This window comes from Gossypium raimondii, chromosome 6 (genome assembly GCF_025698545.1).
Source record: "Gossypium raimondii isolate GPD5lz chromosome 6, ASM2569854v1, whole genome shotgun sequence".
Taxonomy (NCBI): domain Eukaryota; kingdom Viridiplantae; phylum Streptophyta; class Magnoliopsida; order Malvales; family Malvaceae; genus Gossypium; species Gossypium raimondii.
In genome coordinates this window covers 23,356,223-23,428,311 of record NC_068570.1, presented here as the reverse complement: position 1 = coordinate 23,428,311, position 72,089 = coordinate 23,356,223, and the positions used below count along the sequence as shown (strand labels likewise).

The following is a 72,089-nucleotide window of genomic DNA, read 5'->3' as shown; positions in this document are numbered from 1 at the left end:
GAATAAAATTTTGGTTGAATTTAGGTTTTGATGTCCTAGGAGTGCGGCTTAACTCCCAACGAAGTCAGGTGTGTAATCACATCACTAAAAACGCTAGTCGACGAAAAGCTGAAAAATAGAACTGACGACGCCACACGAGTGTAGGACCGCTCGTGTTGTAGGCCGTGTGATCGAGCATGGGCGTGCGATCGTCGAGGCTAGCCATGTACGATTCATGAGACGACCCGAATTGGGCTGTATGGGCCACACGGGAGTGTGGGCCCCACACTGGTAAACTACACGGGTGTGTGGGAATATTGGGCCAGGTCGTGTGATCCCATCTTTACTGTTTGACTGTTAAGGTTGCATGGGTCGCCCAAGTCGACTGTGAACCTACTGTAGGGTCGGTAAGTATACCTAGACCCCTAATTGACTGAAATGGTTGAAAGATTGTTATATGCCTATATGAGATATATATGTATGTCTGTATGTTACACATGTTATATACACTATACTGATTATATATGATACCATAACATGTCTGTTTGATTCACAACATTGGGTTGGGGATTGATATTGATTGGAGGAAGTGTACTGAAAGGCTTCAAGCCTAACTTACTGGCAGCTCAGCTGCAACAACTGTCTAGTGCCGCATTCAGTACTATTTAGAGTGTAGGGATGGGTGGGTTGATTATATCCCCACATGGAGTGTAGGGTTTGACGGAGATGGAGTGTAGAGGCTGGTTGGGTAGGATTTTATAAGCGCATAAGCATCCTTTATTCAGATCTTGTGACGGGCTAAGGCCCTAATGCTTACTGATATTGAAATGGGCTTAGGCCCAAACTAAGATTATCTTTAGTTGTTTGTTTGTTGCATGGGGATTACACACTGAGTTTACGTAAACTCACTCGTTCTGTTTAATCTGTACAGGTAATCCCTAGACATAGGCAGATCGGTGCGGCGGAGGACTCAGCGGTGGCCACACAACTCTTTTTTTGTCTTTTTCTATTTGATACTTATTTACGATTTTAAGTTTTAATTTGGGGTATTTTTATGTAATAATGGCCTCTATGGATTTTTACCTAAAATTTGGATTTTATACTGTTTTCTATTTATATCTGCTAGAAGTAGGTAAAACTCGGGTTTTCAAAAGAGATGAATGTTTTATCAAAATACCATACACACGCAAGTTATTTTAAAAGCTTCCGCAAAGTATAGCATTTTGAAAATGAATCACGGTTTGAGAATTAATGAAAGATAATGATAAGTTTTAAACGAAAAATGGTTTTAGCAATGATACAGTTTTCAAATGCACTTCCATGTGACATTGCTAGATTCAGCTATAACGTCCAGGCTGGGTTTGGGGTGTTACAGAAATAGAAATGGCATGTTTTGGTATTAAATTCAATTTGAATGGTTTTTTTTTTTGGTATAAATGTTTTTGGTAACTTGGTGGTTTTGGTTGATAACATGCTAGTAATGTGAATAATGGTGTAATGTGTTTGATTTGGTATTGCATTCATGTAATGGATGGTTTGAATTGATAATGGTTAATGCTTAAAATGGTTATTTTTTTAATGTTTGAATGGTTGTGCCAATGAGGGCATATTAGTTGGAAACTTAGGTTGAATGTTATTTGGTATATTTTGGCATGTTTTGATTTATTTTGAATAAGTTTAAGGAATGGTAATGGTATCGTTTGGGACTTAAGGATTTTATAGTTGAAATGACTTCATTTTTAAGGTACGTTTAGGTGCACATGGTCTGGGACACAGTCAGCCACACAGCCGTGTGCCACACACAGTTGTATGACACAGTTGTGTGGTTCCTTAAATTTTTGGTGCAAGTTTGTCTACACAGGCACAAGTTTTTACATGGCCGTGTGACCCCTATTTTAGTTTTTAGCGTATTTTTATATTGATTCGATTTAGTCCTTGGTTGTTTCCAAATCATTTTTAATGCCTTTTAGGCACAAATTAAGTCTCGTTTGAGTTCGAATAACATGTTTATTGAATGAAATTATTAACGATTGATTTAAAAGTAAATTTTTGTATTGAAATAAATCCGTAAATTTTTGTATTGAAATAAATCCATGTTTGTTATGTTATTTGTTATAACTTCCCGTAATCCTAATTTGGAGACGGAGAGAGGTTAGGGGTGTTACACTTGGTATAGTCATCACTTTCCATATTACATTATGAATAGTAATATGAAGAATAGAAATAATATTCAGATAACTATTTGACCACCTTTGATTGTAGCTATCCATCTCATTTGCATATATAAGAACCATGAGGATGCTCATGTGAATACCTTTTCCTTCCATAATCTCCATCTGAACTCCAACGACTCATTGAGTATTTGTTCATCAAACTTGACATATTTTCATATCCATATTGGTCTCTAGGCCACCTATAACCATTATTATACATGATTAAGTAAGATTTTCAACAAGACAAATAAAAACAAGAACAAATGCAAAAAAAGAATAACTTATACAACGAAATTAAAACACTATCAAATTTGTTAATTTAATCTATTATTTAATCAAAGTATAAATAACAAAATTAGTGGAATGAAAGATGAAAAAATATCATCTTCTTCCTTTCAATCATCCAAGCTAAAGGAGAAAACCTTGTCTCCATTTCAGTTTCAATTCAAAATTAGCCAAGGTAAACAAGCAAATTCTTTGAAATTATTACATATTATTGATCATGGGAGCTTGATTTAGCTAGCCCATGTATCAATTTCTTCAATTGTTAATGTTGAACAAGTTTCCATTAGAGAGAAATCGATGAATTAGGCTTGAAATTGAAGAGATTATTAGACAGTGAACTTTGATTATGTTAAGGACTAAGTTACAAATTAAGTTAGCTTGTTAGATAACTTGTTGACATTATGGACTAAATTGAATAAATTAAAAAATTTTCGTGAAATCATGCTTTAGATACACAAACATTATTCTCATTAATCAATTTAAGAATATAATGTGTCCACAATTTTTTTATACAAATTTCGACAACAACTCCTCTATTTCCATGCAAACCCACCTGCAATAAACTTGACAAATATTTCAAAACACAAGTAAAATTCCCAAATCAATTCCCAGCACTTCTTCAAGCATGTCATATTCCAATACCCTCATGTTAATTATATAATTGTATGAATACTATGATATAGAATACAATTCTATATAACATAATCAAAATATTTAAGATAAGTTTTCAAAAGTATAAAAGTTTACAAAAGCCTAGGTACAAGCCATTAGGACCTAAAACAAAACAAAAGAAACATCAACAACGTTGTTTGAGCTGAAGTTGAATCTTCGGATTTTGTTGTCCATGAATGTACTCCCTATATATCTAACTTCTTATGCACGGAAACAAACAAACCATACGTTGAGCATTGTATGCCCAATGGTGCTAATGACTTTTAAAGCCAATACATAAAGCATTAAGTAATTACCATAATAATAAATAAAAGTAGTAATAATAATGATAATAATAATCATAATAATATTTAGCAACATAAAATTTCAATAACTTATTTTCAACTATAAATATATATTTTCAATTATAAATATATACTAACATAAAAGAACTAATATTTCCATATCATATCGAATCACTAAAAATCAAATTCATAAATAACTTTGAAATCTTTTTTCATATTTAATTCATTTTATATCCCCAATTTTCAAACTTAGACTTATAACGGGATACGCGAATTTACTATCCTAGGTTGCTCGACAATATTGGATTTAATTATTTGCTACCTTGGGTTGCCTAGCAATGGTGACTATCTTAGTACTCCACCCTCTGGGAATTTGAGTATAGTTTCCCCCACAACCCTCTAGGAACTGGGGAGTATTAATCACTAAGATATAAATCTTGATCCTATAGCATGGCAACTACATTTGAACTAATCTTTTATCAATTAATGGTTTCTAAATTAAATAATTAATTCTGAATTCAGTATCCTTACATCAATAATTCATAATCTCAACCATATATCACATATTGTAATTAATCAACATATAATTTATAACTACTACTTCAACTATTTAATTCATCAAGTTTATATTATATATTTTTAAATATGTATATATATTATAACCTTACTATTAACTAAACTAATATTATAAAACTACTTAATGACATTATGTAATGAAATTAAGTATATTAGCACAAACCGAAGTTTTATTATTGAATTATCGAACGTAGTTAAAGACGACGTCAGTCCGTCGTGAGTAAGGGTCAGCAAAACTTGATTCGATTTGAAAAAATTGAAAAAAAATTAAATTTTGAGTTAAAAGAATCGACTTATTTGAATTAATCGAGTTATTCGAGTCAACTTGATTTTTTTTTTAATTTTGAGTTGGAATCGAGTTTGGTTTTCTAATTCGAATAACTAGAGTAATTCGAATAAACTGAATACCAAACTATAGTATTTTACATTTTTACCCCAAACTCCCAAACCTCTTTATCGCCCCCAAAATTTTACTCCTTCAACCCCCCCAAAAAATTACTTTCCCTCCAAAATTTTACTCTATCAACCCCCAAACTTTTTATTTTCCCCCTAAAATTTTACTTCTCACGCTTTACCCCCAAATCAAAATTAAAACATCCAAAAAACCTAAACCTAAATAGTAATAATTTTATTTATATATACTATTTATATTATTCAATTAAAATTTACATTCTATACTATTTATATTATTAAATTGTTGAATCATGTTGAATCTTTATAAATTTTTGTTAAAATTGAATTATTTATGATGCTATAAAATATTTGTGTTAAAATTTTATGTTAGTATCGGTTTGACATTTTATCTTTAAGATAACTTTTATTAAAAAAATCACATTTTTACATTTAATACATATTTTAATTTCAAAATACATAGTGATGAGAATAAGAAGATAATTGAAGTAACTAAGCAAGTAAAGAAGCTAACCTGTATATAAAAAGATTAATAAATAAATTATGAGGGGATGAAAGTTGTGGGCAAATTTGATTATGGTGGATAACAGTGATTCAATGACCCAAAATCACTTGTTTTAATTTAACTCGAACAAATATATTCGATTCTAATTCCATCTCACTCGACTCAATACAAGAAAATATCAAATCGAGTTAGGATGATAAAATAGGATTCATTAACTCGATTAAGTCGAAATTTTTTCATTTGATTCGATTCGATTCGATTCGATCGAACGTTCATCCCTAGTCGCGAGTGAAGGGAAAGGCGAGAGTCCTAGACAAGTTGTATATTTAGATTTTTAATTTTATGGTTCAAGTTCATTGCATTAATATATACGTCTCTGTGTGCGTGCGTACGTGTGTATGTGTGTAACAATCTGTTTTTCAATGGTGTCAAAAATGGCGATTTCAGAAGCCCATTTTCGTAAGTCAAGTTCGTAAATATTAATATTTAATATGTATGAGGTTAGTATTAAATTTTATTAAATTTTAGTATAGTATTTTTTTTGAATTGATAGTTAATTAAGGTGTAGGGACTAAATTGTAAAAGTTTATCACTATTGGTTTTTAATTGGCTAAATATGTAAGGGATCAAATTGTAATCAACCAAAGGTCCAAAATGGAAATTAAACCATCTTGGATTATATGTTAGTGGACGGTGGTGTCTTTAACTAATTAAATTATGCTTAATTTAATAAAACTTATTTAAGGTTAATGTGATTTTTAATCCATGTATAAAAAGAAAATAAAAGAATTGTAATTTCTAAGATATTTTCAAGTCCTTTTATTGTAATTTCTAAGATTTTTAATCAAATTGTAGTTTCTGTTTCCTTCTACACCACCGAATGAGCACAAAATAAAACTTAGAATCCATGTTTGAAAGCTCAAAACTATTTGATCCTTAATTCTAAGATATTTTCAAGTCCTTTTATTGTAATTTCTATGTTTTTGAGGTCATGGGAGCTTGATTTATTTAGCTTATGTACCAACTTGTAAAATTGTTAGAGTTTTCAAAAGTTTCCATTGTTGAATTCTTGAAGAAATAAGTGTTAAATTGTTAGGTTTAAGTTTAGATGTGAAAAATGACTAATTTGTAATGTGTAATTGTTAGATTTGTAAAAAGATGACTGAAGTGTGTAAATTTTAAAATTGATGTGAAACTTCTATAATAATAGGTAATAAAGGGCCTTAGAAGAATGTAACTGAGACCGGTTATGAAATTGAAGCCCAAATTTGAAAGATATTGCCATTTTGATTTTAGGACTAAATTAAATAAAATGCAAAATTTTAGGAGCATTCAAAAAATGAAATTGGATTGATACATGCATATAATATGATGTTATAAAATTATTGATATTAATAAATTGAACTTAATTATTTTATAAATCGAGAATTGAACCAAACCGAGGATAATCAGGGAAAAGGCAAAATTGTGGAATAGTCCTTAAGGATACAATTTAATTGTTGATTTTGTTAGGTAAGTTCATATGGTATGGTTGTATTTAAATTGTTATGTATTTGAGATGTGATTTTTTTAGGTAAGTTCATATGAATTTGTGAATGATTGGTTGTAATTTGAATTGTTTGTGATTTGGTACAAAAGGTGAGATATGGGCTGAATTGTAAAGAAATGGTTATATGTGTTAAATATGTCCGAGTGAACGTAATAAATGATAGGATATAATTGGCATGCCAATAGGGTTATATGCGCGCCTTTATGTTATATGTGATTGTACAAGATAATTGATTTTACGCAGATCATTACAGATTTTTTCGGGATCTAGCTTTTGTTGAAGATGATCGACTTTTGATATGTCTCTATGGAGACCCTGGTGTGGTGGAGGGATGTATTGATATACGATTATACGTTTGATTGTCTATGGGCTTTCCACTTTGGTGCCCTAATGTGGTGTAGTTACTGCTCGGACCAGCAATCTAGTGTGGTGTAGTTACCCGTGTATTCGAATCTGTTCACTTGAGTTCATTGGGCTAGAAAGGCAAATGAATAATGAAAATGGAAATGGAATGATATGCGTTTGTTGTCCAATTTATTAAATGTTAACTTGATTATGATAATGATATTGAATTGAAATGTTAAATGTTTGAGTTGCTAAATGGAATGGTTAATTGTTGAACTCACTTTGTTGATTTGTAGTTGCCATGTTTAGATAAACTTGTCAAGCTAAAAAACTTGTGTTAAAGTATAAAATAAGGTAAGATTTTGTTTAATTCCTATGAATTTACTAAGCATTCAATATGCTTATCCCATTAGTTTTCCTTTCTCTGTAGTTTGTCAACTTGCAAAACATGTTAAGCGGATCGTCGAGAAGCTTACACTATCTCGTTATTGATTCAGTAGTCTTTTAGTCATTTTGAAGCTTGGTTTGTGACATATAGATAGGCGTTATGAAATTGTTGAACCATGAATGGTGGTATAGTTTGAAACCTTATTAATTCTTGAATTTGCTAAGGTTAATACTTGGTTAAATTGGTGTGTTTTTGATGAATGTATATGAGCAATGTTTGGTGATTAAAATGGCATGTTTGAACATGGATTGACATAGATTGGAAGATGATATTGAATGGTTAGATAGTTTAATGAATGATTTACAAATGAATAAGTAGAAAGAATATGTTTTGTATGAAAATGATCTTATGTAGAAATGTTTGGATGGGAATGGTGTTTGGTTGATTTGGTATGTTTTTATTATGGATTGAAAAAAGTCAAATTGGTGAACTGATGTGTATAGTGAATAGGTTGTTTGGAAGTATTGAATTTGTACCAAAGTGGCATTTTACCGAAAATAGGGGCTTAGTTAACTGTTTTCAGTCAGTATTGCGATACCACACCTTAGATATCATGATATCGATCCCAAATGTAACGTCCAAAAATTTTAATTTTTGGTATTGTGAATGTGTGACACAAAATATCTGTCTACTTTAGTGGTTATGTGTTCTAGGTGTGTTTGGGAGGTCCCAAGTTCAAGCCAGAACTTGGGCAAATTTTGGTATTTTTATGAATAAGCCCTATCTTTGGTCAGTAGGCTTTTAAGTAAAAGTTGACAAATAATTAACAAAATAGGCCTGTTGGTCTGGTGGATAAGTGGAGTGTTAGTGTGAAGGAGGTCTTGTGTTCAGATCTTGGCGTGAGCGTTATTTTTGCTTGTGCGTCCATGAGTGTTTGAGATGGACTAAAAATCTGAGTAGTAGATTTAGTGGGGAGTTTGATGGAGAGAAATAAAGGATTGGGGTGGTTATCAAATATTCTGTTCATCTTTTTTTTCTTTTTTGTATTATCCCCAAAATCCCTTATCCCTCTTGCCGTTTTTCTCTTCATTGCTGCCAAATTTCTGCTCTCTTTCGCCCTTCATCTTCTTGATTTTTCTTTTCTCACTCTTTCTCGTGTCGCTCCACGTTTGGCTACTATCGTTCGGTAAGTTTTAGATAAGTGATTTGTCTCCGTTTTTTAACTTTCTTCTGAAGTGTTTTATTTATGCCAATTAGGGAAGGATTCAAGGGCTCGTAATCACCAATTGGAGTCTTAGTTTGTGTGAGAATTACTGTTCATCGGTTGAAAGTAAGATTTAGTCGCTTATGGGTTAAAACCTCAGTACGAGTTCGATTTGGGATCACGTTATGTGAGATTAAATTAGTGTTATTGGTTCAATTATACGCTTTGGAGTGCTTAGGAACTGTTTTAGCATCAAACAAAATTAGGTGTGTACCCGAAACGCAAAAAAAAAATAGATTGGCGAAAAACCAAAATTGCTTCCTGTTTGGACAACAGCAGTACGCTAACTTTGAAAAATCACCATAAATTGTGGAAATCGAATTAGAAAATGAAAAAAAATATGGAATGAAAGATTATTGAGTCTAGTTTCTCATAGAGGAAATGTGTAAGTAATCGAATTGTAAATCGTGAGGTATAATAAACTTTGTGAGACAAGGTCAGATTGAATTCGGGTTCCCCTATTCTAACTTTAGAAAATCATCAAAAATTGGAGAAAAATAATTAGGGTTAAAATTTGCATTTTTAAATTACTAATGAGTCTATTTTCAATAAAAACAAATGGAAACATTATCCAAATTTTTTACTAAGAGATAATTAATTTTTAGCAAAGAAGGGACGAAACTGTTAGACAGTAGAATAGGGTTAAGTTTGAAGATTTTACTGTACTTATTGGCTAAACAAAAAATTTTGAAAATTTTATGGTAGAAAGGTTTTTGAGTCTAGTTTCAAAGACATTAAGCAGATCTTAATTCAAAATTTTGTAGTTTAAGATATAAATAATTTAGTAACAGTGACTCAAGTAGACAACTTTGAAGGAACATATAAGTAAATAGTGAAAACATATATGAATAATTTACTAGCACGTGTTATATTAAAAATGGATCACGTGGCCAAGGCCGATTTGGGCCGAGTGGGCGACATGGGCATGTGAGCCCATTTTTCTGAAAAGTTCTGTAAGGTTGCACGGGTCACCCAAGTCGATTGTGAACCTATTGTAGGGTTAGTAAGCTTTACTTAGACCCCTATATGTGTGATCTGTCTGTCTGATTTCTATACCGAGCATGACTTATGATATCTGAATGTATGTACTATTAATTGCATAATGGCATGCCATATTTTGTGTGCTGCTTTGCATCGGGGTGGGTTGATGATATTTGGAGGAAGTGTCTGAAAGGCTATTAAGCCTGTTATCTGGCAGCTCAGCCGCAACCTTCTGATTATGTGCCGTATTTCAGTACAGCATGATGTGTAGGGATGGGTGGGTTGATTTAATCCCCACATGGTGTGTAGGGTTGGACGGAGATGGTGTGTAGAGGCTGGTGGGTAGGATTCTGATTTACTGTATGTGCATTATGTATCTGATATGGGCCAAGGCCCTAATGTATTTCTGAGACTATATCTGAACGAGTTAAGGCCCAAACTGATTCTGTGATTGGCCCAGGCCCCAGACTGTATCTAACTGAATGTTGTTGAAAATCTGTATGCATGTTTTTTGTGGGGATTACACACTGAGTTTGCAAAAACTCACGCTTTTTTTGTTTAATCTGTACAAGTAATCCCCAGACTTGACAGGTTGGTGTAGCAGAGGACTCGACGATGGCCACACGTAAATTTTAGACTATTTTTCGTTAATGTTTAGAGTTTATTACTTATTTGAGGTTTTTGATGTAACTCTTGGACTATGGACTGGTTGGCTTTAAATTTGGGACTTTATACTATTTTTTTGGATTTATTTAAACTGCAATTCAACAAAACATGGTTTTTCTAAAAACTAAGGTTTTCGTAAATAGAAAGGATTTTCCCTAAATTAATTGGTTACAAAAGCTTCCGCTAAGAGACAAGTTTTAAAGTAAATCAACTAGTACTTATGTTTTTTGAATTAAATAAAAGCGAACTAACTGTAACGGTTTTAACTCGACAATCTTGTCTTCAAAATCCATTCCATGTGACATCGCCAGATTCGACCATAACGTCTAGGCCGGGTTTGGGGTGTTACAGCAAATTATTTTGTAAGCTTTGTTGTGTGATCTTCAGGTTGGGAAGTTTGGCTACTGCCTTCGAGATCGTGATGCAAAGCCTTGGATATTGCAACACCCACTGATATATTTTGATGTTTGGATACTATCTTCGATATTGCGATACCAAGCCCTAGACAACGTGATACCCTCTTCTCACATTTTGAAAATTTTAGTTTAGTCCTATTTTATGCTTGGGTCAACAAAAGAGTTTTCATAAGCTCGATTGGGACTCAATAATGATTGCATATCATGATGTGAAGGTGTTTATAATATGAATGAATGTTTGAATGATGTTTTGATGTATATTTGACGGTAGTTGCTCCGACAACGCATACGACATCCTGTAACTCGGACCCAATGATCGGGTCATGCAATAGGTGTTATAGTGTGGGTGAATGTTGCAAATCTATCCATTGAGGTAAGTATGTTACCATCATATAATTCAATTAATACTTGATGATGTTGAATGCTGAGATATTGGACTGAAATTAGTATAGTAGAAAGGAGTATGATGTAATTGATATATGATATGTGATATGATTATGCTGTGAATAATGCTATGTGATATTGGAAATATATGAATGATAAAAACAATAATACATGATAAATTTTAAAACAAGTGTATAATAAATCTAAAATAATAAAGCAAGTTTATTTGTAATACTAAATGATGCTACATAAATAAAACATAATGGAACTAGATATTAATATGTGATAACATTACAAAATTGGAAGTAATAACGTAATAATGATACGTAAATCAATATATAAATTAATACTAATAATAATACTTATAATTATAAAAATAACATTAATATAGATAACAAAAAATGTATACATATATATTTAAGTAATTCAAAAATGCAAACAGGATTAAATTGAAATCAAAACTAAATTTAAGGGAGAGAAAACACAATTAGAAATGTCTAAGGGTTGTATCAAAACACGCGCATAATGTCAGGGACCAAAAAGGGAAATAATCTCATGCCCCCCAAAGCGCAGTGTTTAGATCAAGACTGAATTGAAACAAATTCAAAATTACCGGGAAATTTACAATAAAACAAAAAATGAAATTAAAAAAAGAGTAAAATGGAGGGATCAAAGGCGCAAATAGACCATACAACAAAAATGCGCGAATCTTCCCCGGGTCGGGTCACCGCGCGGGTCGCAAGCCTCTAAACGGCGCCGTTTTTGAAAACATTTTAAAGCTAAAAAAACCCTAAATCTGGAGGTTTTCTTTCAAACTTGCAGAAGAGAGGAGAGCACCGCCTCCTGCTTCCCCTCTTCCGCCGCTTCACCTTCAATACCTCTGCCCGTTCGACTCCATTTTGCATAGAGGGAGGGCTTCATTGGCGCCGACGACAAGGTAAAATCCCTCCTTTTCGTTCTTTATTTTATATATATACTTATATATATATGAAATAAAAAAACACAATAAAGAAAAGCAATCGGAAACCGAATGAAAAAAAAGAAACCTTTTTTTGTATTGAATTTGTTTTTGATACAATCTCTCTGTATTCTCCCCCCTTTTACAAATTTCTGTTTGGCTTTTATATAGCCTAAATAACCGAAAAGAAGAAAAAGGAAAAAAATCAAAACCTATTCTGTTATCCTCTCTTTTTTGCTGCGTCCTCTTTTGTCTCTTTTCTCTCTGCTGTTCGTTTGTGTGCAGGTACGGCTAGCTGGGAGGAGGATGCGCATGGAGGAAATGCATGCATGCGTTGGCGATGTACGAGTGAGGCCTGGATCTGGGCAGAGATAGGAGCGGCGGCCTTAGGGTTTTCTTATTGAAAATTTTTTAATTTGTGGGCTGGGGTAGGTTTGGGTTTAAGTTTGGTTTTGGGCTTTAGTTTGGGTACTAGGCCCGGGTCAAAAATTGGTCTGTAGAGCTGCCCCTCTTTGCTCATTGTCGTGTAACGAAAATAGAGCAAAGACTAAGAAAGACCAATTGTGCCCGGTCTCGTCGAGTTTTGACTTCTTGGTGCCTTTCTTCATCAAGTAGCCTCATTCTTAGTCCATTGCGTCTTATTGCTTTGATCCACTCCACTATACTTCAGAGAGATACGACTTCAATCTACTCTGCTGCGACTCCATGGGATGAGATTTGTGGTTTTAGTCCGCTCCACTGCAACTTCAGGGAGATAGGATTGGTTTCTTTCGTCTGCTCTACTACTGCTTAGGGATATAAGACCTGATGCGATCTGCTCTATTGCAACTTTAGAGGGATAAGATCTGTAATGTATAGCTTCAAAATTTTTAAACTGCGATGTCGGGGAAGCAAGATTCACTGTTGTAGCTTCAATCTGTCCCATTACACCACCAGGGAAGTAAGATTCGCCGTTGCGGCTTCAATATTTTTAATTATAATGTCGGGGAACAAGATTCTCCGTTGTAGCTTCAATCTGATCCACTGCATCTCCAGGAAAGTAAGATTCACCGTTGCGGCTTCAATCTTTTAAATTGCAATATCAGGGAAGCAAGATTTACCGTCATAGCTTTAATATGCTCCACTGTATTGCCAGGGAACTGAGATTCGCCGTTGTGGCTTCAATCTTTTAAATTGCAATATCAGGGAAGCAAGATTTGCCGTCGTAGCTTTAATCTGATCCACTGTAGCTTTTATTTAGGCTTTTATATAGCCTAAGTAACCGAAAATAAGAAAAAGAAAAAAAATCAAAACCTATTCTGTTATCCTCTCTTTTTTGCCGCGTCATCTTTTGTCTCTTTGCTCTTTACTGTTCGTTTGTGTGCAGGTACGGCTAGTTGGGAGGAGGACGCGCATGGAGGAAATTCATGCATGCGGTGGCGATGCACGCGCGAGGTCTGGATCTGGGCAGAGATAGGAGCGGCGGCCTTAGGGTTTTCTTACTGAAAATTTTTCAGTTTGTGGGCTGGGGTAGGTTTGGGTTTAAGTTTGGTTTTGGGCTTTAGTTTGGGTACTAGGCCCGGGTCAAAAATTGGTCTGTACAATATGTGAATAACATGAATGACTTGATATGTGAACATAAACTTAGTCAAGTGAAATTGTGCATTATATTAGTATTTGATATATGTACGACATTTGAATTGGTTGAATATAGAACATATATTGATTGTGTTTATATGGTTAATGTTATCATTATAATGGCTTGAATCATGAAGGTACCACCGAGCTTTATCGCCTAGTGTACGGTTTGTTTACCTCGTGTGTAGGTATAGGTGGATCTCAAAGTTACGAGAAGTGATTCAACATCCAATTTGCAACCTTCAACTCAACAATTTTTGTATAATTCCTTTTGTTTTCGATAGATAAAATGTACCTAAGGTTAAGTTAGTTTATATTGAAACTGTCATTTTGGAAACAATGGTTAGTAAATGTAAATTATCAAATTGAGAATTTTGGACAATAATGCTAGTTGAATGATACAGTATGGAATGTACCAAGTATATCTAATGTTTTTGAGGTTGAAAAGTGTAAATGAATTGTGTACAGGTTGTGGCAAATTGGTACGATATGGTCCTTATGAAAATAGTCGGTCATGTTGCGATGTTGGACCCTTAATGTCGTAATGAGAAATTGACAATGAGTTAGGTTGCGACCCGAAATCCCCATAGTCACGACATTAACCTTATAGTTTGAAATCTTTACATTTTAGTCAAATAGCTATCTTAAGCTCATATACGACTCATATTCGATTATTTATCATGTTATAAAGACATGTTGAACTAAATAATATGTGTTTTTAACTGTGAATTTGGATTGTATTTGGTCGTAGTTACTCCAACAAAGAATGTGGCATCCCGTAGCTCAGACTCAACAATTGGATCGGGTGTAGAGTATTATATGACAGATTTCAATTTCGAATTCACCTACATTCTCAATGCTTCTTAAGCTATTATTTGAAACCAATTTAAAGAAAAGTGGCCAACATTTTATACCTCCCCTTCACCGCGATCGAATATGACAAAGTGGTTTTCCATCCACTTTTATTTCATTTTCATGCTTTCACTTTTATTTGGTTTGAAAATTAATTTAACGAATTTATTAAATAATAGTATTTAGTAAATTCAATAAATAAAGATTTTGAAATTTAACTTATGCTAACATCTTTTAGAAAGATGATTAATTTTAAAGGCAATCCCCAAAAATCCTCTAGAAAGATTTCTAACCTTAATCAAAATGGAGTGTTTTGAATAGAAAGGTAACTCTCACATTTCTCCTTTTAATCATAGTTTTGACTGAATTTCATAGTAGGTAGAAACTTATTGTGAAATTTGAAACTATTAAAAAAGGATGTTGAGTTTTTTTTATCATGATTAATCAGGTGGATTCCTTAAGATTTGCATCAAAACTCATTAGCAGAATAAAATTTCTTCTACTGAGATCAATTTTGGTATAATCTCAAAACCATTTTCCAAACCAATTTTTTCCCTGCACATGGATCCACAGCTTGTGATTGTTGGAATTCATTTTTTCAGTTATGCCATGGGGCATACCTGTGATCTATCACTTAGTGCTTTCTAGCCAATACTCTTCTATGGATGGGTCATCCCCTTTTTTCCCTTGAATTATTTATTGTAACATCCAAAATTTAGCTCCATAGACTTTAAAAATATATCAAAAATAGGGAATGGACCCAATGGAGGTGTCAAGTTCAAGTCTCAACTTTTACAAATAAATTAATTTTTTTTGCAAATTCCTTTTTTTATGTGTTGGCATCCAAGCCTAGTAAACCAAGGTATAAATATAATTTTTTATCAAAATAATCAGCCTTTTAATCACTTTTCTTCTACCTTAGCCGTCCCTAACCCCCTCTCACTCTCCCTCTCCCTCTCTTCATCTTTAGTTTTTTTCTTTTCCCTTTTCCCTCCATTGTTGCCGTTGCTTACACCTCCCCTTTTTCGATCTTCTTCTTATTTTTCTTTTTGTAGCAAGATTTTGCACCATCTCCTTTACTATATTTCTTCAAACTTTCCTCAATTAAATCAGCCCCAAATCTGAAATTTTGAACTCCAAGATCGATCCTAAACATCGCCTAGAAAATGCCATTGTCGTTTCTCTCGACTGGCTTGTGTAAGGTCTCTTTTCTCTTCCATTTCTTAATTAATCTTGTCCATTGAAAACCTAAATTTTTAGATCTGGAATTTAGGGGATTTTAAAAATTTTTAAAGGTATTTTTCTAGATTTTAATGAGGTCTCAAACCATTTTAAAATTCAGCCCCAATTTCGGCCACCATGGGTGGTGGTTTGTGCCCATATGTGTAGAATAGTGGGATGTTTTGTTTCTTGAATATTGCCAAATTAATTCTAGCTTTAATTTGAGTTTTTGAACCCTCCTAATCAGCTATTAAACTCATGTAAATTAGGGAAAACGTTCTTGATCGTTTGGGCATTCGAAACTCACAAATCGGGAAGCGTAAGTGCAGTTAAGCGTAAAATTAATTGTTGTTTCGACATAGTTATCGGGTAAATGTTACGACTTGATTAAATGAAGGAATTTATTAATTATTAGATACTGTTTTTCCAGTATATTATGGAATTAGGTCCTGACTCAAATGCCCCAAATCAACCGTAAAGCTGAAGAACGATCGTACGTATGGTTCACATCGATACAAGGTAAAGAATTGAACTAGTTGAATTCGTAAAATAGTTATGAATTCAAAAATTGGTTTGAAACCATAAGTGGGTAACTGGGATTTGGTTAAGTGGAAAATTGATTGAATTTATACTGAATTTGGGTTTAGGATCATATAAATGTTTATTAAGGAAAATTCGAAGATTTACTAGGGTGCTGCAAGAAAGCAAAAAAAAAAAAGTGTGGGTCCTAAACTTGTAAAATTTGTTTAATAATGATAAATGTCATGTTATATTTGATAAATTAGCTTGCTGATTGGTTTGATATAGTAGCCAAAATATTAGTTTTGCGAGTGGCCGAACCAGGTACGTTTTGAGCCTTAAAAGACTAATGTGTTGGCAAAATTGCTAATTTGATTGTATGACTATGTAATTGAGATTGTTATGCATAATTATATTATGTGATATGAGAATGTGTGATTGAATGGTATGAAATGTTGATATATTAGGTTTGTGCATGATTTAAATGCATTAAATTTTTACTATGATATATATACGTGAGGTTGTTATTGGTGTACAATGAAATTCGTAAAGTATGTGAATTGAATGATATTGATGGATACAATCTTAATGGTAATTTGAAAATTGGAACACTGCTTCCTTTTTCTGTAAGTATGTGATTATTGAGGACATGTTGAACATGTCGAATAAATGTGAAAAGGGTTGGAATATGATTATGTATGAATTTGTATGACATATTGCATGTGCATTGGGATGAGATTTTGTGTAACACCCCAAACCCAACCTAGATGTTATGGCCGAATTCGGAGATGCCACAAAGAATGGGTTTTGAAAACTGAGTTGTTTCGATAAACCATTTAACTTTTATAACTCATATTCATTCATGGTTATTACTGAAAACGTCATTTAATTAGTTCCTTTTCCGAAACATAACATACAACAGAAGTCATAAAAACATTATATTTGGAAATCCCATTCGTATTTTCTGAAAACATTTGCTTTAGTAAAAATCATGTTTTGAGGTAATAGTCTCAGATTAAGTGTAAAATCAAAAACCTTAAATCCAAAATAAAATCAACAGTCCGAAATGTCTATTAATATAAAATTCCCAGAAATAACCTTAATTAAATGATAATCAGAATGTTAATAAATTACGAACTTGTGGTAACAACGAGGCTCCGTCGCACTGATCTGCCTAAGTCCGTGGACTACTTGAACAGAATAGACAAACAGATGAGAGTTTTCGTAAACTCAGTGTGTAACCCAACAGAATTAGACATGCTACTTATATAGATATCACATACACAGTCATATTCAGTTTCAGATTTGGACTCAAGTCCTTTATAGATACAGATACAGATATAGATATGCAGAACAGATATACAGAATCCTACCCCCATCCTCTACACACCAATTCCTACCATCCCATCACACCATGTGGGGTTAAAAAACACCCACCCATCCCTACACACCACATTATGTCGGTACGACACATATCAAATAATATGCAACCGTGCTGCTAGAAATATAGGCGAAGGTCACCATACAAAACACTTCCTCCACTTATACAAAACCACCCCAATCACAGATACAGTAATCCCATGTATAACATGCTCATATACAGATGTCATATATATATAATTATCTGAATAATTAGACATACATATCAGTATCCTATTCAATGCAGAATATTAGAATATCAGATCACCCAATTTTAGGGTTTAGTTAGCCCTTACTGACCCTACGATAGGCCCACAGTCGATCGGGATGATCCGTACGACCCTAGGGACAATTTTAGAATTATGGGTCCACACGCCCAGATTGGCCTCACCCGTGTGATCCACACGGCCTGGCCCAAAACCCACATGCCCGTGTGGCCCACACGCCCGACTCGGCCTATCCCGTGTGGCCCACGCGACCACACCCATACCACCACACGACCACATCCTGTGCACGGCCACACATTCGTCAGACACAAGGCTGTGTCTCGCACACGACCAACCACATGGGTGACCAGACGCCCGTGTGGCATCGACAGTCTGCACTTTTGGCTTTCGTCGAAACTCATTTTTCACGCATAAAGGGTACACACCTGATATTGTTTTGATGCAAAAGCACTCCCGAGACCACCGAACCTAAGAAACAATATAAAAAAGCCCAAGTTCAGTACACACTTACGAAACTCAATCCGAAGCCATTCCCCAAACGGAGCCTTACAAAAACAAACAAAGAATTCAAAAACTTACCACCAACAAATAAACACCCCTAACGCTCAAATCGCTGCAGGAGCACCAACTCCTTCTTTCCCTTCCCCTAACCGAGAGTAAACAGAAAACCCCCATTAAAACACTTGCCACAAAACAATAAGATCGTAATAATACAAGACTTACCGAACGAACGTAATCAAACATTTAACAAAAAAAGAGATGAATTAGAAAAACTGAGAAGGAGAGGGAGAGACAAAAATTTGACAGAGGAGGAGAAAAGGGAAATGGAACGTCAAAAGCTGAGAGAAAATTTGGGAAAAACAAAAAGAATAAAAAGTATATAAAATCTAATTAAAAACCCACTAATATCTTAACTCCCTACTAATTCACATCCAATTACCCTAGAATACCAGAAGCACTGAAACTCTACCATGCAACTGAGCCCAAAATAATACCCACACTCGTGCAGGGATTCAAGCACAAGACCTCCAACACACCAACCCCCTTACCAGTTGAACCAACAGACTCATTCTGATAAGGATTAACAGACAATTTAATATAAACCCACTCAACAAGGGTAAGGCTTGGATAAAAAATTACAAAATTTAGCAAAGGTGAGACTTGAACCCAGGACCTCACACACACATACCTAGAACACTTAACCACTGAAGCAGATACTCATTTGTGTAAGATATTCACAGAAATAAAGATAGATTATTCAGGGAGTTACATTTTATGGTTGACGGAGGAGTTCTGTGGAGTACCAGCGGCATATTAAGTTCGCATATATTTGTAGTCAGTGTACTGCATTTGTAGTACCGAAGGGATTGACGATTATATTGCATTATTTATGTGGCAGTTTCACTGCATTCTTGATTATTGGTGGTTTTACCATATCGAGCATTGCTCACATACATTAGAGTTTGGTAGACTGGTTCTGGGGAACTCATGGTTTGTAGCAGATGGTATGGGTAGGATCTCACATGTGCATTTTTCATGATCACATTAGACTGTAGCAGATGCTATTGGTACCTTTATGAAATTGTCTATATGAATGCTTAATACTTGTTTAGTCTCACACTGAGCTTGTTAAGCTCACCCCATTATCTCAATTTCTCAGGTAATGATCGAACTTAGGATCGAAATTGGCATCCGGAAGTACGACGGACTTCGGACTTTACTTCGTCATATTAATTTAATTTAATTATTTTTTGGTTATTTTATTATTATTATTTGGTTTTGGATTGTAAAGTTTCTTTAAACTATGGTTTTGGACTGTTCGAGATTTTAGGGTTTTTCATGCATGCATGACACGCATATTCTGTATAGATACATGGTTTTTATAAATATGTTGAAATGGACTATGCATGATATATGACTAAATTAATAATTTTACTAGTAATGGTACATTTCCGCTGCTATGAAGATAACAAAATAAATTTTCAAGAAGAGGTCTGTGCTCAAAGCTTAAGAGCAAGGGACAAGGCTAGGGTTTGGGAGAAATGAACATCATGTGCTGTAGGAATATGAGGTGGTCACTAAGGGTCATTATTTTATTATTATTTTAATTTATTTGGGACTATATTAAGGTCGTATTAAAATTTCGTTAAGAAATTTTGATGTTTAAATAGTTAATTAGGTGAAAAGGACTAAATTGTAAAATGTGTAAAAGTTGAGTTCTATTAGTTAAAGGGTCAAATGGATATGGAGATGAAAGTAAAAGGACTTGAATGGTAAATAGACCATTTAATTTATTAATGGATAGTTAAGGACAAGGTTTTATTGAAATTTTGATTATATTTAAAGGGTAAAATGGTAAATAATGTTAAAAACAAATAGGCTAAAGTCATCATCTTCCTCACATTTATTTCTTCATAACTGATTCTTCAATGGAGGAATAGCTAGGGTTCGATTAAGCATTGTTTCACTTGCATGGTATGTGTTCAAGGCCCATTCTTAATGATTTTTATGTTTTTGAGTCCGTTTTAGCTTAATCTAGCTAGCCGGGGGTTAATTTGTAAAACTATTAAAGGTTGAGGGACTTATCATGAATGCTATTGAATGAATTTTGATGTTAATTGATAGATTATGAATCCTTGTTGAAAAATAAACAAGCTTTGTTAAGTGATTTTTGATGAATTTTTGAAATAGGGATTAATTTGTTAAAGATATAAATTCTAAGGTTTTATTGTGAAATGATGGTAAATATGGATTGTATCAAAGTCCCTTGCACCTTTTATTAACATGGATTTTGATTAAAATGGTTAGATTTTAATTTATAACTTAAGGACTAAATTGTGAAAAGTTAAAATATTAGGGGTAAAATGGTAAGTTTGCATAAATATGAAATGTGGATTAAATTGGATACTAGAAGTGTTTAATTGATTGAAATTACCTATTGATTAAGATAAAACATGTTCAGAATTAGATCGTGGAAAAGTTAAAGCTTCAGATTAGTTTGATCTAATTTTTACGCTCTAGTTATTGAGGTAAGTTTGTATAAACGATAATCGTTTTAATGTTATCTAAATTGAATGTTTACTATGTTATTTTTAATGTAAATGGATCAATATATAAATGTATCAATGCTATGACGAATTGACGAATATCAAATCCCGGTTGAACCTTATGAATTCTTAGGATACAAATGACGTGTCATTAGGGATTTCATGTTTCGGGTGCTGGTCTTGAATGTCCTATCGTGTAGCTTACATTTTGACCCACAGATCGTGTGAGCATTGATGTAAAGGAAATGTTACAGTTATATGTAAAGGCACACTTCGTGTGAGCTTTCCCGCGTATCTGATAAAATTCTAGATGGTTCAATTGGTAAGAAATAGAAAAGAAATGGTAAGCATGCAAATGCAATGAATCATCACATTGTGGTATCATTATTGATTTAAAATGTTATATTTGTACATGGTAAACCACATATATTATGGTTGATTTCATATATATCATGAACAAGTATACTAACTTGTGAGTTTGCTGATGTTGTATAGGCTAATAATAAGCTTATGGCATTGGTTTTGGTTTATTATGGCATTGGTTTTGGTTTATACTTATTCTATGAATTGTATTATAGAAATGGTAAGTTATGTTTAAGGTTTATACGAGCTTACTAAGCACTCATTGCTTACGTATTTTATTTCCTTTGTTTTATAGATTATTGGAAGCTCGATTTCGTTAGAAGCTCGTCGAAGATCTATCACACTATCTAGTAGTCAATTCGGTAGTTTTTAAGCATTTTGACCAAGGTTTATAATGGCATGTATAGGTGTTTTGTAATGGTATTTTTGTGAATGTGTTAATGGTGTTTTGGCATGTATAAGTTTTGAAAGTTATGTTGATTTGGTACCATTTGGTGCTTTATCAAATTATGTCATTTTGGTTACTTTATTATTCATGTTTATAAGTCTTTTTATGGTATATTTTCAATTGCTTGAAAGTGGTAAATGCACTATGATTGGTAGGTGTTTGAATTAGGTATTTATGTTTGGTAAAATGACAAGTTTTGTTAGTTGATGTTTTGGTATATTGCGGTTCCTTTGAATGGCATATTGTTTAGGTGATTTAGGATGCTTGAAATGGTATGTTTATGAAAGTTTGAATGGTGTTTGTACCCTTTGAATGTGTGTTTAAATGGTTTGAAAAGTTATGCATGAAATGGTTTTGAAATGGCTTGATTTTAAGTAAATTTTGGGTTCACAAGACTTGGGACACGAGTGTGTGACACAGCTGTGTGAGGCACATGGCCTGGCAACACGGTCGTGTGTCATCAGAGAATTTTTAAGGGTTTAAGTCAGGGAGTTACACGGCTTAGCACACGGCCTGACACACGAGCATGTGAGGCAACTCAAAGAGTTACACGACCTAGCACATGGGCATGTGACATGATCATGTGACCTTACTTAGTGGGTTACACGGGCGGGGACACGAGCTGGGACACGGTCGTGTGTTCCTTGTTCGAAAGCTACATGGCCTGGGGTGATTCCGTATGGCTTGGTGACACAACCGTTTGACCCCTGTTTCCAATTTTTGCAACTTTTTCCTAAACTTTCCATTTTGTTTCAAATTAGTCCAGAATTGCTCCTAAGCTGTTTTTAGGGCTCGAGGGCTCGATTTAGGGATGATATGCATGTGAATGATTAGTTTATGATATTATTAACATGTTGAATATTATGATGTTTAAATGTTTTTGATTATACAGTAATGCTCCGTAACCCTAATCCAACGATGGAGACGGGTTATGGGTGTTATAGAGCGACTTCCAATTAATGATCAAATCATTGGTTCATCATGTGAAAGAAGGCATTTCTAACTTCACCAATAACTCTTTGAAGGCCTTGCCAGTTCGAGACACATTGGTTTGGGGCAAGATCATTTCTCTCTACCTCTTTGTTAATCGCTCTTCAGGAATCAATTAACATCAGTGATCTATAAGGAAATTTGAAGCTAATTCAAGTTAGAACTACATCACACTATCATAGACAATCGCGACATGTACGTTTTGACCCAATGCAAAGTTTCAGTTTAGTCCCAGAATCGATTAAACTCAAGGTTTGATACCACTAAATGAAACACCCCTCACTCGTACATAACGACTGTTACGAATGGGAGATGCATTCGAAGCATGTACAAGTAATATATCTTAAATTTATTTAAAAATTAAAAGTTTAAAACATTTTTATAAAATAATTAAAATATGTTTTAGAAAAATTAGAATATTTAAGAGAAATTTAAAAATCATTTAGAACTGATACGTAGTCAATTGGAGGTGGTTAAAACCTAAAACGGGCCCAAAAAAGTCAAAATAACTTAAAATAGCGCAATGCTAAAATAGGAGTGACGTTGCAGCGTGTCTGACTGAGTAAATGAGGTCGCAACAAGGAGAAATTTGAAGTCACAGTGTTAGGCTCCATATTCGAGATGCTGCATCTTCGTGTTCATTACGTGACTCATTGAGTTCACCCAAAAACACTTCAAAAGTTTTGCGAAGTCCCTGTATTCATCTTATGCATATAACCTACTTAAACAACCCTAAATTTTACATAGAAACTATTACAAACACTTGAAAATCACAACCAATGACCTTAAAAGTAAAGTATTCATACATATCATCGGTTAAACAAAAGAATGATAAGTTAGGGAAATAAAATGTTGGCTCTTAAGCTTAAATTTAAATAACCTTCAACACAAAGACCAAGTAATATGAAATTAACATATTTACTTATGTAGACACCTAGTACATGCCACAACTAAAAAGTACTTAACCTTCATACTCTTGTAGGTCTCGATGATAGTGTGATGTCCTAGATTGAGCTACGCTTCAATGTCTCTCTAGATCAACCCTCTACGTACACAAAAACAACAACACGTAAGCAAATAATGCTTAGTAAGTTCAAATGATTCATTATACTTACCTTGTTGGAGGTGAGCATACCAAATTCCATAAGAACATTAATACTTACAACAACATTCTCAACTACATTACGTAAGGCAAGTTAAGCATAAGAATTTATAATAATGTCAACTAACATATTTCGTATAGTACATATAACATGTTTAATTATATTCTTATCATCTCATGGAACACAAATATATATCATGGCAACACTTAATACTTTTAGCTTTTCTTTAAATTCCATAGCACAACCATTTCATATTCATTTTCTATAATCGAGTACTTATCTGTAAAAAGCTTTTTGCCCAATATAACCTAAGTAAAATGGACATGGACCTACGAGAATCCACCACCACACCAAGAATGCTCATAAGAGCATAGAACTACACTACACTAAGACACATAAGTGCAAAGCTTGAAGACATCATGTACATCCCTCAACCACACCAAGATAGTCTCCAAAGAGAGTGTACATTTGATGATTCGCAACAAATGCTAAACCATCACACATTTGATGATTCACAACAAATGCTAAACCATTGAATGACATGATATACGTTCAACTCCATAATAATACGTACATAAATACACATAGAAACCTAATTGGCATGTCAACCGTATCCTAACCTTTATACCAAGTTTATATGGGCACAAGAACCAAGTGCACATTTACCATTAAGTCTTATACTTTCATAAATACTCATGGCTTCCACTTTGCAAAACTCATTTGATTGCCTTATACTTTCAACACATAACATCATAAATCTAACATTTATTCACATTGTGAAAGTCACTCATACCATTTTACACATATAATATCCCATTTCAACTTTCTCATTATAACAATAAATTAATATTCCTTTTTAACAGACAACTATGATTTCATTCTACCTTGCTTATCATGTCAACGTTATTGATTTTATACTATATTCATATTCAATAAGTTAAAATAACTAGCACACACAACAAAGTGAAAGCATAATAAATTCCATGAGAACTTACCTTTCCCAAAAGCAATAAAAATGGATAGAGCCTTTTTGAAGGTCTTCAATCCACCACCTTCTCTTTCCCTTTGCTAGGACTATCTCTAGTAACTTCTTTCTCTTAAATTTCATACAAAACAACAATTTCCCCAATTTTCAAAATGTTACAATAGCATTAAATAACCATATTAATGGCTCAACAATTCATTGTAAAGCTTTTAAACATGTAATCAGATGATAAAATGCTAATAAACCATGAATCCTTACCAAAGCTCTTCCTTTCTTCTCAAGCTGAACCTTCATATGCTACAACCAAGCCTTAGATGTGTGGGTGATGAGTTTGGTGGAGAACCTTGGCTCTTTATAGTTTCTAAAGGATGATTTTGCAAGAAATCAAAGAAAAATGGTGGGAGATTGAAGTAAACATGGGTATAAAGTGAAGGATTTTAAAAATAATGGTTTTTTATTCTCATTTATTGCTAGTTGCACAAAGATGGTATGAGGGATCATTTCCCCCCTTTTTGTGTTTTATAATATTTAAAACATCAAGCTTTTTGGTCAACAAGTTAAAGGTTAATAAAAGGTGTGGTCCCAATGAAAATTTAAAGCTAAGTTCATGTTTAACCATCCAAAAAATTATCTCATCACTATATCTTTAATATTTAATCACATTTAGGTCTTAAATGACCAAAATACCCTCGATGGAAAACTTACAAGTTCTCCTATTGTCTCGTATTTTATCCAATCGAGCCCAAAACTCTAAAAATGTCTCAAAATGCATCCTAATGAACTCTCATGAATATAAAAATAACTTAAATCCATTAAAATTGAATTCCTCATCGAATACATGGACAAAACCATCAGAATGGTCCTGTATGGAATATTGGAAAATTTTAGAGCGTTATAAAAACACCTCTATACTTAAAGAAACATTAATTATACTCAAGGAAACTACTATGATATGTATAACCATCATGAGAAACATACTTAATTTGGATAGTAACTTATCAAAATAATAAAAAAATCATGCTTAGCATAGCAAAACACTTATAATGCCAATCACTATGAGTTTCATACTCAACCAAATCAATGCTCTAGGTAAAGCAAAACTATGAGCATAAATGTTCATCGATAGATGTCATGATCACCAATGACCCTTACCCTTAAGCCAAGTAGACAATAAAGTTAGGACAAATCCATCACAATTACAAGACTAAGAGTAATACAAAACTAAGGTATATGCATAAACCAAGGACCTTCTAGTACATGCCACTAGGAGCCAAAATTACAAATATAAGAATTTCCAACTTAAAGATGATAGCAATGGTGTGGGGTAGTGATTTGCAAGGTGAGTCAAGCTTCAAAATATTGATACCCAAGTGCAAAGACAATAGTGCGTGAAGCATAAAACTTAAATACTCATTATACTTAGCTCCAGAATAGAACATGCACACACACACACACACACACACACACACATAGTGTGCTCAGAAGAATCAGGATTGGATACTAGGGACTAACCAATCAACACACCATAGTGATAGTAACACATCGTAACGCTAATGTTCGAAGACCAGAATAGTACAACAATAGAATGCACCAAAGTGCTATGCCTGGAGGCTAAACCACGGTCAAAATCGTATCTCCTATCAGTTATAACCAGATATCCCTTATTGGCATACCAATCTTATGCTAACTACTTATCTAAGCTATTAGGGTCTTATTTCAATATTTCTAGAATATCAGTAACTTGTACCTCAGATTAAATTATAGTTTAAAAACAATATTTGTGGCAAAATACACTATAACTTAAATCAAGAGTTTCAGTCCTAATCGATTTGTAACACTATTTTGACATAGCCAAAATCTTAAATACATGTTTGAACCATATTTTAGAAAACATTTAAATATCAATATACAATATCATACTCATTATAATGTGGATTGTAACAACTCTAACCCATATCCATCACCAGAATAGGGTCACAGGAATGCTATAGCAAGTTAACAGAAATAAATAAGTAAAATCAGGATCATTTCAATATAATTTCTCCAATACCATAAAGTAATTGAATTATAATAATTTATTACATTTATGAGGCCTAAATCATGCTTTAGGGACTAAAGAATTAATATTAAAACCCTCAGAGACTAATTTGAAACAAATCAGAAAATTTCAAGAAAATATGAAAAATTTTGACAATAGGGGACACACGGCCGTGTAGCCAGGCAGTGTAACTTTCGAAGTTAGGACACAAGGTCGTGTCCTAGCCCGTGTAACTCACTGAGTTAGGTCACACGGCTATGTCATCGGCCGTGTGCTAGGCCATGTAACACACTGACTTAAATCACACGGCCGTGTGGCAGCCCATGTCCCAGGCCATGTGCACCTAAATGAACCTTAAAAATCAAGTTTACCATTTCAAGTTTTGTTGGACTTTAAGTAATCCATATACCAACTATTAGGGTCAATCAAAATGCCATTAAACAAGCTCAATTCATGCCAATTGAACCATCTTAAGTGCTTAACCAATGTACCCTCATTGGTACCACAAGTATACACACTTATACAACAATACAAATCATCAACCAAAACATAACAATTCACACAATTTAAAACTTCTAACCAATATGTCTATCATAGGCACCTCAATTCAAAACAATGCAAGATAACCTATTAATCAAACATATGCAATAAATTTGTACCAAAGACATCTTCCGTCATTCACATATATAACAAAAAGTTGTCTACTTGCACTTAAGGTAATGCTTTAAAAATATACATACCAAAACAAAAGTAATGATAAAACAAGCCTATTACATGCCATATAATCCAAAACAAATGTTCAAAAGTTACCGAAATCGGATGGATAGTGTGACTTGAGTGCTGGTCTGATCGTCCAACCTTCAAAAGTGTCTACAAGAAACATAAATTAACACAAGTAAGCTTATTGAAGCTTAGTAAGTTCGACGTATAGAAACAAGAAATCACTACACCAAAACAGGTTTTTAGCGGCGCTTTTTTAGGGCGCCGCTAATGACAGCGTCGCTAACTTTAGCGGCGTTTTTAGAAACAAACGCCGCCAAAGACCATGACCTTTAGCGGCGCTTTTCCTACAATCGCCTTTAAAAACCAAGACCTTTAGCGGCGCTTTTCCACAAACGCCGCTAAAGACCATGACCTTTAGCGGCGCTTTTTTCACAAACGCCGCTAAAGACCATGACCTTTAGCAGCGCTTTTCCCACAAACGCCATTAAAGACCATGACCTTTAGCAGCGCTTTTCCCACAAACGCCGCTAAAGACCATAACCTTTAGCGGCGCTTCTCGCAAAAACGCCGCTAAAGGCATAACCTTTAAAAATTTTTATTTTAATCAAATTATATTTATTCTTATGATAAATATTATATTATGTTTTATTTTCTAAATTTGAACTTTAAATATACTTTTAAGGATAAATAAAAAATATTATTTAAATTAAATTTTCTATGAAAATTTTAACTTTAAAACTAAATATAAAATTAATGAATTTAGTTTTAGAATTTAAAATAATAAATTAATAACACAATTAAAATCCAAAAGTTAGAACTCTTAAGTAAAAATAAAAATTTAGAATCAAAACTAAAATAAATAATACATATGCAAGGTAATAAAACATACAATGCATTTTCTTAATCAAGTAAATCTTGGTAATAAAAGATATAATACATTTATTTAATCAAGGAAATCTTGTAATGAACTCAAAGCAATAAGCGTGAAACTGAAAGCAGCAAAATTGTAATGAACTCAAAGCAATGAGCATCAGAATTGAGAAGAAAAAAAGAATCATGATACGCAAACGAGATCCAGAACTTCTATTCCTTTGGACGCCCACACTGGATAGTCCCCGCTTCAACGCCATTGGCTATCAGAGCCAAATAACAACAATAGCAGCAGCAAAATCACTCATCAAAAGGTGGAAAAAGGATAATTACAAGTTAACAGTGAGGAGATCGCATGAAACTGAAAGCAGCAGATCCGTATCGAAGCTAGTTGGAATGGAAATCCATGGGAAAGCAAGCATAGATTAAAACTTCATAGAACTTTCTCTAAAAACTTCATAGTAAACTGCATCAGTCTACTTTTTACTTTACTTGTACAACAATTACATGATATGCCAAAATAAAAAATATGGGTCTGCGCCACAGAATCCATAAAAAACTTCATAGAACTTTCTCTAAAATTTTACTTGCCAATGTTGTCAACCTTTTTTCAGGAATTTTGGAGTATGCAGAAACCAAATTTAGCTATCCCATTTTACAGTGAAAGCTAGGAACACACAAGAAACAGATGAAAAAGGATAAATCTAATACCCGTAAAGCATCAGTAACTTGGCGTCCTTGTAGCCCATCTTTTTGCAGAGACCATCTATTCTCAGCATTTTTCTTCTTTGAAAAACCCGTAAAATATGGGTTTTGGTGTTAAATAATGCGACTGCCATCAACATCAAGGTCGAAATTATAGCTTATTCTTCCATGTTAAGAAAAGTATGCTAAAAAATGAGGGTTAGAAAATAAAATAATGCCTGGTTTGAAACATACACCATTGATTGTATGAACATTAAGCAAAATAGCCAATTTAAATTCACTTAACAACATTAAGAAAAATAAGTCTGGTTGAAAGAAATGGAACCAGGAGAGAAGAGAGAAACCTGTTCAGCAATGCTAGCTGCCTCACCATAAGCATCTTGGATGTTCTTAGCAAGCCTATGAAGAAATATATTAGATATGCCTCTAGCAGCAACAATGAATGGACCAGTAGCTAGTGTTATGAGAACAATCTCCCAACAGTTGATAAAACCAATAATATGATCAAATTATAACCCTTTACATATGATCAAATTATAAATCAATATAAAGGAAAATTATGCTTTGGCCCCCTCAAAACAATGCAGAAAACAACTAACATAGAAGAGTTCCTACTTGCTAAGAAACACTATACCTGAAGGCTGAAGACAAGGTTTAGCATGGAGATAATTTTGCCTACGATCTGTCTGTAACTGTGGATTAAAATGTACCTTCTTGCTGACAGAATTTGGCTTAGAAAAAATTGCAATAGAAGAGAGGCAAAGAAACAGGACAAAAAGGAAATGGAAATGAGAAAACATACAAAACTTCAACCCACTAATTAGCTTCCAGGAAAAAAAGAAGGCCTCTATCAACTATTCTTACTCGGTAAAATGTAGTGCTTGTGATGTCTTGGGATAAATGCCAACAACTGCTGCTGCCTGATACCTTTTTTATCCGTGTATGTCTTAAAATGAAAACATGAGTATAGGTCTTAAAAAAATAATAAGATAAATAAATAAATATATTATAGTAAATATTATTTTTATATTTTGGATAAGTTAAAATATATAATATCAAGAAATAAAAATGCTATAATAATATTGGATGCGCATTACTTATCTTTTGAGTTGTTAACTATGAATTATCTTGCAACAAAATAAGGTCTGAAAAGGGCAGAGACACATTATACCTTCATATTTTATGATATATTAGACAGTAGAATTCATGCTTCAACTCTCCCCAGCACTTATATTAATTAAATCGAACTAAAAGTGATAAATAATTAATCCAAACATACCGCGGTTCCATTTTGCCTTGGATTTAAAGAATGCCTCATCCCTTTTGATACAGGCTGGGTGGTATGCCTTAGGACAGCCACTGTCACGTAAAATGATACAAATGCAAAAAAGAAAAAAATAATAAATAGATACAAGACAAACAAAAGAAGAGAAGATTAGTACTAAACCAACGTTCCCTTACCGAGAAGACATGATTTCTAATCTATGAATTAGTGCCACAAAATAAACAAAAAGATCAGCTGCACAGGCACAGAACTTGCGCATTTTTTAACTGCAATTAAATCCAGTTCCATTTTGCATGTATAAAAAGAAAATATAAGCTCAATGAGCCAAAAAAACTAATAAAATTTGAGCTCAACTTAACAAAAATCGAAGTGCAGCCAAACAATGACTCTAGTTCTGACCTTAATAATGGCCAACTAACTAAAACTTCCTTCATACCAAACAAAGACAGTATATCGATATTCTTCATACCAAAGCTTATCGGTTTAGGATCCCTGCAATTATTTTCATGTTCATTTCTTTTCAAAACAGTCACCCTTCATATGTATGAGTCAATCGATAAATGGTTCTATTAAATATACGTGGTTGACGAATGTATTCAAAAGTAATAAACAAAAAATAAGGGGCGAGAGCCTAATATACAAGTATTGTAGGAATCAACATGAAGAAAATAGCACATTAAGAAAAAAATGTAAACATCTGATCGAAAGAAATTGGATCGGCAAAGTGAGAGCACCTGATCAAATAAGATAACGAATTAAAGAGACTGAGACCTTTGCAGTCTTCCACACAAGATAAGAAGTATTATAACAATTCCAGTTATGAATGACAAAAAATGAGATCGAAAAAGATAAGGCAAATCACAAATTCCAGAAGCTATTTGTTAACTGCGGTGCAAGGGATAGCATGATGAAAGATAAAAAAATATAGAAAAATACTACACAGAAAATAAATAAATTGCTGATCAACAAAAACTTGCAAAATTAAAAATTAAGCCACTTTCAATAATTCAATTAAAGTTCTAAAATATCCAATTTACCTTGGTGCATAATTCTAAAAAGAGGTATCGCAGAATAATCAACCTCTGTAAATGCAATGAATTTGCCATCAAGTGACCACCAAAACCCAGTTTTTCTATCCATCTCTTCCTGCAAGCAATCAAATTCCCCAAATATGAAGGAGAGAAATCTATATGCACGATACAACAATTAAATGGGGGAAAAATGAAGTTTGGCATCATTGAAGATTTATGGCATTGGATGTACACCTCGCAAAGAACTGTAACTTCTATTTGCTCTCAAAAGCAGTAATCAGTTCCAAACTCATACAAACCAGTGACTAATTTATATAAATATGTGAAAAAAAGTAAGGAAATTGAAAGAAATTCTCACCTGAGCTATATATTCAGCAAGTCCATGAGTCTGCAATTCATTAAAAATATTGTCATATTCAAGACAAGGGGGTAAAAATCTAATTTGCCACGCACACAGTATATTGAAACCAGGTAAAAATCAAACAGTTAGAGCCTATTGCATTTGATATTATTCATTAAATAATTTTTATAAAAGGGTTTGCGTAATGGTCAAGGGTTTGCGTAGCAGGGCTGTCAGTCACGGGCATATCGTGCAGGGATAGTGATCTTGATCGTTTCAAATTCGTCTTCTTTTCCTTACTCTCGTCAACAGATTGCATTACAAATTGAACTCCTATTGATTCCAATGACAACAGAACATGAACCTTTATGCAAAGATAAAAAAAAGAAACTATTTAAGAAATGAAGTAAAATCATCAACACGAATTCAAGATAGTAAAGTTCCTTCCAATTCAACAATTAAGCTAATTGAGTTCAAGTTATTCTAAAATCTTCTTTCAATTTGATAAAAGTTTGCAAATAACACATTCTGAAAATTGAATTCGTTATTTTATCAAAACCAGAAACGGCCTCATTTCAAAATTCATTTCTATAGTTTTCTCGGCAACCAAGCAAGAATTAATTTTGAAAAAAAAAACAATTAAGAAAGCCATTACCTGCGGTGGATCCGATCATAGTCTACTGAACTGCACCGAATCCACACTTTTTTCTGTGAAAACTAAATCTTCCTTTCCTTTTCACTTTAACCATAAAACCAAACTCAAATTAAAAAGCAACATGGAAAAAAAAGTTGACTTTTTTTTCTTTTTCCAGAAAGAATAAGAGTGGAATATTACCTGTAAAATAAGCAGAACTGATGATCGGCCATAAAAAATAATTTTTTTCCCTAAATTAAAGAAAATTTAGATTAAGATTGAAAGAAGGTAAAGGAATCAATGGAGTTGGATTGAGTAAACAAAAAGAAAATCTTGAGAAAGGGCACGTTGTGGGCATCGACCGATATCAAATGCTAGGTTAAGAGTGGGAAAAATAATGCAAGTTTCATGCCCTCCTATTGACAACCCTTCCACTCGGGACCTTTCAATTTCCAATCCCTTTTTTCTCTTTTTCTCATCGTTTCCTTGGTTTTCTGGTTCTGGGTTCTTTGATTTTGATTTTCCCTAGAGTTGAATAAGCTTCTGGTTTTCTTTATTGGATGTGAGAAATAAGGGATTTTAGGGAGGAAAGTTGGGATTTCAGGGGGAGGGGGAGGGAATTTTATAAAATGGCGCTAGTTTTTTAAAAGAAAATTTTTTGTGGCGTTTTTTTTTATGAAAACGTCTCTATTGCTTATCTATTGCGACGTTTATTATAAAAATGTCACAAAAAATTATTTTATTTGGAATAAAACGACACTGTTTTACTATATAAAATGGCGCTATTTTTTAAAATAAAATTATTTTTTGTGGCGTTTTTTAAAAAAGCGCCGCTATTGCTTAACTTTTTCTATTTGCAAAAAATTATTTTATTTGGAATGAAACGACCTTTGTTTTGCTTATGCTAAAAGGCGTTATTTTTTAAAGTAAAATTATTTTTGTATGCGTTTTTATAAAACGCGCTATTCAAAAAATTATTTCATTTGGAATAAAATAACACTGCTTTTGCTATGCTAAAATCTTTTATTTTGTCTATTAAAATTATTAGTTAAATTGAATTTTTATTTCATTTATTATTATTTTTATAAATTGAATTTTATGAAAAATTAAGTACTCTCAAAATAAATATCGTATATTTTAATAAGAAAACAATGATTAAATGGTCGTAATTAATTATTAAGTTAGAATTATCCAATGTAAGTAATTAATCTCTTACATATCAAATTTCTATTAATGATTGAGACCTTAATAATGATTTTATATTATTCATTTCGATCTAATCTCCATTTTATTAGAGATATTTCTTCCTAACTAAAATATAATTATTTTGCTATATGTTTGATGTGGAATGATTTTAGTTTTGTATTTTATTTTTATTTGTTATAATTTGGTCCTATATATCCAAAATAGATAGTTACCTATCCGTATCAATTTGTTACATTTTTTATTAATTTTTTTAAATCCAATATTTAAATATATCAAATGGTTTACATTAAATATTTTTTAGTCATAAACACCGCTAATGTTACTTTTTTCGGCGTTTACAGAAGAAAAGCCACTAATAAATTAAATTCTTGTAATGAAACGACACCGTTTTGAAAAATTCTAATACATATTAGCGGCGCTTTTGCTATAAACGCCACCAAAGCTCGTATATTTTATAATTTTTTATATTCAATTATTGTATATTGCATATCAATTTTAAATTAATAATCTTTACAATTTATTATTATCTCTTTTACAATTATATAAGAACTTATTTAGTATATAAATTTAAAAAATACTAATTAATCTAAACCTTAAACCCTAACCCGACCTTGAATCTCTAAACCCTAAATCACTAACTCTTAACCCCAAACCCCTAACCATTAACCCCTAAACCTTATTCAATATATAAATTAAAAAACACTAATTAATCTAAATTCTAAACCCTAACCCGATCCTGAATCCCTAATCCCTAAACCCTAACCTGACCTCGAATCCCTAACCCCTAAACATTATTTAATTATAAATTAAAACACACTAATTAATCTAAACCTAACCCCTAACCTCTAACCCCTAAATCCATAAACCCTAAATCCATAACTGATCTTAACCTTTAACCCCCTAGCCCCTAACCCATAAACCTTAATTCACAACCCTTAAATCAGAATCCCTAATCCATAATCCCTAATTTCATAATCTATAAACCTTAAAATTGTAACTTTTAAACTGACCCTAAATCCTAAATTAACCATATATATACACTCTAAACCATATATATTAAACCCTAAACTATAATGATAATTAAATTAAATATTTTAAAATTAATACTATCGTATCTTTTATAATTATATTTGAAATTATTTAATATATAAATTAAAAATCAATCAGTTATGTACCCAAAAAATTTTAAAATTATTTTAAATAATAGTATTTTAATTTCTCCATTTTACATTCGCCACTCACCATTCACCCACCCTAACGAAGTACCCAATGTAGTTCGATTAATGATTGCAAATATAAGATATTTGCTTTCTTTTGAAATTGGGCTATTCAGATAAATTAGACCTACCTGTCCACCACTACCACTATACCGCCTGAAGCAACATTCGGCTCTAGACTCGAGACCCAGCTAACACTTTTTGTTATCAAGAAAAAACAAGCAGCTTTTTCTTTTCAGGAGCAAATCGTCTAACTAACCCCACCGACTCTACTAGCTAAATTGAATCCCAACTTCACTTAATTATTTTCTAAAATTCAATATTTAATAAATTTTATTCAAATTTCAATATTTATAATATTGTCCTATATAACCCTTTCTCAGCCTAAAAAACCTAGCTAGTATTAATTTCTAGTGGGTATTAGACCAAGTAACAACCTCATTTGTCCCTTTTCATTCATTTTCGTTCTTACTCTTGAGTAGGTGCTATTAGGTCATTGTTGTGTTCATGTTTGATTAACTAAATATAAAATTATTTTGGTAATAAAATTATCAATATATAATATTATTTATCACCATATTTGGTGTTTTATATTACTTTATTTGATTTATTTAATCGAACTATCAAAATTTATTATTCTTAAATTTTTTTCTATTTTTATTCTTTACAACACAACAATTTAAGTTTTATGATATTTTATTTTACTCATAATTTAATATATTTTTCTAGTAAAGTAGTTTAAATAAACCGTGATTGAAAATAATAATAAATAGTTAGGAGTTAGGACTTCTCTTTAATAAAAACATTTTGTATTAAACAATATTATTTGTTATCATTTAAATGTAAATTTGACCAATATATAATAAATACAACGAAATATCAATTTTTTCAACTTATAATAAAAAAATATAATTGAAACATTACTTGAGAATATATCAAAGAATGAGATAATTGAAATGGATTTAGATTTTATTCTAAAGGCCCGAGCATTAGCGGCGCTTCTTCAAAAACGCCGCTAACGGCCAGAGCATTAGCGGCGCTTTTTCAAAAACACCGCTAACGGCCAGAGCATTAGCGGCGCTTCTTCAAAAACGCCGCTAAAGGCTAGAGCATTAGCGGCGCTTCTTCAAAAACGCCGCTAAAGGCCAGAGCATTAGCGGCGCTTCTTTAAAAACGCCGCTAAAGGCCAGAGCATTAGCGGCGCTTCTTCAAAAACACTGGTAAAGGCCCCAAAAACTCAGAAAACGGTGTCGTTGGGCTTAGGCTTTTTGCGGCACTTTTTGGAAAACGCCGCTAATGCTTATTTTTAGCGGCGTTTTTGTAAAGGCACCGCTAATGCTTGATTTTTAGTGGCATTTTTTGTCTAAACGCCGCTAAAAACGCCGCTAAAAACGCCGCTAAAATCCTGTTTTGGTGTAGTGAATCTTACGAAAGTAAATATAACAATTCAATTAAAAATAATTCAACAACAAGTGTTTCTTGTCATCCACAATGTCAAACAGGTGAATTGCATAACTCAATTCAAAGCTCAAATAATAATTTTCGGGAAAACATATATGTCCACAACGGGTCAATTCAAAATGTCAAATACATGTCATGCCATTCAAAATCATTAAATCGGCTATAATACAATGATGTACGACTTGATGAATGACTTACCGATACGAGTACACAAGTAATCCAACTGAAACACGCCAATCGCTCATAAGAGCTAATCCACTCGATAACACGCCAATCGCTCATAAAAGCTAATCTAATCGATAACACGCCATGACACTAAGTGCCTAGCCTGCAGGCTATACATCCACCCCCATAACACGCCAGATTAGGGTAGTATAACATGAGAGTTCACAACAAATGCACAACCTCGATATACTCAGGAAAAAATATATAAATCTCTCCACATCAATCTCCACTTCATCCTCGCATAACACGCCATCATTTAGTTGTACTCTATCTTGCGTTCATCCGGCCCAAGTATCGATATCAACAACATTTTCCCAAACAACTTACAACATTAATAGAATAATTTATATCCACTATTTCATGTCATGTTATCATACAATTCATATAGATATTAAATTAAAATCCGTACGAACTTACCTGGATTGTGTTGTAATAGTTGCAGAAGTTCAGGGACTATTCCACAATTCTCCCTTTTCCATGTAAATCAATAGGGTCTTGATCTAAAATATAAAATGCTCAATTTTTAGCTTACATTTCGCACCCCTTTATTTTTTAAATTACACAATTTCCCCTAACTTTTACAACTTTCACAAAATCATCAAATTAACCATTTTATTAGGTTAAAATTTACAGCTGAATATTCAAGGCTTCTAAAAAATCCGCAAAACACCTCTTATTCACCAATAAACCTTAAAATTTTGACATTTTAACAATTAAATAAAAATCTAATAAAAATCACTTCACAAAAAAACCAAATACCACAATCAAAGCTTCAAATACATAATTATCATAAAAAACATTCAAGATTCATCAATGAAAACTTCTAAAATTTTTAACAGATTCAAAAACGAAGATACATGCTAGCTGGACCTAGTTGCAACAATCTTAAAAACATAAAAATTACAAGAAATAGGTGAGAATTGAGCTCACATGTTCAAGGAAGATGAAACCGAAGCTTGGAGCCCCTTTCAATGGTGTTTTGGCATCAATTTGAAGAAATGAAGAAGAAAATGCTATCTTTCCTAATTATTTTATTTTAATTTTAATGTTAATTACTATTTTGCCATTAAAATACATGTTATTTTATCGTTTTCATTCCAATTACTGTCCAAGAATAATAATTAGGGCTAATTGCTACATAGGTCCTTCCTTATTTAGTAATTAAGTTATCTAATCATCTAAATACAAATTAGTCCTTTTACCCTAATTAGTTATCTAAACATTAAAAATTTTTAACCAAATTTTAACACGACTTTAATGACTCCGTAAATATTCTATAAATAATATTTACAAGTCGACGCGATAGAAATTTGTGGTCCCAAAACCACTGTTCCATCACCATTGAAAAACGGGTTGTTACATGAATAAATCAATTCAAACACAAGATATCCACTGTTCCTCATAAAAAATTTGTCCTCATAATTTCCTTGAGTCAAAAAGTTTGTGGATATTACTGTCTCATTATTTGCTCACTTTCTTATAAGGCGTCTTCAATTTTATGATTGTGTCATAACACTTTTACTAACGAAATCCTTTTGCTCCTAAGCTCTTCGGTTTCTCAAGCCAAAATTATCACTAGCTCTTCCAAATGTGTCAGATCAGGTTGAATTTCCACTTCCTCGGGAGTTATAACATAAGAAGTGTAACAACCCGTTTTCTAGTGGTGTTGGAAATAATGATTTCGGGGCCCCAAATCTGACAAGTGAATTCGTAAATATTGTTATTCAATATTTATGAGTCAAATATAGTATTATAATAAAATTTTATTTAGTAATTTATGCTATTTAAACGAAAAATTAGGTTTAAGTAGTAAATCATTAAAGTCAAGTGGTTTTAGAAAATGAGGTATCGGGACCTCATTTCTATAAACCGAGTCGTAAATATTTTATTAAAAATTTAAAGAGTGTTATTAATGTCATATTAGAATTTGGTTAAGAAATTTTAAGATTTAAATAGTTGACTAAATGAAAAGGACTAAATCATAAATGTTACAAAAGTTTATTTCCATTAGTTAAAAGGGTCAAATAGCTTTGAAAAGGTAAACCAATGCACTTGGATGGCAATTATACCATATTTATGGTTAGTGGATGATATTGGTTTGTTTTTGTGTAATTTTAATAGTTTTAAAAGGTTAACTTTGTAATTTGATATTTAAATTAAAATGGTAAAAGAACAAAAGACAAAATCAATATCATCTTCCCCATTTTGCTATTCAAAGCATAATCACCATCTTTGGAGAAGCAAGGTTTCAACCAAGCCTTATTTTGAATGCATGGTATGAAATTCTTATTCATTTTTAATTATTTTTATGTTTTTGAGTTTGTATTAACTTAATCTAAGTAGCTCGGGAGTTGATTGGTTAAATGGTTAAAATTTTAGGGACCTTCCATGAATGATTTTGATGTGTTTGTGAATGTAATTGATGGATTATTAAAGTTTCAAACTAGATATAAGTATTTTGTTAAGTGATTTTTGATGATTTTAATGTTTAGGGATTAAATTGTTTAAATAGTAAAATTTCATGAAACTTTTATAAAAAATGATAAATGTGGGTCGTAGAGAGTCCCTAGAAAATTCGGCAAGCATAATTTTCTTTAAAAAATGGTGAAATTTCAAGTTTTGGGTTTAAGGACTAAATTGCATAAAAGGTAAAATGTTAGGGTAATTTTGTACAATGATGGTGGAAGGACTAAATTGAATAAAACTGCTTATTTAAGTGTTGGAATTGTATTAATTGAATGAAAATTATTATTTAGATGAAAAACGCTACAATTGGTTTTAAATCGAGGAAAAACTAAAATTGTCAACTCCGTTTTAACAAATGTTTTAGTCGAAGTAAGTTTGTAGTCCTTGAAGTTGAAGTCTATTTATTTATTTTAAATACTTTAATTATATTTATATATATTCAAATGGTTAAATTATGAAATGAGAAATTGTGGATTATGTAATTACATATGTATTTGTCGATTTCTTCGACTAGTGGTGGGCGCAAAACATTGTCAGTTTATTCGACTAGTGCTGCGCACACATTTGACATCTTCGGTTTATTCGCCTAGAACTGGGCGCAAGATGTTGTCAGTTTATCCAACTAGTGCAGGGCACACCTATCTTCGGTTTATCCGACTAACATTGGCATAAGATGTTGTATGTTTATCCGACTAGTAAAGAACACACCTATCATCGGTTTATCCGACTAGCGCTGAGTGAAATACTTTTTTATGGTTTATTCATTAGGCACCGGGTGCTAATAATAGGTTGAAAAGGATGATATCCAAAAAGGATATCAAATGAAAATGTTGAAAAGGACGATATACAAAGAAGATATCAATGAAAAGGTCGGTATTTCATTATTCAACCAGTCGCTATTCAGGTAACATGCTTCGGTGTGAAATTTATTATAAGTTTGAATATGAGACGAACGTTTTGATTAGTATGGTTTGATAATGATTATTAATACTATGGAATAATTATATGTATCGTATGTCTATAAATATGTTTTCTAGTTATGATTGTAGTGTGTTTAGAAAATGAAATGGTGATATGATTATTTTTCTGATTAACCGAAGTTATTTCATTTGGTTCAACATGTAATTAATGTTGAAATGGAAATATATATTATTAGCTATGCTATTACAAAAATAAAATATACGAAGATGAAATGTGAAATATAATGTAAATGAAATTGCATAGTATATGATGAATATGGTTGAGGAAGTTGAAACTTTGATATGTTTCATGCCATGTTTTAGTGAATTTTATAAGTGCAATGTTTCACCAACAAACTCTATGAGTTATTGTGTATAGGAAAGGCATTTGGCTAACAATGAATGAATCTATATTTTTTTGGTTTTTATCTAATGGTTTAAATTCTATTATACATACTTACTAAGCACTCGTTGCTTATGTAGTTGTTTTTCGTTGTTTTGTAGATCATCGAAAGCTCGACCGGTTGGAACTTTGTTGGAGACTTATCACACTATCCCGCGATCACTTTGGTAGTTTTGGTTAATTTGAGCTATAGTTATAAATTGCATGTATAATGTTAATGTCATTTATACTTTTGTTGTGTTTTGGTCACTTTTGTAAATGGTTATATGCATATATGGTATAGTTGGCTTGTACATGTTAAAAACTATGTGAAAATGGTAATTTTGGTATGCTTATTTTGAATGGTGAAATGGATTGATGATAGTTGACATTAGGTAGCTTTTATACGTATGTTTTGTGATTGAGACGTGGCATTATAGCTTGTGCTTAATCGATTTTGTTTTGATATGAAATGTGGTCCCTTTGAATTGCATATTGGTTAGAAGATTTAGGTTGATTGAATTGGTATGTTTATGAATGTTTGAAGTGTGTTTACGTCCATTGAATGTATGTACAAATGGAGTAGCTTGTTATATGCATATATTGGTTTTCAAATGGAGTAGCTGTCACATGGCCATGTGCCACACACAGCCAACCCAAACTTCTGTGTGTCTTAAAAATTTTATGTGCAGGTTACACACGATCTGAGACACGGTCTACCACACAGCCGTGTCTCCCAAAACAGTTTTGAACACGATCGTGTGGCCCTTTTCTCGAATATACATAGACAGACACACGGGCTTGGACACGACCATGTGTGCCTACTTCAAATACCCACACGGTCTGGGCTATCTCACACGGCTTGGCCACACAGCTCTGTGACCCTTGTTTATAAAATTTTTCGTGTTTTTCCAAAGATTTTTTGATTTATTCGAATTGATCCCTTATTGCTTTTAAAGTGTATTTTAGGCCCCGAAAGCTCAAGTTAAGGCCTAAATGTATATATTTGTTATGAGTTGAATGAATTATTGAAATTTTATTTTAGCTGAACTATTTGCTCTGATTTAAAGTTAAAGGTTCTGTTTTGTTTTGTAACGCTCTATAACCCTAATATAGCATCAGAGACAAGTTAGAGGTGTTACAAGCAGGATTAGACCTATACTTCATCAACACAGAGACATGGAAGACATTGTGAATTTTTTACGACTTAAGAGGTCATGCTAGTTAGTACGCTACCGACCCAACACATTCAAGTAATTCATACGTTCTAATGAATCTTGGGCTCAAGTTTCCTTTCCACCCTTATCAAAGTACTTTCTTCTACAGTGATAATATCAAACATACTTTGTCTCCCACTGTAACACCCTTAACTTGTACCCGTCGCTGAATTAGGGTTACGAGACATTACTGTATGAAACACAACTCAATGCAGTCATTAAAAATAAATTTAACATTTATATGCAATTCGTTTAAATACAGGTTTAAAACAACTATTTCCAAATCAAAATATATGCATTATAATACAATAAATATATTAATTTAAATATATATAAGTAAGCATAATTAAAAATTTTACTTAAACCATTTAAAACAAAACTTAGAATTTCAATCTTAAAAATTTTACTTAAACCATTTAAAACAAAACTTAGAATTTCAATCCATCTAAACCATAAGAAAATAAGTCATATTCGTATGGCTATTAATTATATTTACAATACATCAAAGTACGACTTTCAAAATATCGTCTAGCCTATACATGCCATAAGTTAAAGTTTAAACATTTCAATACCGAGACAATAGATAGAGTGATGAACTTGCTGACGATCCCCGAGCTTGAAGCTTGATATTTAAGTCTTAAAATAGAAAGACATAAACAAACAAAGTAAGCTTTTACAACTTAGTAAGTCTATAGCATATCAAAAATGTAAAAAAAATGAATATAAAATTTCCTTTTGTACTTTTAACGAGTTTGCAAATACCATATATGTTAACAATTACACATAGTCAAATACATACATAATTATCAAGACTTAAAACCGAATGAATATACTTTATAAACATGAATTGCGAATGCATATATACATATATGCATGAAAATATTAGAACCAAATGTATATACACTTTAAACATATTAGCCAAATGCATATATACATATGCTTAACAAATATTTTAACCAAATGTGTACATGTATTTAACACATACATATATCCAAAGTCATATATGTACTTATCATGCACATACAATCGAATATATATAAATTTATAAATCATATTTCATATCTCATTATACATGTATATATATAGCGATCATAAACTTTTAACCTAACTCATATTTATGCATATAACCGAATGCATTATTATTCAACTTTTACTTATAAACAAATATTTATACATATATGTATTCGCAATTGCACATAAGAATACTCATCAGTTTCTTATACCAAATGCACCCATATAAATATATATATATATATATATATATACTTTTCAACTACACTTAACAGATGCGTATATATATATCAACCACCTATGTCGAATTTATGCACAACATCTTCAAAAACATAAATCTGAACAATTCACACAATTTCAACAGATTCACCGGCACTTAGCCTGCTAGGCTTAAAACCTGATTCAATACACCAACAATTAGCCTGCTAGACCTAAAGTCCGAAATATTTCACCGGCATCAAGCTTGCTAGACGTAAAGTCTGAAACATTTCCTCGGCATCAAGCTTGCTAGATGTAAAGTCTGAAACATTTCACCGGCATCAAGCCTGCTAGACGTAAAGTCTAAATTATCTCATTGACAATAATCCTTTTAGGCACCAAGCTCAAACACTCAATTCACCCAAATATTACTCATTTTCGAACTATATAGGTATATAAATTCCATGCTTAAATATTCAGCTCAAAACTCATAATTTATATATTTGAAACACATGAATATATATATATAAAACTCAACCACCAAATCTAATTTGATAATTCAATAAATCATCGAACACATTTATGCATAACCTTATACTTCAAATCCTACTACAAATATCATACTATTTAACTAAAAATATTCTTGAATAATACACATTTTACATTTGAACATATTAAAATTATACATATATATATACATAATCGAAATTAACATATACAAATATCATCTAATAACAAATTTCAAAACTAAATCTTATACATGTATGCATATATATACTCAAACCGCATATACTTTTATAATGACACATCTTAATTGATTCAAAAGTATATATATATATATATACATGTATACTTACATGTTTAATCAAAATTACTTACACAAATATAACATACATTTTATAAATCTAGTCCAAAGGTTTATACATATATATCTATGTATATTTTGAATCCCTAAGTACACATATATACATATACATATCTTTGATTAAATCAATAATTTATACATGTATATACGTGTATGAATTCAAACCTTGTATATATATAAAACTCTTATACTTCAACTAAATTCAATAACATTTATGTATATACTTATATACCTTCACACTTTAGCTAAGTTCAATTACATATATAAGTATAAACCTCTAGGTTCGAACATTAAAAAAAACATATAAACCAATCACACTTTTAATTTATTCAACTGATATACTTTAAATTATAGTTCATCAAAAATAAATACATACACATACTTATATACTGATTTTATGACATCAAATAGCTAATAGACTAACCTCGGATAGTGAAAAATTGAAACCGGATAATTAGTCGACGACTTTGGCTTTCCCCGATCTAGCTCTGATTTCTTTGATTCTTGATCTAAACATATTCAAAATGAGCTGGTTTAAATATTATTACATTCAATTTAGTCCAAAAACACATAAATGGGTAATTTACCATTTTACCCCTGACATTTACACTTTTTGCAATTTAGTCCCTATTGCATAAAACACAAAATACACAAAATTTGCCTACACTATACAAGGGCCAAATATTCCTAGTACTCATATAAGTCCACACATTTCATTTATTTCACATTTTAGTCCCCCAAAAATTTAATTTCACAATTTAGCCCTAATTACTCAATTTCACCAAAAATTCAAAGACAAAACATGTTAATCTTTCAAATATCTTCCATATTTCACCATTAACTAAAAAAAAGCTCAAGCATTCATCAATGACATATCTCAAAATCACCATCAAATTCTAAAATTAAAGCATGGGTGTTGAAGAACATGAAGCAACGATCTCAAAAACGTACAAATTATCAAAAATCGATTTAAAAATATACCTCAATCAAGCTCAAACCTAGGCCGATATAACAAAGCTTCAACTTTTTCTTTTTCTTTCAATATTTAGTGGTGGATGGATGAACAATCCACTAACATTTTTCATTTGTTTTATTATAATATACATTATAATTCATTTACCTAATTAACCTTTAATGGTAATAATTAACATATATGCTAAGGGCATTTTTGTCAAATGCCACCCACTAACTTTAATAATGGTCTATTTGCCACATAAATCCTTCACATTAAAAGAACAACTACTATTCGACCCTTTTGAATTTAACTCTTAAATTTTTATTTTACGGGATTAAATCCTTTTATTTAATCGAACACTTAAACGATAAAATTAAAACAAGAAAATTTCACACAAGCAAAGTCACACATAATAGACAAAAAATAATATTAAAATATTTTTTGGACTCGAATTTAAGGTCCCAAAACCACTATTCCGATTAGGGTCAAAATTAGGCTGTTACACCCACACTATATATCTTTTCTTTTTAAGCCTGTGTAAAACTTTGGATGGTCGAAAGCAGTTTTCAAATGGTCCTAAATCATCCTCAGTTTGTCCTCAATTTCTTGAACCAACTCAGGTCCTAGTGACTTATTTTCACTCAACTCGGTCCAACACAGAGGAGTCCTACACTTCCTCTCGTACAAAGACTAATAGGGTGTCATTTGAATGCTAGACTGATAGCAGTTGTTATTATAGGCAAATTCAACCAATGGCAGGTATCTTTCCCAACTATCCTTAAACTCAATAACACAACTTCTCAACATATCTTCAAGAATATTTATCTCTCTTTGATTGGTCATTCATTTCAAGGTGAAAAGCAACATTAAAGCTCAAGCATGTACCAATATCCTCATGCAATTTGCTCCAAAATCGGGAAGTAAATCTCAAATCTCTATGAGAGATAATAGATAATGGCAGACCATGTAACTTCACAATCTCTACAATATAAAGTTCAACCAGATTCTCTAATAAGTAGTCAACTTAAATAGGTCTAAAGTAAGTTGACTTGGTCAATCTATCAATAATAACCCAGATTGAATCCTTTTTTTGGTGTTAAAGGTAGTCATACTACAAAATCCATAGTGACACACTTTCTTTTCCACTCAATAATTCAAATAGGTTGCAAGAGTCTAGAAGACGCTTGATGTTCTGTTTTCACTTGTTAGCACATTGAGCACTTAGATATGAACTCAATTATGTCTCCTTTCATGCCTGACCACCAGTGGTGTGGTTTTAAATCATTATACATCTTGTTGCTTCTAGGATGCATTGCATAAACACTATTATGAGCTTCTCATAGGAATATCCTGTTTCAACTCAACTTCATTCGGAATACATAATGTAACAACTCGTTTTTAGTGGTGTCAGAAATAGTGGTTTTGGGACCACAATTCCAACAAGTGAGTCAGTAAATATTATTTATTTAATATTTACGAATATTTATTAGTGTCATATTAAAATTTGGTTAAGAAATTTTAATGTGCACTTACTTAATTAAGTGAAAATGATTAAATCATAAAAGCTACAAAAGTTAGTTTCTATTAGTTAATTAGCTAAAAAGAAAGGTATAAGGGTTTATGTGGCAAATATACCATAACTAAATACAATCGTGCATTTTAGCCTATCACTATAAACCATAATAAAAGCACAAAATACAATCGTAATAAACCCATTTGCATGCTAATTATCATGCAAAAAATTTGCACTCACACAACCAATTCACTTATTACCTATTACGGCTATTAAATTTAAACTTAAAAGTAACACAACCATTTTACCATTCAATATTAATCTAACCTTATCATTAGAAATCATGATTATTTATAGCAATCACAAGACAAATTTATAATCAAATACACATAATCTTAACGTTAGCAAACACATTTATTTTACTTATAACTAGTTGTTTATAATCGTTAACTAATATTGTTATCTATCTAAATGGTCATAAATTCAATCACCAAATAGAAACAAAAATTTCATACCATTCCGTCCCATATCATATGCCACAAACATACTTTAAAATAAGTTAACATCCCGGTCGAATGTGCATTATGCTTATCATTATTCCATACCAAATCATATAACAAACTTCACAAACATATATACTCAGAAATAAGCTTAATAACTTAAACTAGTTCATTGATTCGATCACACCGTTATAAAGATCTTAGGCTTACCAAAATAAACCATATATCTAAACTAAATTTACAAGCACACATATGCGTATACCTATTATAATATTAACATTATTTTGACACTTTTAACTATCCATTTAATCTACCCAAAACATACCAAATTCATAATCATCATTTACCATTTAGATTCGTACCAAAATAATCAACCAAATAACATATGTTCAACCGTTTCATTTTTCATATATTCGGTCCACAAATTCAAACTCTTATGATCAAACCAAACCACCATAAAACATATCCAATCGATATGTACCAACAATTGGCTTTACCTGGTAGGTCCAACATGGTAGGTAACATTACTTCAAAATGATTCATGGTTAAATCAGGCCATTTGCTCGCAAAAAAATGTTCAAAATCACGAACCCTTTGACTTTTGAATCTAGAAGGATCGTTTCCAAGAATGTGAGAATCATAAAGGGTCCGAAATGAAATAAGATTATTTGCATGCCCCCCTCTATAACACCCTGAATTTTGGGCTTAGAAGAAATATGTTTTGAAGAAGGGAGTAGTTAGGAGACTAAATATTTAGTTGTGCAAGGAAGTGACATAAATGAATGTCTGTTTTAGTGGTTAAGTGATTTAGGAGTGTTTGGAAGTGTCTGAGAAGTCAGGGGTTCAAGCCTTGGCTTATGCAAAACTTTTATTTTCAGTGAATAAAATCATTGGATCTAGATAGTAGGTTCTTAAATTATTATGGTTAAAATATGATGCAAAGAAGTTGTTGGTCTAGTGGTAAGGGGCGTGTGGAGTGTACATGGGGTATAAGGTTCGAGTGGTGGCACATCAAAAAGGGAGTATTTATTTTGCTGCCTAATTCGTGTGGGTGGTAGAGTTGGATTGAAATACTGCTAAATGGAGTTAGAACTGGTCATAGAGAGAATTGAGAAGGGATATTTGGAGAGATTTGAGGAGAGAATATTGGGATTTGGGGAGGTTATTGTTGTGGAGAGATAATAGTAGAAAATTAAGGGATAGGAAGTGGATGGAGAGTGTCTAGCCGAATTGGAGGAGGGATTTTTGGGTTTTGGGGTTTTTGCCGATTTGGTGAGAGTTAGAATTCAGGTTTCATTCCTTTTCTTTCAACCTTGGCCGAATACAGTTTCTCTCCTCCCTCACCATTTTTCTTTTCAATTTTCTCTCCTAGTCGATTCTCCCTTCTTATTTTTTTAAGCTCTGCCGAATGGCTCTCGGCTTTAGCAATGGTTCGTTGATCAATTGGGAGTGCACGATTTTTCTCTTCCTCTCCCTCAAGTGCTCTCCATTGGTTGAATACTGATAGATTAATACCGATTCTCAGTTCTTGGTACGCTACATCTCTGATCTGCAATCTATTTTATCGTTGTTGGTAAGTGGTTATGGTATGATAAGGAGTCATTTGTTACTTTTTCAGAAATAGTATTGAGTGGTAAGTGGGGTGTAATTGAGATGGTTTGTCAAGTATGAGTCTAATATAAAGATGGTGACTTTTGTGTATGTGGTGGCCGAGGTTGATTGGCACATTGCCTGGGAACCAAGGGTGCGATGATCATTGATTTTCGGAATAAGAGTGTTCGCAACGAAGAGAATTTGCAAATCGAATCAGGTGTGTAAACACCCCGCTGTAATTGTAGAATCATGGGCGATAGACTGTGGAGGCCTCCATGAGCATTTTCATTGGCTTAGGCCGTAATGGGCCACGTTGGGTCGAGCGTGTGAGCATACTTGGGCCGTGTAATGGTCCTGGGGCCCATTTACACTGTTATGACCATTTAAGTTACCTGAGTCGCTTGAGGTGACTGCGGACCTTTTGAGATGTCGATATCTGCACTAAGACCCCAAAATAGGTAAAATGACCAAAATACTCCCATAAGGTAAAATGACCGAAATACCCCCATAGGGTAAAATGACTGAAATACCCTCATAAGGTAAAATGACCAAAATATCCCCATAGGGTAAAATGACTGAAATACCCCCATAGGGTAAAATGATCGAAATACCCCCTAGGGTAAAATGACTATTATACCCCTAGGAGACGAAATGACTGTTATGGCCTTATGTTATGTATGACTGATTTGCTCTATGATATGTATGACTATGATTGAACATGAGATTTTGCATACACGTATGATATTATGTCACGATATATTGCATGGGGATGGGTTGTTATATTTGGAGGAAGTGTACTGTACTGATAAGGTTACACGGGTCGCCCAAGACGACTGTGGACCTACTGATGGCTATATGTCATTTATTTTACTGGCAGCTTTCCTGTAATACTGTTTAGTGCCGCAATCGGTGCTAATCTTGAGGTGTCTACCAGGGTGGGTCGATTTTATCCCTACATGGTGTGTTTGGCGGGACGGAGTGGTGTGTAGAGGCTAGATTGGGTAGGATTTCTAAGCTGCGATTCTGCAGATTAATGATTTTATATCAGAATCGCATCGATTAATGATATTACATGTTTGTTCTTTGCATGACCGATATTCATTCATCGTTATGGGCCAAGGCCCCACTGATACTATTGCTGAAATTTGGCAAATGCCCTACTGATTACTGGCATTGTGATGGGCTCAAGGCCAATCGTTTACTGTTACGAGAAAAGGGCTTAAGCCCACACTAAACTGGACTGTTACTGTAACGGGCTCAGGCCCAAACTGCATTTATCTATTGTTTAGTTGACTGTTTCCTAGTTAGGGGATTACACATTGAGTTTTCCTAAACTCACCCCTCTGTTTAACTATACAGGTAATCCCCAGTTGTAGGCGGGTCAGTGCTACGAGGGACTGGATGATGGCCACACAACCGCATCAACTTTCGTTTTTAGCTTGTGATTTATAAGTAACTAAAATTAGGTATTTTTATGTAAAAAGACCTCTTTAAAGTTATAAACTTTAAATTGGGGTTTTTATTTATTTAGTTTGATATAAACTGCTAGTTGTAGAAAAAAACGGGTTTTCAAAAGGTAACTATTTTCAAAATGAGATTTTGGAAATTTTATAACGTTTTAAAAGTGATTAGCTTTTAATGATGCACGCTTGGAAATGAACAACCCATTTTGGAATCACCATTTAATAACAAAATGATTAATTGATTTTAAAAATTTCAACGACAACAAGTTTTACGCTAAACACCTCAATGTGACACTGCCAGATTCAACCATAACTCTTAGGCCGGGTTTAGGGTGTTACATTTAGTGGTATCAGAGCCAGGTTACAAAACTCGGCTGTAGAATGGGTTTTGAAAATATTTGGAATTTCTAGGAAATTGTTCTTAAAGTGTTTTAGAAGGTTTACAAGTGTAGCACACTGAGTCTCCAGCGTCAAATCCGTAAGTTTTCTTTATACTGTAGGCTGCTTGAACTGAAATACACTGAGAGACTACTATAGATAGTAGGACTGTACTGAAACTTATTAGTTGGAGTAAACTGAGACTGTAGGAAACTGGAAACTGTAGGGAGACCTTGATTTGCGAAAACAAAACTCTGATTACTGCTTTGCATAAGACATCCGTTAATAATTATTAGAATTACAAACTGATACATAAAACTTCTTAAACTGATAATACGTTATTTGATATGAGCACAAGAGGTACACACAGACGAGGTACAAGAAGCCATGGTAGAGGCCATAGAGGTGTTAGAGTTGGGCCCTCGTCATTTGGCCATATACCTAATTTGGAACTAGAGTGCGCAGTGGAAGCGTAGTGGTGGAGTCTATGTTATGCGACTGATCTGATAATTGGAAATTTCGAGGACAAAATTTCTTTAAGGAGGGGTGAATTGTAACACCCCAAATTTTGGGCCTAGAAGAAATAGGTTTTGAACAAGGGAACAGTTAGGAGACTGCACATAAATATTTAGTTGTACAAGGAAGTGACATAAATGAATGCCTGCTTCAGTGGTTAAATGATTTAGGGATATTTGAGAGGGATATTTGGAGAGATTTGAGGAGAGAATATTTGGATTTGGGGAGGTTGTTGTTGTGGAGAGATAATAGTAGAAAATTAAGGGATAGGAAGTGGATGGAGAGTGTCTAGCCGAATTGGAGGAGGGATTTTTGGGTTTTGGGGTTGTTGCCGATTTGGTGAGGGTTAGAATTCGGGTTTCATTCCTTTTCTTTCAACCTTGGCCGAATACAACTTATCTCCTACCTCACCATTTTTCTTTTCAGTTTTCTCTCCTAGTCGATTCTCCCTACTTGTTTTTTTTAAGCTTTGCCGAATAGCTCTCGGCTTTAGCAAGGGTTCGTTGATCAATTGAGAGCGCACGGTTTTTCTCTTCCTCTCTCTCAAGTGCTCTCCATTGGCCGAATACTGATAGATTAATCCTGATTATCGGTTCTTTGTATGCTACATCTCTGATCTGTAATCTGTTTTATCGTTGTTGGTAAGTGGTTATGGTATGATAATGAGTCATCTGTTACTTTTTGAGATATTGTATTGAGTGGTAAGTGGGGTGCAATTGAGATGGTTTGTTAGGTATGAGTCTAATATAAAGATGGTGACTTTTGTGTAGGTGGTGGTCAAGGTTGATTGGCACATTGCTTGGGAACCAAGGGTGCGATGATCATTGATTTTCGGAATAAGAGTGTTCGCAGCGAAGGGAATTTGCAAATTGCATCAGGTGTTGAAACACCCCACTATAACTGTAGAACGACAAAAGCTGAAAAGCTGAAAATACGACATTTTAGACCACATGAGCGTGCGATCGGTCGTGTGTAAGCCAAACCCATGAATCATGGGCGATAGACTGTGGAGGCCCCCATGAGAATTTTTATGGGCTTAGGACGTAATGGGCCACGTTGGGCCGAAATGGGCCGTTTGGGCTTACTTGTCCACACGGATGAAATCCACGATTTATGGCAAATACTGGATTGGGCTATGTAGATCTCATTGTCATGGCGAAATCTGGGCTGAACGGGCCATACGAGCGTGTGGGCCCAATTGGGCCGAGTAATGGGCCTTGGGCCTATTTACACTGTTATGACCTTTTAGGTTACCTAAGTCGCTTGAGGCGACTGCGGACCTTTTGAGAGGTCGATATTTGTATTGTTATCCCAAAATAGGTAAAATGACAAAAATACTCCCATAAGGTAAAATGGCCGAAATACTCTCATATGGTAAAATGATCGAAATACTCCTATAGGGTAAAATGATTGAAATACCCCCATAGGGTAAAATGATCGAAATACCCCTATAGGGTAAAATGACCTAAATACCCCTATACGGTAAAATGACTGTTATACCCCTAGGAGATGAAATGACTGTTATGGCCTTATGTTATGTATGACGGAGTTGCTATATGATATGTATGACTATGATTGAGCATGACATTTTGCATACACGTATGATATTATGTCACGATATATTGCGTGGGGATGGGTTGTTATATTTGGAGGAAGTGTACCATACTGATAAGGTTGCACGGGTCGCCCAAGACGACTATGGACCTTCTGATGGCTATATGCCGTTTATTTTACTGGCAACTTTGCTGCAATACTGTTTAGTGCCGCAACCGGTGCTAATCTTGGTGTGTCTGGTTGGATGGGTCTATTTTATCCCCACATAGTGTGTTTGGAGGGACGAAGTGGTGTGTAGAGGCTGGATTGGGTAGGATTTCTTACTGCATATCTACACTGATTAATGATTTTGTACTGGTACTGCATCGATTAATGATAACACATGTTGTTCATTGCATAACTAATATCTGTTACTGTTATGGGCTAAGGCCCCACTGATACTATTACTAAAATTAGGAAAATGCCCTATTGATTACTGGCATTGTGGTGGGCTCAAGCCCAATTGTTTACTGTTATAGGAAAGGGCTTAGGCCCACACTGAACAGGACTGTTACTATAACTGGCTTGGGCCCAAACTATATTTATCTACTGTTTAATTGACTGTTTTCTTATTACGGGATTACACACTGAGTTTTCGTAAACTCACCCTTCTGTTTAACTGTATAGGTAATCCCAGTTGTAGGCGGGTCGGTGCTGTGAGGGACTCGATGAAGTCCATACAACCGCATCAGCTTTCATTTTTAGCCTTTGATTTATAAGTAACTGAATTTGGGTATTTTTATGTAAAAATGCCTCTTTAAAGTTATAAACTTTAAATTGGTGTTTTTATTTATTTAGTTTAATATAAACTGCTAGTTGTAGAAAAAGACAGGTTTTCAAAAGGTAACTGTTTTCAAAATGAGATTTTGGAAAATTTATAACCTTTTAAAAGTGATTAGCTTTTAATGATGCACGCTTGGAAATGAAAAACCCGTTTTGGAATCACCGTTTAATAACAAAATGACTGATTGATTTTAAAGATTTCAACGACAACAAGTTTTACGCTAAACACCTCAATGTGACACCGCCAGATTTGACCATAACTCCTAGGCCGGGTTTGGGGTGTTACACCCTCTCTAGATGGAAACCATTTTGAATTCTCACCTACACAAAATGGAAACATATTAGTGACATTATAGGTTATAGGCACAAAATAACTTATCGGTATCCAACTCAAGAATGGGTCACATGAACTAATGCCAGAATAAAGGTTACGAGTTGGTCTTACCTTTTCAGAATGAATCAAAAACTTCACCGATGGTAACAAACCAGAATCGCAAGACATTCACAAATTATAAACTTGGAAAAGAAAATTCCACAGTGCAAACCCCTTGAACAAAAACATAGTACAATAATCTCTGGGATCAAAAATAAGGTTTTCTCTTACCTTTTAAATCTGACATAAAGATTTCATAGCTGGTAACAAAGAAGAAACTTGAAGTAATCGAGAATTATAAACATGCAAGAGAAGCTTAAATGCTCTTAACCAAAATGTAGAACAATAATTCCCGCAAACCAAGAATTGATTTTAACTTTGTACACCAGCTGAGTTCACATATGTTGTTTTCGAAAGAAATGATAAAACATGGAGCAAATAGAAAGGGCCAACATGTTTAGACAAAAGAAAACTACGATTCTCACCTTCTCTTAAAAACAACTTATGAGAACATGCTCCGAGTTTAAACACATGGTTCTGATCGCTTGTTTTTGAGTACAATGAAAACCTTTCGTTCAGCAACAATTCACAAATATGAAACGAATAAGATTTAAGCATGGGTATATTCAAGCAATCAGACCTTGCAAAAATCCTTCGAACAAACAAAAATATCCTCAAAATTTCCTCGCATAGATTGAAAGAATTCACGTAGCAATCACAACCAAACAGATCAAGCGTTTTACATGAACACTTTTTATTACATGCGATAATCATGTTTTGCTGACTTATAGTTGGGGCAATGTCATCAACGTCCACAACATCTCGCAATTTGATATGATTTGAACCAACATGAAACAAATGATGATAGAAATATTTTAAGACACTATTCAAATCAAAATCAGCATCTCGATTCAACATTTAACAACTAGACAAATCATTATAAGGAATTTCCTTAAGATAAACAATATGAGCACACTTATCAACGGAAACCAAAAAGTTCCAATTTGGTTGAATCTTGTTAAATCCCTTACCTTGCTTACCGTTGGAAATGTGAAGAACGTTTTTACCTTCCAACTTACACTTTTCAGCCAATAAGAAACGTCTTTTGTCAGAAAGGTAATGAAGTTGGAAACTGCCTATGGGTAGAGTTTTACAAACTTGAAACGAAGAGAAATCACAAGGCAAACTCAAACGGGGGTTAGCAAAAATATTTCTCACTTTTTCTTGATTACTCTCTTCACTTATTTCTTTGGCAATCTCTCTTTCTTTTTCAATAATAGCACTCATTTCTTTTTCTGGCTTTTTTTTTTCATACTCTCTTTTGTTTCTTCGCTCTCATTGAAAATTTCTTCTTTCTCATTTTCTTTCTAGTTTTCCTCTTTTTCAATTTCCAACTCTTTTTCAAAGTTCTTTTCTCGATCACATTCTTTTTCTTTCTCTTTTCATTCAAGCTCTCTTTTTCTTTCAATTTCTTTTACTATACGCTTATTTTCTCTCATTAAGAACTCTTGACTCTCTTTTCTTTTAATTTCCTTTGTCTCAATCTTTCATTACAAGATAAGCGTGAAGTAAAATTGGAAAGAGTTACATTTGAGACACAACCAGCCCTTCGTAACTGAACCTCCGTGGATGAGCACTTCGGCGTATACGAAGAATTACTTGTGCCTTCTAGCTTTTCACCTTGAAAGGCTTCAAATTCATGGTTTGCTTTATATCGACTCAAATTCCTTGATGTATAGGAGTCATGGTATGGATCTTTTCTCAAAAAGTCGTTAGACATTTGGCTCGAATAGGAATCTCGATATGGATCTCTTTTCAAAAACTCATTGGATGATAGACTCCTTGATGATTTTGATTTTGTATGATCTAACTCTTTTTGTATTTGCCGAAATTAATATTGCACAATCCTTTCATTTCTTTCTCCCATATTTGAAATTTTAACTCAGAAAGCTCTTGTGTCATGATTTCAATAAAAGAATTATAAAACAAAGAAAAATTATTTGGAATATGAATCTCACCACAAACCTCACTAAGATCTCTAACAAAGAAAAAATAAGATGTGCTCTCCCTCGTGTTTGTGCTCAAATATGTGGCTTTTAACTCGTTAATGCAGCTCTCCTCTCTATGCCTTTTACCACTCAAGTTCACCTCTTGAAGTTCTTAGCGATTTTGTTAGACCTATTAGCACACTTGTGGGTCGACTTCAAAAAGGCTAAGAAACAAAAGATTGATGTTAAGGTAATTAGGTAGGCTGAAAGAAAAATTTTAAAGAGTGTGGCTGCAAAAACGGTTACTTCAAGAATAGTCGCGAAAGACCAAGAATTAAATCACTTTTGAAAACTAGCTTTTCTTTTGATTGCAATATCCCAAAACCGAACTCCCACTTTGGCAATTTGCAACTTATATGTACAACATCTTTTCTTTTCCTTTTTTTATAACATAAATTTTTTTAATTCAAAATTTTTTAATTCTGGGAGTATAAAAACGATAGAAACGTACCTAATTTGAAAAGCTCTTATACCAAATGATACGAACTCGCTTACGAGGATGTAATTGAGTCGTTGAAATGCCCGACCGTTAATTAAGTAGTTCTTGTTTTGGTTTAACAAAGGGTTATATTTTAAAAGAAGATATTTTAAACAACGGATTAAAGTAAGATAGAATGATGAATAGATGGATATAATGAACTTAAAACATGAACGAACCCATAATAGTAATTAGGACCCAATTCGTATAAGTCTTAAGGTGGAGAATGGATAGCTGGATAAGATCGAAACCCACTATCTAGCAAGATAGGAACCAACGGCATAAGGGATGAACGCCACACTTAAAAGTGATAAGTTCAAGAATGGAGATAGGATGACGCCACTAACAATGCTAGATAAGTCAGATCAAATCACCAAGAACAATGAGAGCTGAAAAGTCACAAAGTTTATAATTCATAAAAATAACAAAGTTCAGTTGTGTGTCAAGATGTGTAACCGTCAAACAATTTACAATAAGCTATTTATAAGCTTCAAATGATCCAGTTGAATAGCCACTCACTAAGTACAATTTAATTAAGCTAAAAGTGAATTAATGTCCAGCCGAAAATCCAATGTATGTCTTCAAATGTTTAGCTTGTAACACCCCTAACCCATATCCATCGCCGGATTAGGGTTACAAGGCATTATGAACAGTATACAGCTTAGGAGAGTCATTCATTACTATTCACGTTTAAGGTAATATAAACCCAATTATACAAATCATAAGTACATTTCCTTTTAATCATTCAAATAATCAAATTTTAAATGATCTTAATAGATGATAATTTCCCTCTGCATACATAAAGGCATTCAAAAATATATGTAACCTTAATGTCATTACCATATATCCAAACATATTTCTAATGTAACATATATTATGCGCATTTTAGCCTATCACTATAAACCATAATAAAAGCACAAAATACAATCGTAATACACCCATTTGCATGCTAATTATCATGCCAAAGATTTGCACTCACACAACCAATTCACTTATGACCTATTACGGCTATTAAATTTAAACTTAAAAGTAACATAACCATTTTACCATTCAATATTAATCTAACCTTGTCATTAGAAATCATGATTATTTCTAGCCATCACAAGCCAAATTTATAATCAAATACACATGATCTTAACGTTAGCAAGCACATTTATTTTACTTATAACTAGTCGTTTATAACCGTTAACTAACATTGTTATCTATCTAAATGGTCATAAATTCAATCACCAAATATAAACAAAAATTTCATACCATTCCATCCCATATCATATGCCACAAACATACTTTAAAATAAGTTAACATCACGGTCGAATGTACATTATGCTTATCATTATTCCATACCAAATCATATAACAAACATCACAGACATATATACTCATAAATAAGCTTAATAACTTAAACTAGTTCATTGATTCGATCACACCATTATAAAGATCTTAAGCTTACCAAAATGAACCATATATCTAAACTAAATTTACAAGCACACATATCGTATACCTATTATAATATTAACATTATTTTGATACTTTTAACTATCCATTTAATCTACCCAAAACAAACAAAATTCATAATCATCATTTACCATTTAGATTCGTACCAAAACAATCAACCAAATAACATATGTTCAACCGTTTCATTTTCATATATTTGGTCCACAAATTAAAATCTTCCGATCAAACCAAACCACCATAAAACATATCCATAATTTACTATCACCATTCAGTATCTAAATAAATAATAAAAATAATGAGATAACCATTACTTGACCTATGTTTCATATACCTTAAACAAATCTTTAACCGAGCACTTTCATAGTGATTATAAACCAAGCTTGTAATCATCCATGAATCATACTATAAAACAACACAAGTATATATACAATGGAACATTTTTCTATAATAAACTCGAGTAATAAGAAAATACCAAAGTGTACTAATCATAAGTCACATATCTATATATCATTACTTCATACCAAAATCAAATACTAACACACCACATAATATACACCATTACCAAAAATACATAACATAAGCTTCATTAACAATCAAAACACATCTATATATCAAGATTTCCACACGCATATTTCATGATAAAAAATTACTTAAACATTAGAGCTTTAGCATAAAAATTGAGCCATTTTTGCATGGCTAAATATATACAAGTTTCAAGACCAACCAAAACAAATACTAGCCTATACATGCCATATGTTCAAAGTTTCAAGCTTTTAAAATACCGAAAGAGAGATTGATAGTGTGACAGACTTTCTTGACGATCCCCAAGCTTGTAACTAGCTTCCAAAATCTATAAAATAATGAACGGACAAACACACACATTAAGCTAAATAGCTTAGTAAGTCATAAGCAAATAATTTTTTTTCAAAGAACATATACAATTCATATTCAAGTGATTAGTTCATACTTTTATGTTATACCACACTACTTACCTTTACTTCCCAATTTCATATAACTCAAACATATATGTGTCATTTAATTTGAATTCACATTCGGTTTTTGCCATATCATTTCCCTTTGTACCATTCAAAATAAAAAAGGATACTCAGATAGTTCAAAAAGCTCATACAATGCCAACGTCCCAAATATGGTCTTACATGTAATCAAATAACAATGCCACTGTCCTAGATAGGGTCTTACACGTAATCATATACGATGCCAATGTCCTTGACATGGTCTTACACGTAAATCTCAAATCAATGCCAACGTACCAGACGTGGTCTTACACGATATCTCATATCGAATTTCCTGTGGTTCGAACAGCTTTCAGATGTAGTAAATCAATCCAATTAAGTTCGTAACTAATCAATCTATGCTAAATTTAATTCAGCAATATAGTTATACCTATATACAATTAAATTAAGCTATGTATAAAATAAATACATTCAATTTAACATCATTTATTCACTTACGAACTTACCACGGACGAAGACGAACGGAATGGGACGACTATTCGACAACTTTTGATTTCCCCCGATCTAAACCCGATTTCTTCTTTTCTTTATCTAATTCAATACAAAATTGACTTGTTTAATCATATATTTATTCAAATTCATCAAAAAACACATAAATGGACAAATTGCATTTTAACCCCTAACATTTCAGATTATTTACAATTTAGTCCCTAATTCACAAAACACAAAATATTCAAAATTTTACCACACCTAAGCTTGGCTGAATATTCCAGTGGTTCATATAACCCCATATATTTCATTTATTTTACATTTTAACCCTTCAATTTACAAAATTCACAATTTAATCTTTAATACACATTTTTACGAAAAATAACTTAATTAAACATAATAATCTATCAACAAGAATTTATTTTTCATCATCAAACAAAAAAAACAACAAGCTCTCATCAATGGAAAATCAAAAAATCCACAACAAATTCAAAAATTCAAGCATGGGCTAGCTAATATTCAAAGCAACGATCTCAAAACTGTAAAAATTATAAAAAATCTAGTAAAGAACATACCTTAATCTAGCTATACAAGTGCCGAACTTAATGAAGCTTCAAGCATTTCTTTTTCTTTTGTTTTTCAGCAATGGTGATGAAAAATATGAACAAATTTTTTTGTTTTATTAATTTAATTCCCAAATTACCTAAATGCGATTAATGAAATAACATGCAAAAATATTATTATAAGGTCATTATTGTCCATCATCATCAAGCAAGGTCTTATTGCATAATAAGGATTTCATATTACTCAACCATCATAATTTAAGCACTTTAACAAATAGCATGCAACTTTTTCATTTTATGCAATTAAGCCCTTTTATCAAATTGAGCACACAAACGATAAAATTTTCACACGAAATTTTCACACACTTTAATTCACATACTGTAAACAAAAAAAATATTAAAATTTTTTTTACAACTTAAGATTTTTGGTTTCATAACCACAGTTCTGATTTAGCTAAAACCGGGCTGTTACAACTCTCCCCCTTTAGGGATTTTCATCCCTGAAAATCTTATGAGTGAATAGGTTTGGGTATCGCTCTCTCATAACATCCTTTGGTTCCCATGTCGCTTCTTCAATCTCGTGCCGATGCCCATGCCAAAATCCAGATCGGTTCTTCTTCTTATGTCATATCGGATTGAATCTCAATCTCAGACGGGGAAATCACATGCGAGGAATCAGATCGATATCATCGAAGCATTGATACATGAAATACATTATGAATCTTTTCTAACTTAGGTGGCAAAAACAATCTGTAAGCAATCGGCTCGATACGCTGAATAATCTCATACGGCCCGATGAATCTTGGACTTAATTTGCCTTTATGACCGAATCGGAGTATTTTCTTTCATGAAAATACTTTCAAAAACACTTTATCATCGATTTGAAACTCAATATCCTTCTGTTTCAAGTATGCATACGATTTCTGACTATCTAACGCTGCTTTCAAACTTTCACGAATCACTTTTACTTTCTGTTCCGTCTCTTTGATCAAATCGACCCCGTGTCTCTTATTCTCACTGACCTCAGTCCAATACAAAGGTGTTTGACATTTGCGACCGTACAAAGCCTCGTAAGGTGTCATTTTGATACTCGATTGAAAGCTATTATTGTACGCAAATTCAATCAGTGGAAAGTATCATTCCCACGTACCTTCAAACTCAAGAATGCAACATCTTAACATATCCTTGAGTATCTGAATAATTCGCTCGGATTGACCATCCGTCTGTGGGTGAAAATTAGTACTGAAGTATAGCTTTGTACCTAATGCATCTTGCAATTTCCTCCAAAATCATGATGTAAACCTCGGATCTCTATTCGAAACAATAGAAATAGGTACTCCATGCAATCTTACAACCTGAGAGATGTACAATTCAACAAGCTTATACGGTGAATAATCTGTGCGTACTAGAATGAAATGAGCCGATTTAGTCAATCTGTCAACAACTACACAGATTGCATCTTTCTTACTTGGTGACAAAGGCAAACTTGATACAAAATCCATCGTGATTCTGTCCCATTTCCACTCGGGAATCATAATCGGCTGCAGTAACCCAGATGGTACTTGATGCTAAGCTTTAAAATGCTGACAGATTAGACATTTCAAAATAAATTCAGAGATATCTCGTTTCATACCAGGCCACCAATAAAGCTGTTTCAGATCGTTTTACATTTTTGTACTACCCGGGTGAACAAATAACCGACCTCTATGAGCTTCATTTAAAATCATCTGAATCAATTTTGAATTTTTCAGAACACATATTCGGCCTCTAAACCTCAAACAACCCTTAATATCCACTCAGAATTCTGAATCAGTATTCAAATCACATTGATCCCCTTTTGCTAACAATTTTTTATCAACTTTTTGAGCTTCGCAAATCTGTTGTATAAATAAAGGTCTCGCGTTCAACTCAGCTACAATCGAGCCGTCATCAGATAGAGCCAACTGAGCATTCATCGCACGTAGAGCAAACAAAGAGTTCTGACTTAAAGCATTAGCAACAACATTTGCTTTCCCCGGATGGTAGTCAATCATTAGCTCATAATCTTTTAAAAACTCTGACCATCTTCACTGTCGTAGATTCAAATCTTTCTGAGTCATCAAGTATTTTAAGCTTTTGTGATCAGAGTAGACATGACATTTCTCACCGAACAGATAGTGGCGCCAAATTTTCAATGCAAACACAATAGCTACCAATTCCAGATTGTGTGTCGGATAATTCTTTTCGTACGGCTTTAACAGTCTCGAGGCACAAGCTATGACTTTGCCTTCCTGCATTAAAACACGGCCCAAACCATTCAAAGATGCATCACTGTAGATTATGAATTCTTTACCCGACTCTGCCTGAACTAGCACTAGAGCTTCGGTCAACAAAGCTTTCAACTGATCAAAACTTTTCTCACTTTTCTGGCCACTTGAACTTAACATCTTTCTGTAGCAGTCTCGTCATCAGGGTTGCAATCATTGAAAAGCCTTTTACGAATCATCTGTAATAACCAGTAAGTCCCAGAAAACTTCAGACTTTGGATATATTTCTCGGGGGCTTCCAATCTCGCGTTGCTAAAATTTTGCTCGGATCAACCCGAATCCTCAATGCTGATACAACATGTCCCAGAAAACTGACTTCTCATAACCAGAACTCACATTTACTGAACTTCGCATATAACTACTTATCACACAAAGTCTGTAGTATAATCTTAGATGTTCGGCATGTTCAGATTCATCATAGGAATAAATCAAGATATCATCCATGAACACAACCACAAATCGATCCAAATATGGTCTGAAGATCTGATTCATTAGAGCCATAAAAGAAGCAGGTGCATTAGTAAGTCTGAAAGGCAAAACTAGAAACTCATAGTGTCCGTACCTCGTTCGGAAAGTAATTTTTGGCACATCGGAGTCTTTAACTCGCAGCTGATAGAAACTAGATCTCAAATCTATCTTTGAAAATACGGTAGCCCTGTTAAACTAATCGAACAAATCATCAATCCATGACAGACGATATTTATTCTTTATAGTCACCTTATTCAGCTATCGGTAGTCGATGCACATTCTCATAGTTCTATTTTTCTTTTACACAAACAAAACTGGTGCACCCCATTGAGAAAAACTCGGTCGTACGAAGCCTCTATCAGTTAATTCTTGCCACTGAGCTTTCAATTCTTTTAATTTGGTCGGTGCCATTCTGTACGGAGCTATCAAAATCGAAGTTGTCATCGACACTAACTCAATGCCAAATTCTACCTCTCGAATTTGCGGCAAACCCAGTAATTCTTCAGGAAACACATTTGGATACTCGTACACAACTGATACTGATTCAATCTTCTTTTCAGTCACTTTAGAATCGAGTACATAGGCAAAGTAAGCTTCACAACCCTTTCTGATATATTTTCAAGCTAACATAGAAGAAATCACTGCCGGAAAACCATTCAGATCATTAGACTCAATCGGAACTATCTCATCATTCTGGCATCGCAAATCAATAGTCTTCTATTTGTAGTTCACAATAGCATCATGCAACGTTAGCCAATCCATACCCAGAATTATATCAAATTCATCGAATGGAAACAACATCAAATCTGCTGGAAAACATGAATCTCAAATCATCAACGGACAATTCTTACATACTTTATCAACCAAGACACACTAGCCTAAGGGGTTCGATACTCTAATCACAATTTCAGTAGACTCTATAGGAAAAGCCTTACTAGATACTAAAGTTTCACATACATAAGAATGAGTCGATCCAGGATCAATCAATGCAACAACACTAGTATCATAGAGAGTGAAAGTATCGATAATAACATCTGGAGACGAAGCCTCTTCGTGAGTGCGAATAGCATAAGCTCTCCTAGGTGCGCAAGCCTCAGATATAACAGCTGTGTCTTTAGTTCCCCTCCGCCTACCACTCACATTACCTACGTTTCTGGCTGGTCTACCTCGAGCTGACATGTTATTCGGTCTCGTATTCTACACTATGTTTTGCTCAACTAACTCAGGGCATTCACGGATGAAGTGATCCATCGATCCACATTTAAAACAAGCCCAATCATTGAGTCTACAATCGCTAGGATATCGTTTACCACAATGTCTACACTCGGGTCGGTTCGGCCAAATGTTACCAACACTAGCAATCGAGGTGGCTTTAGAACTCACAGGTGGTCTGTCTCGATCCCGTTTAGAATAACCCACAGTAGCCTTGAACGGATAAAATCATCCCAAAATTTCTTTGATGCCGACTGAAATGACTTACTCGATGATCTCTTTCACGAATCTCTAACTTTAAAGTCAGCTTTTCTTTTCTCTTTCCCGATCTCTTCAGCTTTGCATGCTCGCTCAACTAGTACCACAAACTCTTTTATTTCAAGAATCCCTACTAACAGCTTAATATCTTCATTCAACCCGTCTTCGAATCTTTTACACATTATTGCTTTGGTCGATACACATTCACGTGCATATCGGCTCTATTGAACAAATTCACGCTCATATTCCGTAACTGACATACGGCCCTGTTTTAGCTCTAAAAATTCCTTACGTTTCTGATCAATAAATCTTTGACTAATATATTTATCCGGAATTCAGATTGAAAGAAATCCCAGGTAATTCGTTCTTTTGGAACAATAGAAGTCAAAGTTTTCCACCATTGATAGGCTGCATCTCTCAACAAAGAAATGACACATTTAACACATTCGTCGGGAGTACACGACATTTCATCAAACACTCGGAATGTGTTCTCGAGCCAAAACTCAGCTCTCTCAGCATCATCATCATTAGTGGCCCTTAACTGTTCTGCCCCATATTTTTGGATTTTATCGACCGGGGGCTTATTCATCGAAATCGAATTCATAACTAGAGGCACAACAGAGGTCTGAGGGGGATTAGGCAGGGGCAGAGGTTGTTGAACAGTCGGATTCGTTCGTACGAACTCTATGAACCACTCGTTCATCATTTGGAAGAAGGCTTATTTAGCTTCTCCCTCATGGCTACTCGAAATAGGTCTAGAATCAGATTGCACTATCCCTTGAACGGGAGCGGGTGTATTACTTTTCAAATCATCTGCTACCGCTCGATCGGGATCCATTTACTATACGAAAACACATTTTCAAATGTCAAGAATCATCACACTATCACAGTATAAGAATATGGCATGTATAGCTAGACCCACACGATTTACGTTAGTCCTAGAATCGACTAAACCGTAACTCTGATACCAATCAAATGTTTAGTTTGTAACACCCCTAACCCATATCCGTCGTCGGATTAACGTTACGAGGCATTACGAACATCACACAGCTTAGGAAAGTCATTGATTACAATTCACGTTTAAGGTAATATAAACCCAATTATACAAATCATAAGTACATTTCCTTTTAATCATTCAAATAATCAAATTTTAAATGATCTTAATAGATGATAATTTCCCTGTGCATACATAAAGGCATTCAAACTTATACGTAACCTTAATGTCATTACCATATATCCAAACATATTATTATGCACATTTTAGCCTATCACTATAAACCATAATAAAAGCACAAAATACAATCGTAATACACCTATTTGCATGCTAATTATCATGCTAAAGATTTGCACTCACACAACCAATTCACTTATTACCTATTACGACTATTAAATTTAAACTTAAAAGTAACATAACCATTTTACCATTCAATATTAATCTAACCTTGTCATTAGAAATCATGATTATTTCTAGCCATCACAAGTCAAATTTATAATCAAATACACATGATCTTAACGTTAGCAAGCACATTTATTTTACTTATAACTAGTCGTTTACAACCGTTAACTAACATTGTTATCTATCTAAATGGTCATAAATTCAATCACCAAATATAAACAAAAATTTCATACCATTCCATCCCATATCATATGCCACAAACATCCTTTAAAATAAGTTAAAATCATGGTCGAATGTACATTATGCTTATCGTTATTCCATACCAAATCATATAACAAACATCACAGACATATATACTCATAAATAAGCTTAATAACTTAAACTAGTTCATTGATTCGATCACACCGTTATAAAGATCTTAGGCTTACCAAAATAAACCATATATCTAAACTAAATTTACAAGCACACAGATGCGTATACCTATTATAATATTAACATTATTTTGATACTTTTAACTATCCATTTAATCTACCCAAAACATACCAAATTCATAATCATCATGTACCATTTAGATTCGTACCAAAACAATCAACCAAATAACATATGTTCAATCATTTCATTTTTTCATATATTCGGTCCACAAATTCAAACTCTTATGATCAAACCAAACCACCATAAAACATTTCCATAATTTACTATCACTATTCGCATCTAAACAATCAATCAATAATAATGACATAACCATTACTTGACCTATGTTTCATATACCTTAAACACATATTTAAAGTGAGCACTTTCATAGCCAATTATAAACCAAGCTTGTAATCATCCATTACCAAATCATACTTTAAAACAACACAAGCATATATACAATGGAACATATTTCTATAATAAACTCAAGTAATAAGAAAATACCAAAGTGAACTAATCATAAGTCACATATCTATATATCATTACTTCATACCAAAACCAAATACTAACACACCACATAATATACACCATTACCAAAAATACATAACATAAACTTCATTAACAATCAAAACACATCTATATTTCAAGTTTCCCACACACATGTTTCATGATAAAAAAATTACTTAAACATTAGAGCTTTGGCATAAAGATTGAGCCATTTTCGCATGGCTAAATATATACAAGTTTTATGACCAACCAAAACAAATGCTAGCCTATACATGCCATATGTTCAAAGTTTCAAGCTTTTAAAATACCAAAATAGAGATCAATAGTGTGACAGACTTTCTTGACGACCTCCGAGCTCGTAACTAGCTTCCAAAATCTATAAAATAATGAACGAATAAACACACAGAGTAAGCTAAACAACTTAGTAAGTCATAAGCAAATAAAATTTTTTCAAAGAACATATATAATTCATATTCAAGTGATTAGTTCATACTTTTATGTTATACCGCACTACTTAACTTTACTTCCCAATTTCATATAACTCAAACATACAAGAATCATTTAATTTGAATTCACATTCGGTTTTTGCTGTATCATTTCCCTTTATACCATTCAGAATAAAAAAGGATACTCAGATAGTTCAAAAAGCTCGTTCAATGCCAACGTCCCAGACATGGTCTTACATGTAATCAAATAACGATGCCACTGTCCAAGACAGGGTCTTACACGTAATCATATACGATGCCAATGTCCCAGACATGGTCATACATGAAAATCTCAAATTGATGCCAACGTCCCAGATGTGGTCTTACACAATATCTCATATCGAATTTCCTGTGGTTCGAACAACTTTCGGATGTTGTAAATTAATCGAATTAAGCTCGTAACTAATCAATCTATGCTAAATTTAATTCGGTAATATACTTATACCTATATACAATTCAATTCAGCTGTGTATAAGATAAATACATTCAATTTAACTTCATTTATTCACTTACGAACTTACCTTAGACGAATGGAACGAGACGACTATTCGACAACTTTTGATTTCCTCCGGTCTAAATCTGATTTCTTCTTTTCTTGATCTATTTCAATACAAAATTGACTTGTTTAATCATATATTTATTCAAATTCATCCAAAAACACATAAATGGGCAAATTGTATTTTAGCCCCTAACATTTCACATTTTGCACAATTTAGTCCCTAATTCACAAAGCACAAAATATTCAAAATTTTACCACACCTAAGCTTGGTCAAATATTCCATTGGTTCATATAAACCCATATATTTAATTTATTTTACATTTTGACCCTTCAATTTACAAAATTCACAATTTAATCCTTAATACACATTTTTACTAAAAATCACTTAATTAAACATAATAATATATCAACAAGAATTCATTTTAATCATCAAACAACACAAACAACAAGCTCTCATCAATGGCAAATCACAAAATCCACAACAAATTTAGAAATTCAAGCATGGGCTAGCTAGTATTCAAAGCAACTATCTCAAAAACATAAAAATTATAAAAAATCGAGTAAAGAACATACATTAATCTAGCTATAGAAGTGCCGAACTTAATGAACCTTCAAACATTTCATTTTCTTTTTTTTTCGGCAATGGTGATGAAAAATATGAACAAAAGATTTTGTTTTGTTTTGTTTTATTAATTTAATTCCCAAATTACTTAAATGCCATTAATGAAATAACATGCAAAAATCTTATTATAAGGTTATTATTCTCCATCATCATCAAGCAAGGTCTTATTGCATAATGAGGATTTCATATTACTCAACCATCATCATTTAAGCACTTTAACAAATAGCATGCAACTTTTGCATTTTATGCGATTAAGCCCTTTTATCAAATTGAGCACACAAACAATAAAATTTTCACACGAAATTTTCGTACATTTTAATTCACACATTGTAAACACCAAAAATAATATTAAAATAATTTTTATGACCTCGGATTTTTTGTTTTGTAACCATTATTTCGATTTACCTAAGACTAGGCTGTTACACAACTGACCATTGAGTTCCACGAACAGTCTTGAGCTAACTTGAATTAGTTGAAATGAAAATGCATGTAGCTGGTCGGTCAAAGATATTTAATGGTTTAATAAAAGCTCCTTTGAAGTTGTCGAATGCATGAATAGAAAATAAATGGTAATGGGATTGATTCATGAACTTGGTAGATTCATGCTCAATCAAATGGTCATGGGTTTGAACATTGAGCATGGAACGGTCACTAGTGTTGATTGTTGATCTGTCATTAAAAATTGGTTCATGAATAGGTAGATTCATGCTCCAGCCAAATGGACAATTTCTCCTCCCCTTGGTGCATGCATGTATGCTTAATCATGAAGGTTCCATGAATGTTCAGCCTTTAATTCCCCTTCAATCCCCCTTAGCCACATGATAGATGCATGGGACATGCATGGCCTTTAATTGAAGCTTTTAATGTGTCTTGAACACATGGATGGACAGTTTGCAGCTAGCTGATTCATTCCCCCTTCTTCCGATGCATGAATGTGCATGTGCTCATGGCTACTGTTGGTGCATGAATATCCAAGTGTCTGCCCTTCCTTAATGTCGTCCAATGAACCTCTTGAGAGCAGCAAATACATCCAACCTTTAATTGTCATACATTGAACCTTTTGAGAGCAGCAAATACATCTGGCCTACAAGACAAGGTTAATGCGCAATTTTAAATATCAGCAAAAGACACATTTTAATTTGTCTAGCAATAAGACACAATTAAAGTGTCTGAACCAAGACCAATTTAAAACAGATAATTAAGCTATATGAAATAAGACAAAATAAACACACAAATAAAGATGTAATAGACTAAGGCATATTTAAGAAAACTGATTTGCTAATATGCAATAAATCTGTCTGAATTTGGACATGCTTAATAGACAAACAATGACATGAATTAAATATGTAATATACTAAGACATGTTTTAAATATGCAGCATGCTGTGACAAATTAATGACCGAATGATAATGAAAAAATTAATTAAACAAATCGATCAGACATGTAATTAAGCTGTAGAAAATTAAAACAAAGTTAATTAAATCGAAACAATTAAGAATGTTTGAAACTTATTCAGCAGCTAGATTAGCTAGCTAAATGGAAAATCAACTCGAAGTAAAGTGCAAAGCATCTCGATGAGCAATCCCAAGCTCGATCCGTGGAAGCTGAATTTGTCCTTCCATAGCCGGATTTGCTCCTTTGAATACTTGGATCTAGCTTGATTAGTTGGGACAGTTTGTAGCTTGATTGGATCTCGATTGATGTTAGCTAAGTCCCCGAGAAGGTTCGTATCACACACGGCTATGTCGCATGGCCGTGTGTCACACATAGGTAAGACGCATGTCCGTGTCTTAGGCCGTGTGGACAAGAAATTTTCCAAAATCAAGTCATTTCTTTCACCCATTCAAACATGTACCTACAAGCCATTTGCACATATAACCAAGACCTTAAAACATGCCCAAAACATACATCAAATGACCAAATCCTTATATCAATAATCCATACAACCAATATGCCAATAAGACACCTCAAATACAATCCATCAAACCTATATAAACATATGCATACTTGGCCATTCATCAACCTTACACATCTAACTTATTTCAATTCAAAACATACCTTAATTGACCACATTGAAAATACGCCATCACATACCAATTTGGCCATTCAAAACATGCATCATCTTGGCCATAATAACACCAACCATCAAGGCACCAAAATACCATAAGTACATCAGTTATTATAACACTTATATATGCCAAAACAACTAGATCATTAAACACAAGTGCACCTATACATGCCATTATAACCTTGAGCAAAATATCAAAATCTACCGATATAATCGTTGGATAGTGTGATAGGTCTCTAACGAGCTTCCAAACCGATCCAGCTTCTGATAATCTATAAAACATAGGAAAGAAAACTATGTAAGCATATAATGCTTAGTAAGTTCGTAAATCATGAACATAGCTTACCATTTCAATGCAAAACCTTATAAATTAAACATGAATCAATCCAACATAAGCTTGGCACAAGCCTAAGCATCATCAACAACACAAGTTAGTGCTATAATACATAACTTAACAAAATCATCACATGGTAAGATAGATTTTATGAATATTGTACAATTGAATTCATACTTTTCATAAGTATAGTTATACATACTTTGATCATTATAAATTCATACCTTTCTATAAGTTCATAACATAGTCATAGGAAAACTTACCGTTCTTTCCCTTTTCATGCCCGTTGAACCACTTAGAATAATATCAGATATGCGGGAAGCTCACACAAAGTGTGTTAAACATATGGTTGAAACCATTCCTTTTCCTTTCCCTTTACATCACTCCTCACCCGTGCCACAAATGTGTCTGCTCACACAAGCTGACGGTCAGAATGTAGGTACACGATTCCGCTCACACCAGCTAACGAGTATCCGTAACAAATGCTGGAACTCAGTCATCGGTAGGACATTCAAGACTAACACCCGAAACATGGTAACCCTAATGACATGTCATTTGTATCCTATATATTCCTAAGGTTCAAACGGGACTTGATAATCATTGAAACATCGTTGGATTCTCATTATTTCAATACATTATATATAGCACAATTCATAAATATCAAAATAACATTACAATGTTAATTAAACATATGAACTTACCTCGATTACAAAGATGTCGAAATAAGACCAACTAATTCCAGGCTTTAACTTTTCCTCGATCTAGATCAGTATGAGGTTTATCTTGATCTAAATAAGATAATTCAATCCATTTATTATTCATACTAGTCAATTCAATCCAAAATTCACACTTTTGAAAATTTACACTTTTTCCCCTAATATTTCAACTTCTTTACAATTTAGTCCTTAAACTCGTAAATTGACATTTATGTAAATTCATCCACTTTTCATGCTAGTAGAATTACCTAGGGACTTATACAGCCTCATACAATTCAAAATTTCATAAATTTATCATGTTATTTTACTACTTTTACAACTAAGTCCCTAAATGATAATTTTATCAAAAATCACTTTACAAAAGTTGTTTATTTAACAATAAGTAATCATAATATTTCATCAAGATTCAAAAATCATGCAAGAAACTTCATGGATAAACCCTAAACCTTTAACAATTTTGCAAATTAGTCTCTGGGTTAGATAGATTAAGTTACAACGATCCTGAAAACATAAAAATCATTAAAAACGGACTCAAAATCACTTACATGCAAGGTAATCAAATGACCGAAGCTTTCAAACCCTAACCATGGCTTCTTTCTTCTTCAATTTCGATGGTAGATGGCAATTAGGGAGATGACACTTTTGTTTTTATTATTTTAACATTAACTTATTAATCGAATTACTTAATTAACCTTATCTTTTAACATAAAAATCAATTAATTTATGTTCACATATGTCCAAGAATAATAATGGTCTATTTACCGCTTAAATCCCTTAACAATTTATTTCCATATCTAATAAATACCTTTAACTAATAGAACCCTTCTTTTGCACCTTTTACGCTTTAGTTCTTTTTACTAAATTAAGCATGCAAACATCAAAATTTTTTAACGAAATTTTTATACGACACTACTCACATACCGTAAACATTAAAATAATAATAAAATAAATATTTTCTCGTTAGATCTTTGGTCCCAAAACCACTATTCCAATTTCACTAAAAATGGGTTGTTACAACTCTTCCCCTAAAGGAATTTTCGTCCCAAAAAATCTTACCAAAAAAGAGATTCGAGTATTGCACTTTCATAGATTCTTTCCGTTCCCAACTAGCTTCTTCTATACCATGCTGTTACAAAAGGATTTTCTCTAACACTATGCTTTTATTTCTCAATTCTTTAACCTCTCGAGCTAAAATTTTGATTGGTTCTTCACTATACGTCATATCAGGCTAAATCTCAACTTCAACAGGTGAAATTACATGCAAAGGGTCTGATTGATACTGTCGTAACATAGATACTTGAAATACGTTGCGAATCTTTTCTAACTCTGACAGTAAAGCTAATCTATAAGCTACCGGTCCAATTCTTTCAATAATCTCATACGGCCCAATAAACCGCAGACTTAGCTTTCCTTTACGGCCAAATCTAAGAACTTCTTCCAGGGTGATACTTTTAAGAATACTTTGTCACCGACTTGAAATTCAGTGTCTTTTCTTGTCAAATCCCAATAAGATTTCTGTCGATCTGAATCTTCTTTCTAAGATTTCTGTCGATCTGAAACTTCTTTCAAACTGTCTCATATTACTTTAACCTTTTCTTCTGTTTCTCGTATCAAATCAACCTTCTGAAGATTTT

At 33.1% G+C, this 72,089-nt stretch overlaps 1 long non-coding RNA gene across 7 annotated transcripts; it reads right to left on the bottom strand.

Annotated features, from left to right (window-relative positions):
* Window positions 1-23,342: 23,342 nt before the first annotated feature.
* On the bottom strand, window positions 23,343-32,915 carry LOC105771609 (uncharacterized). Of its 7 annotated transcripts, none has more exons than XR_008196845.1 (11): window positions 32,495-32,915; window positions 32,315-32,398; window positions 31,678-32,023; window positions 30,283-31,434; window positions 29,638-29,949; window positions 29,348-29,402; window positions 28,012-29,130; window positions 27,516-27,969; window positions 24,926-25,028; window positions 24,678-24,778; window positions 23,343-23,624 (listed from the first exon to the last, which is right to left on the bottom strand). It is a non-coding gene; the product is annotated as an uncharacterized LOC105771609 (long non-coding RNA). The 7 variants fall into 7 exon arrangements; XR_008196848.1 differs by having other exon boundaries at window positions 27,516-28,561; window positions 29,010-29,130; XR_008196849.1 differs by having other exon boundaries at window positions 27,516-29,130; window positions 29,638-29,734; window positions 29,868-29,949.
* Between the last annotated feature and the right edge of the window lie 39,174 nt (window positions 32,916-72,089).